The sequence below is a fragment of the Schistocerca nitens genome, chromosome 3, assembly GCF_023898315.1.
Source record: "Schistocerca nitens isolate TAMUIC-IGC-003100 chromosome 3, iqSchNite1.1, whole genome shotgun sequence".
Lineage (NCBI taxonomy): Eukaryota > Metazoa > Arthropoda > Insecta > Orthoptera > Acrididae > Schistocerca > Schistocerca nitens.
The window spans coordinates 47,505,221-47,577,309 of record NC_064616.1 but is presented as its reverse complement, the minus strand read 5'-3'; the positions used below and the strand labels follow the sequence as shown (position 1 = coordinate 47,577,309).

The 72,089-nt window shown below is 44.0% G+C and overlaps 1 protein-coding gene across 1 annotated transcript; it reads left to right on the top strand.

Annotated features, from left to right (window-relative positions):
- Positions 1-12,952: 12,952 nt before the first annotated feature.
- On the top strand, positions 12,953-70,529 carry LOC126248411 (uncharacterized). Its single transcript, XM_049949371.1, has 2 exons — positions 12,953-13,172; positions 70,015-70,529. The coding sequence occupies exons 1-2, from the start codon at positions 12,953-12,955 to the stop codon at positions 70,527-70,529; spliced, it is 735 nt and encodes a 244-aa protein (XP_049805328.1).
- The last annotated feature ends 1,560 nt before the right edge of the window (positions 70,530-72,089 follow it).

Genomic DNA, 72,089 nt, shown 5'->3' with positions numbered 1-72,089 from the left:
GCTTCAGGGAACTACCAGAATGAAATCCGATACTTGTGCGGTATTACCAGAAAGAAATCTGCCACTTGTGCGGCACTTGCTTCAAATTTAATAAAATAAAGTGACATCCGTGATAAGAATGGATATTTTCTTTACTGAAAAGTTGACGTGAGGTTTCCGTCGCCCCGCCCGCCTCCCCCCGCTATAAATGAGATTTGGCGAGGTTACCAAACCCGATCTCCCATATTGAGGTCAATTAATGGACGTCGCTTTACTGACGACAGAAGTGTGGTTGCTCGTCTTATTTTATGAATCAGTATAAGCATTAGGTTATATTCCGACCCCTGTAAATTTGTTCATGGTTGCCCAGCTGTGGTAGGTTTTGAAAGGCGTCTCATTCTGAGGTTTTCCTGTCCAGCTTTCCTACAACGACAGATGCTGCACCACACTCTAGCCCACATCTCCTTACGATTGTGAACGAAGCAGTACCCAACGGCACTAGTAATAGAATAAGAGGTAGTGTATGTGAGCAACTATGCTCTGGTACTCCCATGCAGAGGTTTCGGTGCCAAATTTCCAGTGGAGTGAGGTTCCTTTCGCTGTAAGAATCATATTAATTTGACTCAACAATTGAGTAACGGTACGTCACTACGTATGTCTGCACTATACAGCGAGAAACATGAATCCTCTTCGATGTTGCACTGCGGGTGTGAAGAGGTTTCAGCTAGAAACCGCAGAGAGACAATTCAACAACACCCACGCTAACACTGGCTACAACCTAGTTACTCATTCAGCTACTTCTACGTTTAGTTCAGTCGTGTGGATGGCTTTAACGTGGATCTCGTGAGCTTCGCATCACATTCTACACTTCATTATTGATGACTTGGGTACTCCTTATTCTCGTTTCATGCTGTTAACAGTAATGAGAGTAGTTAAAATTAATCAAGACAGCTGTCTTGATTATAGCGAAGTGTTTTTGGAGTCTTATGTTCTGTTTCATCTTGCAGAAAAAGTAAGATGTTGTAATAGGACTCAGCGTAGAATATAAGACATATAGACAGCTTAACGTTGATCCAAAATGATGTGAAAATGTGGTTTCACTATAGAATCAAGAGAAAAGCTAGAAATACAAATCTTGGCATCGCTACTCTTTATATTTCGGCTTTATATTTCGGCTATATTACCTTGCCTTAGCCTCCTGTACGGAAAGGTTTGCGTGGCGTGTTAGATAACTATGTTTGGCATTTTACGTCCCGTAAAAGGTGTCTTTACGGATCAGCGAGGACTGTGTTTAATTTTTTAAACGAGTAGCTGCACTTCAGTGGTACAATGGAACTAGTCTAGACAGATCCCTCTTCAGAATAATGTGGTACTTACATATACATTACTGGCCATTAAAATTGCTACACCAAGAAGAAATGCACATGATAAACGGGTATTCATTGGACAAATATATTATACTAGAACTGGCATGTGATTACATTTTCACGCAATTTGGGTGCATAGATCACGAGAAATCATTACGCTGAACAACCACCTCTGGCCTTAATAACGGCCTTGATACGCCTGGGCATTGAGTCAAACAGAGTTTGGATGGCGTGTACAGGTACAGCTGCCCATGCAGCTTCAACACGATACCACAGTTCATCAAGAGTAGTGACTGGCGTATTGTGACGAGCCAGTTGCTCAGCCACCATTGACCAGACATTTTCACTTGGTGAGTTTTGTGGCGGCTTTCGTAGCGACAAACAATTCGCTGTAGAAACGGCTTACGAAGTCACCGCCACACTTTTAATAGCGGGCCGACCGGTCCGCTGGAACAGTGAACAGAAAGATGAAAACCCAAACACTCTGATTAAATAAAAGTCGGTACTTATCTTTATTAACGAAGATACAGAAACACAGTAGTGAACTCCGTGTCTACAGAAATCTGTCTAGTTCGAGTCGGAGCGGCTAGGTCAGCGTCGGCTGACGACAAACAACAAATCTGCTGCGATGAACACACAACTGACTAGCAAGTACACAATTCGGTGGCGAGTATACAACTGAGCGGCGAATATAGAACTGTCCTAGCGCTCGCGACTCCAGCGCTTAAGAAACCAGAAGCCAGCGGTGGCGCGCGCAGACTTGCGGCGATTTCCTGTCTCGCTGGCGCTGCTTATGCGGACGGCGCCCGGACTTTGATGCTGCTAACCTTTTGGCAGCGGGCTCGGGTGGCATTACTGGCTAGGATATAACAGTGAGAGATCTGGAGAATGTGCTAGCCAGGGCAGCACTCGAACATTTTCTGTATCCAGAAAGGCCCGTACAGGATCTGCAACATGCGGTCGTGCATTATCCTGCTGAAATGTAGGGTTTCGCAGGGATCGAACGAAGGGTAGAGCCACGGGTCGTAAAACATGTGAAATGTAACGCCCACTGTTCAAAGTGCCGTCAATGCGAACAAGAGGTGTCCGAGACGCGTAACCAATGGCACCCCATACCATCACGCCGGGTGATACGCCAATATGGCGATGACGAATACACGCTTCCAATGTGCGTTCACCACGATTTCGCCAAACACGGATGCGTCCATCACGATGCTGTAAACAGAACCTCGATTCATCCGAAAAAATGACGTTTTGCCATTCGTGCACCCAGGTTCGTCGTTGAGTACACCATCGCTGGCGGTCCTGTCTGTGATGCAGTGTCAAGGGTAACAGCAGCCATGATCTTCGAGCTGATCTTCGAGTAGTGTAATTCATCGTGTGGTGATAATTCACAGCTAAACAGAATGTCAGATTTGAATTTCATTATTTATTATAAGTTTAAGTGCATAGACCTGTCAACGTCAGTCAATGACAGTGCTTCATTCAAAGTTTCTTCGTCCACGACAAACAGAAGGGAGTAAATACCAGCTCCCAAGTTGATACTGTGTTCCTTGACTTCCAGAGGAGGTATTATATGACTTTTGATCTTCACAGTATATACAAACGCGTAGTAGTTGAGTTCCATGTGTGGCATTTTGTAGATTATTCTGTTGTAAACATTGAAATCGCTAAGCTATGAAACTGTAGTGAAATGCAGGAATTCCTGCAGTTGTTCGACGCTTGTTGCAGGAATGGGCAGTTGACACTCAATGTGCACAAATTTAACGTGCTGTGCATAATCAGGCAGAAAGACCTATGACTGTATCTTACACGACTGCAGAACATAATCAGTGGAAGCAGTGACATCCATTACATATCTGGGCGTGATTTATAGGGAAGGACTACATAGAACCAGTCGCAGGTAAGGCAGATGCCAGACGGAGATTCTTTAGAAGATTCTCAGGAACTCTAGTTCTCCCATAAAGGAGCTAGCTTACAAAACTGTCGTGCGATCAGTACTTAAATGTTGCTCGTCAATCTGGGATCCGTAACTCGTACACCCGCTATGGTGCAAGACACTCCTTATTACACAGAAAATATGGATACACTGTAATCAATTGATAGTTCACATTACCAATCTGCGCTGTGTCATTGCAAATTTTAGAGTACGCCAAGAGAATAATTCAGAAAGTCATAGTTCAACCACACCCGCCAGTGGTCCGTAGGACAGAACTCCGAAACCTAGTCCGGTTTCAATCTAGTAAACTGCCAGGTCATAGAAGTACGGAATAAGCAAGGTAGAGACTGCAGTACAGCACGATTCCCCCGTCGGCCAGATTTTGTTTCCAGCTTCACGTCAGCGGACAATCCCTTGTGACAGCCCCCTGGCGCCTCTTCAGGCCTGACCAGTAGTCTTGCACATAATACTGTAGTTCGCGACTGGGAACGTTCAATTTAGTTCGCGGTTCCGTCATGAACTAGGTCGCTCTTTTAGTTCGTTAGCTCCCATCTCGATTTCCAGAAAGACAGTTCGCTCGCTTTGCTACCGCTACTGCACACGTTATTTTATTCGTTACGCTAGTCTTTTAAATAATGACCAGTGTTGCCAATTCCTGTGTTATTACATTTTTATGTCGAGTAATTAGACTTCGAAAGGGTAAATAAACCAATTATTTACATAATGGGTAAAATGTGGTAGTCAAAAATGGCTCTGAGCACTATGGGACTTAACATCTGAGGTCATCAGTCCCCTATTCTTAGAACTACTTACACCTAACTAACCTAAGAAGACCACCCACATCCATGCCCGAGGCAGGACTCGAACCTGCGACCGTAGCGGTCACGCGGTTCCAGACTGAAGCGCCTAGAACCGCTCGGCCACACCGGCCGACAAAATGGGGTAGTCAACTACTTTACTTTACATACAGTGCACTCGTAGTATTTTAATTTTAAAATATATTTATTTATTTATTTATTAGTTCATTATAGGAATATTACTTACAGAATATGCTAAATGTGTTTTTTTTGTGAATAAAAATACACTTTCATAAATAATCGACTTTTTTAAAGTTTTGGAAATAACCAACAAAAAAATATTTCTGCTTTAGGTACAGGTTAAGTACTATATGGCACAAACAATAATACCTTTATCATTAACAGAAGAAACACTAACACTTATAATTTGTTACCAAACAATTAGACATAGAAAAAATAACTATGACCCCTGAGTGAGATCGTATTCTAAAGCATACTTTTTGTGCATTGCATTGTCATTCTTTAAATAATCAGTCTTCTAATTTTCAAGTGAAATATTACAAAAATTTACATATTATTATGTAAAAACATTAATTTGGAAACTTTGTTCGTTGATAACAGTGTTTTTTATTAATTAAGGATTTGTCCCGTCGCCGAAAAAACGCGTTCGCAGGGCACTGATGTTGCTACTATGCAAAATCTCCTTAACAGATATGCATATACATGAGGATATAACTGACGACGCTCGTGCCACCACTCAAGCGGATCTTTTTTTCGATCTAAATACTCTTCAAAAAATGGTTCAAATGGCTCTGAGCACTATGGGACTTAACATCTATGGTCATCAGTCCCCTAGAACTTAGAACTACTGAAACCTAACTAACCTAAGGACATCGCACACATCCATACCCGAGGCAGGATGCGAACTTTCGACCGTAGCGGTCGCGCGGTTCCAGACTGTAGAACCGCTCGGCCACTCCGGCCAGTTGATGATAGTCATTTTACATTAGACATTTTAGGTACTGTACTTACCTAACGCTGTGTACGATTTTACTTCTTGACACTGGTTATATGTCAGACACTGCAGTGCAGAATACCGTGAAACAGAAAATTCGCAGCACTGAACTATGTAACTGCAGCTGGCAGACGCTCAGCACGATATGACGCTCATTGGCGGGGGGAGGGGGGGGGAGCACGTGATTTTTTTTAAAGCCTACTGCGGGCTCTCGCGCCGTCTCGCTATTGTCTGTCGGTCTTCAGAAAAGAGCGAACGAACTAATTAGCGAGGTTATCCGTGAACTAGTTCGCGTAGTTTGCCTGTCGGAGTGCTCTTCCGAACTAGTTCGTTCGCGAACTACACAAGACTGCTGGCCAGACACTACGCGGCCTGCCGGTACGGCCAACGGAGCTTCTTCGCAGCCACCGGGCCGCACCGTTGAAATGCTCGTATTGTATCTTGCGTGTCACAGAGTGCGGCTGTGACGCAGCTGCAACGGGCCAGCCGCGCCTGCCAGCTCAGAGTTGTCTGCGGAATACAGATTGCCTCAGGCCGAAGCTGTTGTGCTCACTTGCTGGCGCATTTGACTGCCGCGTGGCAGCAGTACGCGGCGGCAGCTCTGTCATAGCGCGCTACATATCCAAGTTGTTAAGGCGGGGGCCACACGAGCGGAATAGCTGCGGAACGTCAGACGCGCGGTAAATGACCGCACCGCTATGGCGCATGGGGTAGATGCAGCAGTCCACACGGGGCGGAACGTCTGCGGCTGCGGAATTTTGCCGCTTGCCAGCCGCATCGCGCATAGCGAGGCGGAAAACCAGCTGCGGCACACGCAGCGCTATGGGTCATGAGAATCAATTGGGCATTTCACACGGGCGGTTCGACAGGTGTGCGGAGAAGGGCCAGCTGACAGCAGTCAATGCTGGGAGCGGAGAAGAGTGGCCATTTGCAGCAGGCAGTTGCGTGCTCCGTTCCGTGTGACTACAAAGTGACTTCCACGATGTGCCCACTAGACATTGAGAAAATAAATATGGATATTCTGATACTGGAAGTGGAAACAAGGGCTTGTATTTGGGATGTAAGGACCGAGGAATAAAAGGACAGAAATAAGAAGGATGATGCATGGCATGAAATCTGCTGTGCATTATTCGATGATTTCGCAGATCATTCAAGCACAGAGAAAAAAATCCGTTGGTAAGTTTTTTGTCCACTATTAGAATAATACAACTGGTTAAAAGATCACTCTGAATTACAACATAGTTAGCGAATTAGTTTTCTGGAACTCGTTAAGTATTTTTGTTTAGAGATTGCTGAACAATGATAAGTGATGAGAAAGCCCTGCATTTCTATTATTGTTGACATGTTACACATTGATAATGTAACAACAATGCACAAATATAACAATAGAAAAGAACAGCATATTTGGACAATAATGTGTAAGAATTGGCAATAATGGAATCGATTCTTTTGCATCGCATGAATTAAGCCACATGATCGCCTTGGACAATTACAATATTGGATAGAGTGATAAATCACTAAAAATAGAACATTAAACAAACCAGGTTCAGTAAGCACTGCTCTCAGACGAGTTTCTGGATAGTGTATGAAAGAGTCAACAGTAGCTGATTAGTTAGTTTTATTAAGTCTCAGGTGAATTTACAGGTGTAATTACCGATAATAACAAGCTAGAACAATAAAATTAATAAAACTGTAAATATTAAGGAAAATGCATATGAAAAGTTCATTTTCTGCTCTATGTAACACCTCAGATTTTGCTGTCCTGCCAAGGCACTTTACCAGCCTCACTTACAAAATAATTTGCCATTGCATCTCTGTTTCTTATTGCTGACACACTTCTTCGTCTTTCATCCAAGTTTGTTGCAGTCTCAAATCCATTCACAATAAATGTGTCTTCAATTTGGTGCCCATCTCTCTCGCGCACATAATTATGCAGAACACAACATGCTTTTGTTATGTCAACAGCAAAATCCAATCTCACATTCATGGCTCGCTGGAACACGCGCCATTTGTTCGACAAATTCCAGTGTTACATTCTTGATTTTCTTTATTTAAACTAACGACGTGTCACCTGAATATGTTTCTTATACTTCATTTTATCTGTTTCTACAATCGTGTTATAATTTCATGTATTGAGTCGTTCCATGACCATGGAGACTTCTCCTTAATGTGGTCCCACGGAACAATAAATAAATAAATAAGTAAATAAATAAAACAATATGCCGAAGGAACATTCAACGTACCTACAAGCCCGTGACAAACGGTAGTTGAAAATTCTCTTCTCGCGTGTCAACATTTTACCACCTTATGGTCATAGTACGTGTTCTGAGAGTCCAAATGCTTCGTCACCAACAAACACATACGGTGTAACTATACCAGTGGCATTTGGTAAGCCAGAGGGCTCTGGTATACACAATGTATTTCCGTTCAGACGTTTCCACAGGGTAGATTTTTTAAAAATTGTGCTGTCTGAATCTTTTCCAAACGAGCCAATGTCAACAAAACCGAATCTATAATCTGAGTCTGCCACTGCTAAAAGAACAATGGGAAAGAAGTCCTTATAATTATAAAACAGTGAACCACTCGTCTTAGGTTTGACCAACCGAATGTGTTTGCCATCGATTGCCCCTATGCAATTTGGGAAATTTGCACGGATTTGGGATCCATTGGCAATATTCTTCCATTCCTCCTCTGTCGGCTGAGGCAGACACTTGTCACGCAGGCAGCCCCAAATCGCACAGCACACTTTCCTTACTATGTACTATGTCACTGGCTGTTGACTTGCCTATTCTGTATGTATAGTGCAGATCAACTAAGTGACAACCAGTAGCCAAATACCTAAAACCAAAGATATAAATGTATAAAAATTATGTTCAATACTTAGTCATTATTTAATGATGTTAAAGATTTTAAAGTTACGTTAAATTTCCGTTTCTTTTTTTCTCCTTTGTAGGCCAGAAGGCACAACAAAAGTGGCGTAACATTAGGGACTATTATCGGAAATATGTAAGGAAAGTGAAGAAATCTGGTTCAGAAGCAGTAAGAATATTAAAATACGAGTACGCTGACCAGCTGGGGTTCTTGGCACCTGTTCAGAGGTTCAGTTTCAAGTCTACAGGAAGACGAAATTCAGCACTTGGAACATCCTTTGGAATTTTCCCTGGCAGAAGACGACACCGGCAATCCAGTAACATCAGTTGACGCCTCAACACCTGAGCAGATTTCAGTAGGCTCATCAGTTCCACAAAAGAAAACGAAAGTGAGAAGCGTGAAAATAGATCTTGAAGCTAAATTATGCAAATATCTGGATAGTCCTCCAATTCGTTCTCCGTCCGCTGAGGACGAAGACAAATCGTTTTTTGGTTCCTTGTTGCCCACGCTGCGTAAGTTTAATTTAGATCAAAAACTAGAATTACGTATGGAAGTTTTACGCCTACTTCAGCGCATCCGAAACGCAAAATCGCAACAATTTCATGGCTGTTATGCAGCGTGTCATCACCCTATGCAACATGCACCAACGCATGCAGTAAGCCCAGGACATTTCCAAACATTACATACACAAGGAAATATGTACAACCAGTGTGCAGCTCCTCAATTAGTGCAGATGCAGTCTCAACAGTATCGAGCTGAAAGAAGTCTGACGTCTAGGGAACAATCGCCTTCTATTTCACCAAAGTTTATTGATTCTGACTCTTGAGTAGAGGGTTTTTGCAGAAAAGTGAATTAAAAGGAGTTACTTTCCCTTTTTGCATGTCCATTCTGTTAATTTCATTTACAGTTAATTGGTTTCTTATCCTCAAAAGACAGATTTACATGTAACTGTAGTGGACTGACAAGGCAGCCAGTCCACAGTGAAGTAGCCGAAAGGGCACACGTACACACACGCCGACTGGCGCGAAGTCTGGAACAGGATTCGTAATGAATGTGATAAAGAAAAGAACGTAGCTACTAGAACACTTAACTTTTATATCGTCCTTTGGTATACAGCATTCTTGATTATACAAGTGAGACTATCTTGAGATACATGCAATGTTACAAATGGCGCCTTGCTAGGTCGTAGCCATTAACTTAGCTGAAGGCTATTCTGTCTCTCGGCAAATGAGAGAAAGGCTTCGTCAGTGTAGTCGCTAGCAACGTCGTCGTACAACTGGGGCGAGTGCTAGTCCGTCTCTCTAGACCTGCCTTGTGGTGGCGCTCGGTCTGCGATCCTGACAGTGGCGACACGGGGGTCCGACATGTACTAATGGACCGCGGCCGATTTAAGCTACCACCTAGCAAGTGTGGTGTCTGACGGTGACACCACAGTGACATTTCATTCAATATCAATAAAGAAAAGATAATTAAACTTGTTCGTTTATTGACATAATCATTATCTTTTTTAAAAAAATTGAAATGAAAGTGTTGTTAAAACTAGTGATAGACATTACTGGGTTTCTTTAATTTTAGCTGAGATAATTTTTGGCTGAGACAGGATACTTACACATTAGAATTCACTTACCTTATAGCCAGCATTTCCATTGAAGGTATAGCGAGTCTCATGTTCGTGTCTTGCCTCTGTAAAGCGTTTCTAAGCGTATGCTGTAATTCATCGAAGCTTGAGAAAGACATTCGGAAATAGTTGAAAAATTTCATTTCCTCCTCTCGTAGCTCGTTAAATACAACGTAAAACGCTCCTTGCAACAACCGACTACTCACTACTGGATGCACCCAGTACTTTCGGTGTATTTTTCTCTTTTTCAGTATTTTTTAACCCTACGTATGCCACTATTGCACAGTGTCGAGCATCCATCGCGACTACCAGCTTAAAATAAAGAAGGAGAGAATAATTCAGTCTATTTGCTTGGCCTCCTCGCGGCTACGAAGCGAATTATGTTCATTCTAAGAACATTACGCGCTGTACTAGAATGAAAAGTGTATTTTTTTCGCGTCTCTATTGCCATTTAATCGCAAGGTAAACAGTTACCAGGTCGACTTTACTTACATTCTTAAAAATTGTGTTCATAATAGTTATTTAATGTTTCGTGAATGAAACAGTGTAGACAAGAAAGAATGACACATACAGCAAATCGCTAACTATGCACCTGAATCTGCAAATGTCTTTTTCTACTTTTAAAATGATGAACCTCTTAAAGATGCAACGTTAACATAAAGTGTGACTGTAAATGCCTTCATAGACGACATGCGGAAAATAAACACGGCACAACTCTGCATTGTGAGCGAGAATAGCCTCGAGCGTGGCGCGCCGTCGGCAGCTGCGGCCAAACGCCAATATACAGGGTGATTCAAAAAGAATACCACAACTTTAAAAATGTGTATTTAATGAAAGAAACATAATATAACCTTCTGTTATACATCATTACAAAGAGTATTTAAAAAGGTTTTTTTTCACTCAAAAACAAGTTCAGAGATGTTCAATATGGCCCCCTCCAGACACTCGAGCAATATCAACCCGATACTCCAACTCGTTCCACACTCTCTGTAGCATATCAGGCGTAACAGTTTGGATAGCTGCTGTTATTTCTCGTTTGAAATCATCAATGGTGGCTGGGAGAGGTGGCCGAAACACCATATCCTTAACATCCTTCATCACTAAACACAATCTTTGAAACGAAAGATTCATCTGTTTCCATTTGAGCAAGGATAAAATCACAGAAATCGATTCTTTTAATCTTATCAGCTGCAGACAGTGCTTGAACCAATTTCAGACGATAAGGTTTCATAACTAACCTTTTTCGTAGGACTCTCCATACAGTTGATTGTGGAATTTGCAGCTCTCTGCTAGCTCTGCGAGTCGATTTTCCTGGGCTGCGAACAAATGCTTGCTGGATGCGTGCTACATTTTCATCACTCGTTCTCGGCCGTCCAGAACTTTTCCCTTTGCACAAACACCCATTCTCTGTAAACTGTTTATACCAACGTTTAATACACCACCTATCAGGAGGTTTAACACCATACTTCGTTCGAAATGCACGCTGAACAACTGTCGTCGATTCACTTCTGCCGTACTCAATAACACAAAAAGCTTTCTGTTGAGCGGTCGCCATCTTAGCATCAACTGACGCTGACGCCTAGTCAACAGCGCATCAAGCGAACAAATGTACAACTAAATGAAACTTTCTAGCTCCCTTAATTCGCCGACAGATAGTGCTTAGCTCTGCCTTTTGTCGTTGCAGAGTTTTATATTCCTAAAGTTGTGGTATTCTTTTTGAATCACCCTGTATATCACTCGATTACTCGAGACTGGAAAGAGATATGGTTCTCCTTCCAGTGTTACAAACAATTTCGATATCTTAGCTACAATTCGTACGCAGCATTATACGACCTCAGCCGGCCGAAGTGGCCGCGCGGTTCTGGCGCTGCAGTCTGGAACCGCGAGACCGCTACGGTCGCAGGTTCGAATCCTGCCTCGGGCAAGGATGTGTGTGATGTCCTTAGGTTAGTTAGGTTTAACTAGTTCTAAGTTCTAGGGGACTAATAACCTCAGCAGTTGAGTCCCATAGTGCTCAGAGCCATACGACCTCAAATGCACCAAACGCAAAGTAGCCAGCGACGACATTTTTTACTGCAAACTTTTCAAAATACGCGCTGTATTTTACTTAATTATGAAGTATCACGATGACCATGGGCAGCAGCCAAAAGAAAACCAGTTCATTATCAAGCTGTGATATCAGGCTATAACATGCGTAAAAATAAATTTTTTCGTCGAATAGTTTCCTCATGATCGAATGAGAGAGATTGCGTAGCGCAGAACACAGACGAATTCCAAAACAGTGGTTTTTCATTGTTTACACGAAAAGTTTAAGTTGTAATGAGAAGCTTCGTTTACATGAAACAATTTTTTTCGAGACAAAATACAGTAGATGACTCTCCGCACGAACATTCCGCAGCTAGCCGCATGGCTACAGGACTGCGTCTAGCCGCAGGCGTCGACCGTCGCGGAAACAATCCGCTCGTGTGGCCCCGGCCTAATGAGGTTTCGGCGGCTTCCGCAATCTGATAGCGGCCAGCCGCTCTTGCCTGTGTGGCTTCGCTTGCAACTGTACGCGTCGGCTACCCGCCGCAGCGTGAACTCCACCGGCAGGCCGCGTTTTGCCTGTCCAGGCCTTTACTGGCTGCTGGAGGAGTCGTTGATAGTGGACGTCGCAAGGTATCGACGTAGCTGAAGGATGCCAGAGATATAACAGTACGAAGTGGGAATGATAGAGGAAATAGAAAAGATCCAAAGAAGAGCAGCGCGTTTCGTTACAGGTTCATTTAGTTAGTGCGAAAGCATCACAGAAATGCTCAGCCAAGAGCGACGGCAGATGCTACAAGAGCATACGTTCCCGCAAGAGTCAACCAATATATTACTCCTCCTTCGTATATCTCGTGAAAACATCATGAAAGTAAGATGAGAGAGATTTGAGCTCACTCGGAGGCTTACCAACAATAGTTCTACCCGTGAACCATTCGCGGCTGGAGCAGGAAAAGGGGGAGAAGGGTACGGAAAAGACAGTTGTACTGAAAGTACCCGCCGCCACACACCATAAGGTAGCTTGTGGAATATAGATACGTGTAGCAACTCGCTTCTGAGTGCAGCAGCTGCGTTCATGTGCCGCGTTCCATCACCAACAAACTGTTAATGACCGCATCATTGGTGATATGGAGGAAAGGAATTCGACAGAATATGAAGGAACTTGAGGAGATATCATGTTTCTGAGGGAGCTGCTCGACAATCGATAAAACGGTACTAAGGATTTGGTGAATCCAGTAAGAGCTGTTTTGCCACACTGCTAATCGAAAAATAAGGAGTGAGCTCAGCGTTCTATCGATCTCGGCCCTCGTTGAGGATCTTTGTCTGCATAATTTTGCAGGTATGTCGGTGGCGCCATCGATGGGGACAAAAGCCGCGAAGCAAGGTTTTGGTGTGGTTCCTGGAGTGAATCGACCAGGAGCGCGAGAAGTTTGGAGTTCTGAATGGTACACGAGAGAACGAATCGGCTCCTGTGAGGGCGCCGAGCCTGGTTTTGACTGTCGGTTATCACCTGCCCTGCGAAGCGGTTTCCGCGAGTGGGAAACACACCAGCGACTTGGAGGTAAATATAAATGTCGTGTGACTGGGGCCTTCCGTCGGGTAGACCGCTCGCCGGGTGCAAGTCTTTCGATTTGACGCCACTTTGGCGATTTGCGCATCGATGGGGATGAAATGATGGTAATTAGGACAACACAACACCCAATCCCTGAGCGGAGAAAATCTCCGGCCCAGCCGGGGATCGAACCCTGGCCCTTAGGATTGACAGTCTGTCGCGCTGACCACTTTTTTTTTTTTACTTGCAATAATCTTTGTTGAACGAACCAACAGTACATGTATATACACAATGCAACAGTTCTTCAACGTACAATTTAAACATATACAAATGATTGTTAATTTAACAAAATATTAGAAAAAACATTAAATACAACAAAATATAACATATCTTTTTTTTTGGTGCTTAGCAAGAGGGTAGCGAAATGCCTGGGGCAACAACAAGAGATCTGGGTTTACCGTCTTTGGCGGCGCACAGAGGTAAAAGCCAACGATTCGTTGGATGAGTAGCCAAGCGTTTCGTTTTAGGGGGAAGGTAAGACGGTGCTTGTCGGTGTCTTCGAGCTGACACTCAGGGCAGAGTGGGGAGGTGGCCAGTCCTATGCGATAACGTCGACTATTAGCCGGGAATTTGCCATAGACTGAAACATACCAGAGTGGAGACACAGACGACGTTAAAAAGGGTGCATGCACACACCCCCAATCTGTTCGCCAGTTAATGTCAGTGTGCTGTAGCACCATGGCGTCGCAAGGGTAGGACAGCATGAACAAACGACAATAGTCTTTTGTACGGGGAGGACGGGTGACTGGATGATCGGCCCGAACGTAGCTGAATTCTATGAAACAATTGGCGACATGGAACAATACTGGAGAAATAGGTGCCACATTGATCGGTGGATCGAGAAAAGATGGTCGGAGGATATCTAAGACCACTCAGCTACAGGGGGCATATTGGAGATTATTTGGCCAGTTCGACACTAGTGAAGGTGGTCCGGTCTCTCGCACGTTTAAGGAGTGGAAGGACGACAGCCATCCCGTCCAAGTTAAGTAACCTACACGTATGTACTTCCCTCTCGCTCTTCCCCTTCTCCCTCTCCTCGCCTCCCCCCCCCCCCCCTCCCAGGTGGGGTTTAAGCAGCCATCACTCATAATTAATAGCAGCTGTTTATAAGTCATTTGCTTAAAATCTGATCAGTGGCTTTTGGCTGCCTGTTGCTGCTTTTTCGGTGACTGTTAATTATTTTTAAAATTCTGTGCTTTTGTGAGTACTGATTAAAAGTGGATTCACAATAAATGGCAGCTGTTTAAAAATCATTTGCTGAATATCTGATCAGGGAATTTTGATTAACTGTAGCTAACTGTTCAGTGACTTGTTGTGAGATTCAGTGACTGTTACTTTTTTTCAAACTTCTGTACCTTAGCTGACTACTGAGTGACAGTGGCTTTATAATTAATGGCAACTGTTTAAAGATCATTTAGTTTTAAAAAAATTGCCACGTTAATTTTGCTAACTGTAGTTAATTGTTTTAAAAATATTTTAGTTTTTTTGTATAACTAATGGCTGTTGGCTCATAATTAGTGGCAGCTGTTTGAAAGTATTTTTTCCAAAGTCTGTTCACTCAATTTTACTGTTGACTTTTTTAAAAACTCGTTTGACTTAATAAAGGTAATTTATGTGTTAAAGATGATGAACACTGAATCATCACTTAACATTTACGATCTGAAATGCCGTGGTCCATACATAAAACTCTCCCCTGACGTTTCGCCTTCGAATGCGGAAGGCAACCTGCGAGGACAACTGGCGAACTGCAACGAGAGCGCGAGTGAGCGCCGTATATATAAGCCATCCAGAGGGCGCCGCTGTCAGTCACGTGACGTCGGCTGTGCTATGATCTCTGATATTGCCAACTTTCTCAATCGAAATTAATCGATTGATACACTGTTGCTGCAATGTTGACATCCATATCTTATCCATCTTAATGCCTTCATCTTTTCTATTAAAATTATTCCAGTGTTTAGCAATCTCAATGGCGTCTCTGTACATTCGCGCATAATAATGCGACGTCTTTGCTATGACGGTCGTCTCACTAAACTTTATTTCATGATCACCTTCCTGAAACACATGTTCCGCTACAGCCGATTTATCAATATGTCCGAGGCGACAGTTCCTTTTATGTTCACTAGACGGGTGTTGACGCTTCTTTTTGTTGTGCCTATATAGACCTTTTCACAACAGCACGGAATTTTATAGACACCTTCTGTAGCTAGAGGATGTCGTTTATCCTTTGAGGATCTTAAACATTCTTTTATTTTCGCGGTGGGTCTGAAAACAGTTTCCTCATCGTACTTGCTTAAAATTTTTCCAATGCGATCAGTGACCTTACTGATAAATGGTAAGAACACTTTCCCCTTGGGTTGGTGTATGGACCACGGCATCTCAGCCCGGAAATGTTATGACAACACCTACCGTGCGAGCCTTCATTCTACGATCAACACTGAATCAGTTATGTGGGGCCCCAGTCCTTCCATTAGGGTGAACCGCACCCAGATCTTCCCACCAGAATTCCTAGCTATCAACTGGTAGCCCAGAGCGTGCTTATTTTCCCTTTTCGGATACACTCAGAAGCGGGGAGTGGCCATCCTTTCCCTTCTTCCAACAACGTTCTGTTACTACCTTCTGTGGTGTCACCGCCAGACACCACACTTGCTAGGTGGTAGCCTTTAAATCGGCCGCGGTCCGTTAGTATACGTCGGACCCGCGTGTCGCCACTATCAGCGATTGCAGACCGAGCGCCGCCACACGGCAGGTCTAGAGAGACTTCCTAGCACTCGCCCCAGTTGTACAACCGACTTTGCTAGCGTTGGTTCACTGACAAAATACGCTCTCATTTGCCGAGACGATAGTTTAGCATAGCCTTCAACTACGTCATTTGCTACGACCTAGCAAGGCGCCATTATCAGTTACTATCGACATTGATTCATATACCGTCAAGACCGACGTTCACCATTAATGGATTAAAGTTAAGTATTCCACCAGCTACGTCCGTTTCTCTAAATTCTAATTTCCTTATCCTGTTCCAGACCTCACGCCAGCCTGCATGAGCTAAAACACATGGCTTTCGGCCTCCTCTAGTAACACGGTATTGGCTCTCCTGCCAACCAAAACATTGGCGACGAGGCACAACCGCGTTCTTATCGATATTGCCCTGATTTCCTTGTGTAATGGCTTCGCCACAATCTCCAGATGTACTGTCCGAATTTTATCGCTTACAGAATCAGCAGACGCAGGCCTTACTGGATGCCCTTGGACAGCTCGTCCAGGGTCGACGGGCAATGCAAAACGATGTGGCAGCCGCCGCTCCACCGATAACGCAGCCACAACACGCAGTTGCACCAACTTTTAGACCTTTTGATGCTGCACTGGAAAGCTGGACGGAGTGGTCACGCCAATTTGGATTCCATCTCGCCGCCTACAGAATTCAAGGAAACGGGCGGCAGCCTTTTTTGTTATCATCAATCGGGGTGACCACGTACCGTGTGATAGTCAAATTATTTCCCCGAAGTGACGTAGCAACTCTGTCCTACGACGAAATTTTGTCTGCATTAGATGCATATTTCAAAGAATCAGTCAATGTAGTTGCTAAAAGGTATACCTTCTTTTGTACAAAATGTACGGCAGGTCGAACTAATCGGGAGTGGGTTGCAACCTTGCAAGGCCTTACTAGGGATTGTGCTTTTGAGTGTCAATGTGGACTCCCTTATTCAGATACTATGGTACGTGATGCAATTGCACAGAACGTTTCTAATGTTTGTATACGGGAACAGATTTTGAAACTAGTCAATCTCTCCCTTCAAGAAGTGATGGACATATTGTATCGGCAGGACACACTTGACTTTGCTCTGGAATCATTTGAAACTTCACCAGCCGTGTGTGAGGTTAACCAGCCCGCCGGGCGAGCTGCACGGAGCAGTAAACAGCCCTCGAGCCTGGCCGCGCCGCTGCCGCCAGGCTCTCAGCCACGTGTGCCGCGCAGGCAAGCAAATGTAGTGCTAAAATCATGCCCGCGGCGTGCTACTAGACATTCGCGTGAGAATTGCCCATCACGACAGGCTATTTGTTTTTTCTGTAATAAAAAAGGACATGTTCAGAGTGTTTGCCAGAAAAAGCTCAGATCGACAACTCGCAACCATTCCAGGCCCTTTGCTTCGTGCTGACTACGAACCAAGGATACTCAGGCTCGTGAAAATTCGCCCATGGAAATTCATGTAGTTCATTCCACTCCGCTCAGTGCCACTCTCTCTAACAGTGACTGTGTTTGTCCCACAAATAGTGTGTGTCAACATCGCCGGAGATCCCGTCAAGTCGCAAGTGATTTTGTACCAGTGTCAGTTCACGTTGCACGAGACAGTGCTCTTGTCATCAGCAGGAAAATAAACTTTTTGTAGACTTGGACATTAACGGCAAAGTGCTACCATTCCAGCTCGATACCGGAGCTGCGGTTTCACTGATCAATCAAGACACTTACAAACTGCTGGGCACACTTCCGTTGAGTGCCGCAAATGTTAAGCTAACTAGCTATTCAGGTCAAAACATCCCTGTGTTAGGACAGTGCAGCCTTCTTGCAACATACAAAGGACACACAAAACATGTGTCATTTTATGTCCTTTGTTCTTCTTCTGCAGTGAACTTGTTTGGTTTGGATTTATTTCAGTTGCTTAACTTGTCTATAGTAAATCAGGTCCTATCAGTGAACCAGACTGTGCCTTCAGACAGTGTTTTTCGTCTATGTGAAGAATTTGCAGACATTTTTGCACCGGGCCTTGGTTGCACTAAGAACTTTCAAGCACATTTGGAACTGAAAGTAAACGCGCAACTGCCGGCCGCGGTGGTCTAGCGGTTCTGGCGCTGCAGTCCGGAACCGCGGGACTGCTACGGTCGCAGGTTCGAATCCTGCCTCGGGCATGGGTGTGTGTGATGTCCTTAGGTTAGTTAGGTTTAAGTAGTTCTAAGTTCTAGGGGACTTATGACCTAAGATGTTGAGTCTCATAGTGCTCAGAGCCATTTGAACCATTTTAAACGCGCAACTGAAATTTTTCAGAGCGCGCAATGTTCCCCATGCATTGCGTGATGAGGTCACAAAAACATTACACAATTTGGAATCGCAAGGTGCAATTGAATGTGTGCAGACTTCTCTCTGGGCATCACCCTTAGTAATTTTTCCAACACCTTCTGGAAAAATGATACTTTGTGTGGACTTCAAGGCAACAGTGAATCCACAAGTAGTGATTGCAACTTTTCCTTTACCCCGCCCGGAAGATCTTTTTGACAAACTGTGCCCGGGTAAATATTTTTCGAAGTTGGACCTAGAAGATGTGTACTTGCAAATACCGGTGGACGAAGAATCCACGCGCGTTTTGGTGGTTAACACGCATCTTGGTTTGTATCGATTCAAAAGACTGCCATTCGGGTGTGCATCCGCCCCTGCATTGTTTCAGCAATATCTATAAACTGTTTGTGCGTCGGTCCCTACTGCAGCAAATTATCTGGACGACGGAATGCGAACGCGCCTTTCGCCAGTTGAAATCGGCGTTGTTTCCAATACTTGCCTTACGCCATTCGATTCCCAGAAGTCCCTTTTGTTGATGGTGGATGCATCGGATTTCGGGATCGGTGCTGTGCTTGCGCACAAAAATGGATCGCACGATCGCCCTATTGCCTTTGCGTCCAAATTGCTCTCGTCTGCGCAAAGAAATTATTCACAGATCGAGAAAGAAGCATTGGCTCTCGTATTTGGTGTTACAAAGTTTCATGATTTCTTGTATGGTCGTCACTTTACCATCATCACATACCACAAACCTTTGACATCGCTTTTTCATCCGAACAAGCCTGTACCTCCACGTACAGTGCAGAAATTCATTCGCTGGTCTATTTTCCTCTCGCAGTACCGCTACGATATCTTGTATCGGTCCACTGCTAAACACGGAAACGCTGATGCGTTGTCCCGTTTGCCTGTTGCTGGGGATAGAGCATTCGATTCCTCCGAACTTGCTTGCATGTTCATTGATTCGGCAACCGATGACGTGGTCGAATCCTTTCCAATTGATTTTCGTCGTGTAGCTGCTGCCACAGCTGCCGACCCTGTCCTTGCTACCGTTCTGCGTTTTGTTGCTACGCAATGGCCCTTGTCAAAGTCACGAATCGGGGATCCGTTGGTTCGCCGATTTATTGCTCACAAGGAGAGACTTTTTGTTCGACGTGGTGTTTTGCTGTTGCGTTCTGATAATGATCAGTCCAGGGTCGTGGTCACACGTTTGTTACAGTCCTCTGTCTTACAGCTTCTCCACCAAGGACATTGGGGTATAGTGAGAACGAAACAACTTGCTCGTCAGCACTGTACTTGGTTCAGAATCGATGCCGCGATTACGAATATGTGCTCTTCTTGCATGGTGTGTGCAGAACAACAATCAGCCCCACCGCGGAAATTCTTTGCATGGCCAAAAGCCACTTCCCCTTGGCAACGCTTACACATCGATTTTGATGGTCCATTCTGGAATGCTCGATGGTTGGTTGTGGTAGATTCATTCAGTAATTTTCCTTTTGTTGTCCGGGTGTCTTCCACGACGTCATCTGCCACCATCCAAGCGTTATGTGTTATCTTTTGCATTGAAGGTCTTCCACAGACTATTGTTTCCGACAACGGCCAACAATTCATGTCCACAGAATTTCAGTTATTCTGCAAGGCCAATGGTATTCAACATCTGACGTCCGCGCCGTTTTCGCCACAGTCAAACGGTGCCGCTGAACGATTCGTCAGGACTTTCAAGTCACAGATGTTGAAGTTAAAAGAGTCGCATTCTCGGGAGGACGCGTTATTGCTCTTTTTGTCCTCGTATCGCTCTCAGCCCCAAGATGGTCGATCGCCGGCTGAGTTGCTCCACGGTCGTCATCATCGAACCTTGATGTCTTTGCTACATCCGCCGCATCAGGTTCCTGTGCAGCGGCAGACACCTGCTTTCGCTCCAGGCGACGTTGCCTGCTATCGTCACTACCGAGGTTCACGGCGTTGGCTCGAAGGGCGCATTCTTCGCTGCCTCGGACGCGCTTGGTATCTGGTTTTGGGGGCCTCTGGTGAGGTGCGCCGGCATCTCAACCAGCTGCGCCTCTGTCGTCGCATGGGATCTGCCGCTCGCCGTCTGCTTTCAGCGACGGTGCCGTCCGGTCAGCGCCCTGGGGACGCGTCGCTGCAGCTGCCGGGCGCCTCCCTGGGTCACGCGCTGCCGATCGCTTCCCGAGACCAGTTGTCCTACGATATGGAACTCTGGACCATATGTCGTCTTCGCCCGTCGGGTGCCCTGGCCCGATGGAGGTCGACCCTTCGGCCCCTCCTGTCTCTCTGCGAGCGCAGAGTCTTTGCGTGCACCCTGGAGCAGGTTTTCAGGCGTTTCCTAGCTCCCCGCGGTCCGAATGGCAGGGTGCGGGTGGCACAGCCTCGCCTGTTGTTAGGCTCCCCACCTCGTCGCATACGTCAACATGGGGTCCTCCCCACGGCGGGCGGAAGCCTTATGCCACAACCGTACGCCGATTTGCGGGGGAGGAATGTGGTGTCACCGCCAGACACCACACTTGCTAGGTGGTAGCCTTTAAATCGGTCGCGGTCCGTTAGTATACGTCGGACCCGCGTGTCGCCACTATCAGTGATTGCAGACCGAGCGCCGCCACACGGCAGGTCTAGAGAGACTTCCTAGCACTGGCCCAGTTGGTTCAAATGGTTCAAATGGCTCTGAGCACTATGGGACTTAACATCTGTGGTCATCAGTGCCCTAGAACTTAGAACTACTTAAACCTAACTAACCTAAGGACATCACACACATCCATGCCCGAGACAGGATTCGAACCTGCGACCGTAGCAGTCGCGCGGTTTCGGACTGAGCGCCTAGAACCGCGAGACCACCGCGGCCGGCTGGCCCAGTTGTACAACCGACTTTGCTAGCGATGGTTCACTGACAAAATACGCTCTCAGTTGCCGAGACGATAGTTTAGCATAGCCTTTAGCTACGTCATTTGCTACGACCTAGCAAGGCGCCATTATCAGTTACTATTGATATTGTTTCATGTACCGTCAAGACCGACGTTCACCATTAATGGATTAAAGTTAAGTATTCCACCAGCTACGTCCGTTTCTCTAAATTCTAATTTCCTTGTCCTGTTCCAGACCTCACGCCATCCTGCGTGAGCTAAAACGCGTGCCTTTCGGCCTCCTCTAGTAACACGGTGTTGGCTCTCCTGCCAACCAAAAAACCTTCCCTGTGCTAATTGTAAACTGTATTTCGTTAATTACACGGTGTTTCCCAGGTAACAATCGTCAGCATGGAAGCCAGGCCGTGCCCAGAGATAGGCTGCCTTAAGAAAGACCACCTTTTGTACGAATTACAAATTAGGCAGGAATTGGGCGAGGGCGCAGTGCCTGAATTGGCTGCTTGTCTGTACGGACCCTAGCCTCTGCTTCACTAGTGAGGTAGGTGCTGTGCTCAGTAATGGTTCAGCTGCCTTGGCGGGATCATCTTACGGGATAGAAAGCTTACGCTCAAACTAGTGTAAAAGATTCAAGTGTGGGCAACACATTGGGTGAATCTCCTTGGCGATTTAAAGCAGGCATCCCTGAAAACCTCGGAAAGTGCTGCTGTTGATAGCTTAATTAGTCCATTTATGGAGCTACAGATGGTGTAGCTGATAATCCGCACCGTCAGGAGAGTAGACAGGAAACCAAGCGAGCAGTAAATGTGATTACCTCTAATGCTTTTTCTGGGTTACCGAACTCCATTTTGCATCTTCTACATGGGATTAACGAGCTTTGTATCGGGCAGGTTGAGTTTGTGTTGTGATTAGCGGTTCGGTTTGAAATTCACGCTGATGCACTGTGCATTTCAAATTGTTCTTCAGCTTCCTTATGTGGTAACCCGTGGGATTTAAAGCAGAATTTTCTCTGAAAATATGAGGAGTGAAGGATCCCATTGTGATTTGAGTCAGTGCATTATTCAAATGAAATTGTCACCCAGGATTAGGCTTGAGTTGGAATGCAAGCATTTTTGGCGTGTGCAGTACCGATCACGAGACCTTGCTTAAATACACTGATGAAATCCGCACTGCTGTGCTAGCTCTGGGGTTGCAAGTAGTTGAAGGTGATGTGGTTAAAACAATATTAGGAGGCATGAAGCCTGAGGACCAGTTACATGTAGCTTTTTCTAGGAAACCTACCACCTTTGTGAAATTAGGTATGTTGGTTGCCGAGATGGGAGAATGGGAGGTGAGTAACTGCCTAGTCACTCCATCTGAGGGCAACCAGCAGGAGGCTGTAGGCTTTGCAGTCAGTAAGGTTAAACCTAAGATCTGTTTCAGGTATGATGGTAGTAGACATTTTGTGTGGCCATGTCTGACGCCATAGGATACCGGTGGGAAGAGTTTCCTGTCTTCCTGTTAACAATTGCTCCCACATTAGAGCAGTGCGAAATATAATGCATTCTTATGTGAATAAGCCCGTATGCGCTCTGTTGGATTCTTGGAGTTCTGTCTCACTACTTGATTATAATTGATACCACGAATTCGGGAATTTATGTAGAATGTCTCCTCTGCGCCTGCCCTCTGAGATGTCGTGTGGTTAATGGAAAAGAATTACCTCTAGTAGGGGAGTTGGGGGCAAGTTAGGCATACTGGATATTATATAGCCTGTAAACTTTGTAATTTGTAAGAATTTCTCAGTTAACTTGATACTAGGCTATGATTTTATAGAGTGTACCGATATGGTTCTTGATTGTCAAAGTCGCGCCTTTTACTTCAGATTTTATCCTAATGAAAGGATAGCATTGTGTTCAATGTCGGCTCTCTCAAACGATTAGTAATGTGCAGTCGGGGTCTTCTCAGTTTGCCACTGATCATTTGGAACATGGCGAGGCTAGGCAACTGTTGAGTGTGTTTTCCCAACGTCCTCACCAATAAATTAGGCATCACTAGTAAGATTAGATATAAGATTTGCTTGGTAGGTCATATTCCTCGTCAGGCGCCATACACATTGTCCCCATCCAAGATGCAGATTTTATACAGGCTAATTTATAACAAGTTCCAGGATGGCGTCATTAGGCCTTCGAGTTCTTCCTATGCTTCACACATTTTTCTCGTTCCTACAGGATAGAGTGGCGATTTTCGACCAGTTGTCAGTCATAGGGCACTCAACCAGAATGTTGTTTTGGAATCAGTTCCATTGGCTAAACTTCAAAAGTGCTTCGCCTGGTTGGTGGGTGCCTGTTGGTTCTCAGTACTGGACCTCAATCAAGTCTGTTATCATGTAACCTTTACCAAAGATTCCAAATCAGAAAACTTTAAAAGTTCAGTCAGGTTCCTCTTGGACTGTTTATGGGCGTGGCCGTGTTGTATCGTCTTTTGAACCATGTTTTGGGAGGTCTTGTGTTCAAATCCGTTTATAACTATCTTGATGCCGTGGTGGTTTATAGTGCAACGTTCGCAGAGCATTTGGACAACTTCAAAGACGTTTTGTTACTTAGGGAAGTCAGGCTTACTGTCAAGCTTTCTAAGATTATGTTGGCTTGCCCTTCTATATCCTTTTTTGGTCACTTGATTACGGTTCAAGAGGTGAGCATCGACCAGGAGCAGACACGTTCCTTGTATGACTCCCACGACCCCAAGAGCAAGAAGGGAGTGGTCAGTTTTATTCGAATGATGAATTTCTTTCGGAAGTTTGTTCCTAATTTCGCCCAATTAGCGGCTCATTTGAATAACTTGCGCAAGAACGGCCAGCCCTTTCTTTGGGGGGAGAGTCATCAAATTTCTGTCGCGTCGAACGATTCTCTTCAGAGCATCTGGGGGAGCAGCGTCTCGTCGCCTACACATTGCCCTATGTAGTTTGTGGGCACACCACAGTGTACTAGCAAAATCCTCGTCCTTCTCCCAGTTCCCGTTTCAATCGAAGGTTAAAACACAGTCCTGTCCCAGTAACTCAGCTTAGCCTGTTTCTACATGGCTTGCAAAAGGTGGTAGATTCTTCTCCGACTTCTACTCAGTTCCAACTTACATTGAAAAGATCACATGCGCTAAGTTGCAGGGATGGTAGTGCAGAGTCTGAGGGGCAGTTGCAAGATGCATAGGGACTACCTATAACCAAGTTGGAATTTGACTGTAGCAGATAGGTTCGAGAAAGATGACTCGTTTCGAGATATGAGAGTGCCAGAAATATGATTCACTAGTGGCTGTAATAATTAAAGGGCATCTCCATAGGATCCAACGCAGGTATATGGTTGAATGGAAAGACTTGATTCCAAATCCCAGACGGCATTTCTACCGAAAGCGTAGCATTAGAGATCTGAGAAGCTGGTATACATTTCTTACGACCTCAATCAGCACACCATCTACTACTGTTTGTGATCCTTCTCAATCAGCCATCGCCTATAACCCAGTCGATATATCACTGAAGCTCTGACATGGCATCGAGACAGAATGCGTTACAAATACAGTAGAAATATCTAGCGGCGGATGTGTGAGGGAGTTGCAATTATCAGTTTTATACCACACTACTTATCCTAATGACTTTCAACATTCGGTAAGTGGTCTGATACTATAAACTCCGGCGATCATCGTCTACATTCATTGTCACAGTATTAGTCTGGAAACAACCACTACCGAAAGCGTAGCATTAGAGATCTGAGAAGCTGGTATACATTTCTTACGACCTCAATCAGCACACCATCTACTACTGTTTGTGATCCTTCTCAATCTGCCATCGCCTATAACCCAGTCGATATATCACTGAACCTCTGACATGGCATCGAGACAGAATGCGTTACAAATACAGTAGAAATATCTAGCGGCGGATGTGTGAGGGAGTTGCAATTATCAGTTTTATACCACACTACTTATCCTAATCACTTTCAACATTCGGTAAGTGGTCTGATACTATAAACTCCGGCGATCATCGTCTATATTCATTGTCACAGTATTAGTCTGGAAACAACCACTTCATTCAGAGGTAATGCCATACGTAAATTTATAAAGCCATTATAGTTTTTAACATGGATATTTGTATGCACCTGTAGGCCCAAGACCGCTTGTGGTGGTAATATGGCTGTGTTTTTTAATATCTGGTGGTTTCTAAGACGATTACGCCGCTCTTTCTAAGACACTGTGGTACCACTCACAAGAAAAAATTATGACACATATCCACCCATCCTTGATTCTCGGTCAGTATTATTTCGTATTGCCGGTGAAGTGTTATACTTGGTAGTAGGGGGTGCGTGATAGGTTCTCCTTTAACATCAGGCTTGTAAAGTATGTGTTTGTGTTCTGACATGAGGAAAGGAAATGACTATGTCCAGTCGTAAGGAAGGTATGGATTTGACGCGGAATACTGTGATAGCAAAGAGACGAGTATGTCAAGTCATAAGAATGATACAGATATTTCTATTTCCAGAGCCACAACCGTCAGCAGGCTGTATTTCCGATACTTCGCTCATTGTCAAATGTTGTTCAATTGAGACTGCGATCGTAACATTTAATTGTAAGTATAGCGATAAAATATATATGTGACCGACTGCCTAGGATAAATCTATCTAGGGGTGCTTGGCGTGCAGAGCCGGTGCCCTGTGGCGGTAATGATTCACGTTTCCCGTTAACAGCAGGAGCTGTCCGAATCGAGAAGTCTGTTGGGAGTGTAGGAATGTAGCTGACATAAACATGTTGTCCTCTAGACGGCCAAATAGCGAGCTAATACTTAATATGTGTTGGGTATCTTTCATGATCGTGTGGAAATCTGAGAAGATTCAGCATGGACATGTGTTTGCACTGGGCCATTATCCCCTCCAATGTAAATTGGTCGGTTGACTACTTCTTCATATTTCACGTCTTTATTTAGCTGAGAGAACATCGATTGTGGGTGTGCATCTAGCAGGTGAAAGACAGATGGAAGACACGTTTGCTGGTTCTCTAGACATGAGAAACACCTTATTTGACTTTGTAAATTATAGAGATGGTTTGGAATCTGTTACATCACCGACATCAGTATTCGTGAGTGGAAATATCAGTTTCCTTTACTTTTTTGAGTTCTCACGTAAAAGTCTTCGCAGACGGGATGTGTTTCTAGTTACTCAGTGGTTTACAGCATGCTCCACTTTGCTAAAGTTTCGGGTTTGTAGAGATATAATTTCCAGTCCATATCTTCGAAGTTACGTTGTGCGAGTGATCAGTAGGATACTGCTGTGTGCTTGATATCGAGATGTATCGCGTAAATGGTATAATATTATGGAAAACCATGTGAAAATCATATGTCCTTGTAATCCTAGAGTCTGGTGATGTGTGTAGAAAAGCAAGCAAGCAGGTCAGGTCCAGAAACAGTAACACGTATGTGCCGAGGGGAAACGTGCCCGTCTTTGTATAACAGTTTTGAGAGTGACTTTGATCCACTGAGGACACTCTGGTCACATGTTTGGAGTTGGTGGCTACCCGACCTCCTGGGAAATATCTAGTGCTGCGAGTATACCTATGGTGCATGTGCTTATGCTGTCTGTCTTCATGGTACATGTACGAATGATGTAAAAGGGACGATTTTGTATGTCACAGGATACGAATCGTATGTTTACTACATCGACACGGTATGTGGTGATATACTGCTGGGTTGGAGTTCGGTTTCACGCTCTAATACTCAAGCTCCTGTCCTCAGTGGGAGAGCACTGTAATTGACTAAGAGTGTTTCTGTATTTGACGTTATGTAGGGGCACTTTGCAGGGTTTAATTGTCGGTGCACTATGGCGATCTGTGTGAAATAGTTTTTTGCCACTGAAAGTCTCATCTGCAGAAAGAAAGAAAAGACAGATGGTGCTTCCACACTGGTGGCATCAGTAATTCGGCGGGTAAATTCGATAAGAATCAATCATAATGCTCCATTCATTCACAAGACACCCTTTGTGCTGGGATATAGGAGTCTCTACATAGCGGTGAGAACGTTTGCATATGTTGAAAGCGGGAATGGTAACATGTGATAGATGGGGTTCCACGTTAGGATCGTGAAGAATGCTTCTGACGTTATTCTGCGCTGTTTTCGCAAACAGGTTCTGTTAAGGCTAGAATTTCCATGCAGACAAGTTGAGAGATCATGAAAGCTCCTACAAAAGAGAGCATTAACTATTATTGGGACACTATACAATTTATGAGAGGTCGACTTGGTTTTTATTTTACATAGCCATGTGATATCAGTATAACATTGAGAACCTTTTTAGATGCATTTGTGATGGTGAGTAGCTATGCGCGCGCATTTCATGGCGATGTGTCAGCCACGCTGGGCAGGTAACCATGCGTGCACGGCTAGACGCAGCTCGAATGTCCCGTTAGGATCGTGAGGAAGAGAAAGTGTAATTGAGTAAGAGTCTTTCTGTATTTGACGATATGTTGGGCTCTTCTGCAGGGTTAAATGTCAGTGCAATATGGCGATCAGTAAATAATAGTTTTGGTGCTGAAACTCTTGTCTGCAGAAAACAATGGCGGACAGTGCTCCCACACTGGCTGCAATTTGATGGGTAAATGGACTGTCCCAGTAGGATTGCAGTCGAACATATTTCTATAGTGCGACCTGTGACATCAGTATAACATTGCGAACCTTTTAGCTACTATGCCAACATCTCTCTCTGCACTGGACCCACACCACAGCTATGCATCATCGCGTCAGCAATGGGGCCTATGTGAACACTTATTTCGATTGGAATTTCTCACGTGTCAAGCATGAAAGGGATGCTGGTGCCTCATGCATGCGGGACCCGAAAGGAGACCTGTGCATGGCTTGGCAGCTGATGGCCATGTTGTATCTTTGCGGGGGCTGCCGGAGCATCCTGACTTCTGGGTGCGTGTGCGGTAGCGTCCTGTTCGGTCCAGTGGACGGGGAGGGGGGGGGAGGGGGGAGGGCAGTGCGTGTACACGTTGGAGCCTTTTTCTTACGAGTTGTTTGTGTGTCTGTTGCATTATTTTGCTAGCAGGTCTGTAGGCTGTGCTATGTATTATTTGGACAATTTATGAGTAGTGAATGTGTCTGCAGAGCGTTTTACGTGCGTTATTTTTATAATTTAGGAGTTGTTTCCGTGTCTGTACTTCAGTGCACTGCATTATTACGGTGATTTATGAGTAGTTGACAGGTCTGTATGCTGTGTGATTTATTATCTTGGTAATTTATGAGTTGTTTGCATGTCTGCACATCAGTGTAGTACATTATTTATGAGTAGTTCGCAGGTCGGCAGACTCTGTATTGTGACCCCATGCAGATCAGAGCGAGTGTTTTGTGTCAGTGTAATAAATATACCATGTCAAATCTGTCCCTAAATAAATTGTTCCAAAAATAAATAAAGTACACTCCTACCTCTCTCCAGCAGCCCAGAACAGGCTGAGTCCTTTTTCCTTCACTGTCCCCTGCCCCAGACTGCCATATTGGATTATGTCACAGAAGGGACTACAGCGCCCTCTGGTGGCAGTACTATGTATTAAGTCAGTTGGACTCTGGATCTTGTGGTGAACACACTTGATGGTGGCACTCTCTCTAATTGTTTAAATAAAGAGTGCATGCAAAATAAAGACTTATGTCCAGCAGAGGCTGAGTTCCTTTTTCCGCCATCCCCCCACACTCTCTGCCGCCATCTTGGATTATGTCACAGGAGGGGCAATGGTGCCCTCTCATCGCAGTAATGTGTACTAGATCAGTTGGCCTCCAGACCCCATGGCAAACACACTTGATGGTGGTACTGACTCTAATTGTTCAAATAAAGACTGAAAAAAAGACATGCCCAGCACAGGCCATATCCTTTCCCACCAGTTCCTAGGAAGAGGTGGTGGTCGGGTGACTTAGGTTAGCGGAGGTAGCCGAAGTGCCCTTCTTTCCCGCCATTTTCTTATGTTAGTGGAGCTAGCCATTGTGTGTTGCATTGTCCTGATGGAATTTGAACTTCCCACCAGGGGGGCTAGCTGGGGGGCATATCACTTTTCTGCTAATTTCTGGGTGGGGGGGTGGAAAGGGAGGGGGGCTTATCAGAGGGGGGAGAGGTTAATTAATTGATCAATTTAATGAAGTAGTCAAACAAATTGATAAGAGCGAGAGGAGCTATCCAATAACTCAGACCTGAAATTGTACATGTAGCAGCGAGGGGTGAGGTTTCCTGAGAGGTAAGGGGAGTGGGAGGGGGCAGGAGAGCAATAGGTTAAGTCCCTGTCAATCAAAAGGAAGGATCCTTTTAGCAGAACAATAGCTTAAGGACATGTCAATCAAAGGAGAACAATAGGTTAAGGACCTGTCAATCAAAGGAGAACAATAGGTTAACTACCTGTCAATGAATGGAGAACAAAAGGTTTGCCCCTGAATGTGTTCCTACCCCTGATGTATGCAACCCACACTAACAAAATGGGCTTGCATGAACTTTGCCCTATTTCTTCCATCCATATTCTCAATAGAATTTGAAACAAGACACGTCCGACCAGGCAACGTGTTTCCATTCATCAACAGTCGAATGTTGGTGTTGACGAGCTCTGGGGAGGTGTATAGCTTTGTGTCATCTGGGGTACACGAGTGGACCTTCAGCTCTGAAAGCCCATATCGATGATGTTTCGTTGAATGGTTTCTCACGCTGACTCTTGTTGATTGGCCAGCATTGAAATCTGCAACAATTTGTGGAAGGGTTGCACTACTGTCACGTTGAACGATTCTCTTCTATCGACATTAGTCCCTTTCTTACCGGATCTTCTTCTGGCAGCAGCGATGTTGGAGATTTGATGTTTTACTGGATTTATGATATTCACGGTAAACTCGTGATACGGTCGTACGCGAAAATCCCCACTTCATCGCTACCTCAGAGATGTTGTGTACCATCATCGTGCACCTACTATAACACCACGTTTAAACTCACTTAAATGTTGATAGCCTGCCATTGTAACAGCAGTAACCGATCTAACGACTGCGTCAGACACTTGTTGTCTCATATATGTGTTGTTGACCACAGCGCTGTATTCTGCCTGTTTACAATCTCTGTGTTTGGATACGCATGCCGGTACCAGTTTCTTTGGTGCTGCAGTGTACATAGACCATAGGGCATTTCTGCTCGATACTGGTAATCACGTGTTGAATTGGGTATCGGCCCGCCCCAGAAATACTGGTAGGGTTGGTCGCTGTTCAGTGACTGTTACTTGTTTTTAAAATTCTGTCCCTTCACTGTCTACTGAGTGACAGTGGTTTCATAATTAATGGCAGCTCTTTAATGATCATTTACTTAAAAAAACTGCTCAGTGAATTTTGTTGACTTTAGTTAACTGTTTTAAAATTTCTGTACTTTTGGTCTATAATTAATCGCTGTTGGCTCATAATTAATGCCAGCTGTTTATAAGTCTTTTTCTCTCAAGTCTGATCAGTCAATTTTACTCTTTATTGTTTTTAAAACTCATTTGAATTTAATAAAGGCTATTTATGTTTTAAAAATGATGAAGTCTGAAGCAGTTATGTGGGGACGCCATTCCTTCCATTAGGGTGACCTATCTCAAATCTTTCCACCCGAATTCCCAGTTATCAAGGAGAACGATTAGGATTTAATGGCCTGTTAATGATGAAGACATTAGCGATGGAGCACACGCTTGTACTGGGGACTCATGAGGAAGAGATACAGCTCTGTTCTTTTTAAGAGACCATCCCAACATTTGTGTTAGGGGTTGAGCAGCACAATGGAAAATCTAAACCCGAATAGCCGGAAACGGATTTGAGTCTTCCGGAATGCGAGTTCGTTTTTTTGCCACTACACTGTCCTGCTTGGTGCAACGCCTTTGGCTATGAAACAGTAACTAGTTAACGATAAATCAATTTCTGAATGCAGTGTAGGTGGAATACACGTGTTAGCATGGTCCATTGATATTCTTGTTTAGACATCTTTGGGAGTCATTGCTATGAAGCAGACAACTGGAAATTAGTAAGATGTTGCCTAATAAACGTCGACTCTGCTGAGTAGCGTTTTCTGGGTAGTTTGTGACACTACTGCCACATCTAGCGATATTCATTCGTTTTTAGCCACTATTTGGTGGTTATTTGATTGCGAGTACTGAACATGTGGGCTTGAGAGGAAGACTTCGCGTTTTTTTGCGCTGAGAAGGTGCACTCTCGATGGGATCTCAGGGTCCTGTTGTCGGCAGAAGGCAGTCAGTGAGTTTCATTATGAGAGGCGGACCTCCCTAGGGAGATGATCAGTTTTTTATGAATGTGAGGCTGTGGACTACTTCACTGGTTTGTGAGCAGAGCTGGCGTCTGATCTAGATGAGGACAGGGACATCGTGCCGCCCCTGCCATCCCCATAGAATAATTGGGTGTGTCATTCTTGCCTTTTCTGCACGAACATCAAAGGTGCCACCTGGCCAGCGTGAGAAAAACGGCTGCTTCTGCTCCAAAATTTTGGTCATCCAGTGGATCTTAGTTGCCCCGCCCTAATGTATGACATGAAGAAGCTGACACATCGAGGTACTGTCTGGTACCAACTTCCAGTTTGTTAATGTGTGTTTTGTACGTCAAGAGTGAGAAGGTTTTGCTGTTTCATCTGTGGACCACCATCTGTTGCTGACTGCTGCACGCTAATTGTTGTTGGGGAAAGTATCGCAATTGCAGTAGCATGAATCACTTTCTAGGCAACTCGCTACTTGCTTCCTTCACAACACAACTTTTGTTGCTCAGTTTAGTTATAATTTGTCGCTATTGTTGTATCATAATCTCTGATTCCACTAGCTGCCCAGATGAGGAGATCATGTTGCACTTTCTCCGTGCAGTCTTCCTCACTTTTTGGTACCTCCCTAAAGTGTTAGCGTCATTACGTAATTTGATTTAAGTTATAAGGTACTTTGTTCTCTGGTAATTTTTCTCTGTTTAGAGGAAAAACATCTGTTCATCTCAGTCTTTACTTAGATTTCGAGATTCTTTAAATTGTCTACTACTTTCCATGATTAGGTGACCACTAATAATAAATATAACCTGATGCAAACCAAGGGTTGTTATCCTGGCACTGACGAGACTATCGCTGTGCCCATTGGCCAAACCAACGATCATTATTCAGTGGAGGTAACGAACATTGAACTCACTTGTCTTGTTTGATTATAAATGCGTTTATTGACTAGGGAGAGCTGTGTCGATTTCCCTTAGGATTATAAGTTTACTTTGTGTTGTTTCATGACTATTTGGCTTACAAGCATGTAGTACTCAGACATAATACTTAGAAACATTGCATACAAATGTCAATCATTATTAAAATTTCATATCGACTCTTATCCAGAATCTTACTTTGGTTCCATATGATATCTTGCAATTAGAAGTGCACAGCCACACAAAGATTGGGATGCAAAAAGTTGTAGCATCTATTTTTGTTTCATGTTGTAGCTTGTGCATTCATCTGCAGCTGCAGCTTATGCTATCATGATGCGTGGGAACTACGTGTTGTTAATTTTTTGTTTTTTATATATGTACCTGTATTTTAGAGGATTTTATTGGTAAATTTTGCATCACGTGTGAAGATTCTTTGTATTATGTGTGAAGATATTTTTGTGCTAGGTATCATTCACTTATTTTACATCTATGATAAGGATAGTTCACTGTGTAACAGACTTTTTTTATTTCTTTCATACATGGATAGAGCTGGTCGTGATCTAGAGGGGCATGGAAAGTTTTTAACAAGGAATATTCAGTGGAATCACAGGAAAGCATGTCGCCATTCTCTGAGGTGGAGGCGCGAACAGCAGTTGCTTTGCCTGAAATAAAAAAAAAACCGCACCTACGACAGAACAGAGCTAACCTACCGCGACTTTCAAAATGCAGTCGACTATAGCGCAGAGCAGCTGAAATTTCGGAGATAGGGAAATGGGAGAAGGTAGGTGTTGTGACTTGGCAAGACAGCCAAGCCACTAGGGGATAGCCGAAAGGCACGCGTTTAAGCTCACGCAGGCTGGCGTGAGGTCTGGAACAGGTAAAGTAATTATACTAGCAAAAAACGTACGCAGCTTCTGGAATACTTAACTTTAATCCATAGTTGGTAAACATCGGTCTGACGGTACATGCATCACAAGATAATTAGCAAATGATAATGGCGCCTTGCTAGGTCGTAGCAAATGACGTAGCTGAAGGCTATGCTAACTATCGTCTCGGCAAATGACAGCGTATGTAGACAATGAACCATCGCTAGCAAAGTCGGCTGTACAACTGGGGCGAGTGCTAGGAAGTCTCTCTCTAGACCTGCCGTGTGGCGGCGCTCGGTCTGCAATCACTGATAGTGGCGACACGCGGGTCCGACGTATACTAGCGGACCGCGGCCGGTTTTAAGGCTACCACCTAGTAAGTGTGGTGACTGGCGGTGACATCACAGTAGGGAACAAACAAAGGCGGATAAAAAACAAGCAGAGGCAGACAGAAAAGAAGCACACGAGAGATACAGGAAGGCCGAAAAAGATAGGATAAAAGCAGAAACAGACAGTACTGAAGTGTGGGAGGACAAAAGTGGGTTAGGGAAGAGTTAGCTGCGTATGAAGAGAATTCGATGGGCGATTGAAAGCAGTGGATGAACAGCTGGTGAGTGTTTCAAAAGTGATAGAAAGCAACCTGAGCAGGCTGGTCCAGGCCGAGTCCAATTTAAAGAAAGTGGAGGAAACTAACACTAACTTTCTACATCTTCCTCTGTCGTGCACCCACGGTAACTGCTGTTCATCGGCGTCGAAGGCTGGAATTATAGCGAACACCCTGCAACAATCGTCTGATGGATCCCGGCTGGACGGCATTTCTTGGGTGATCTCGCCTTCTGTAACGCACAAGTATGCATCTGTCGTTGGACACCATGTCCATCTCTACATGCGGTTTGTTTTCTCTCGCAACGATGGCATGTACCAGCAGGACAATGCAACATGTCACACAGCTCACAGTATACGTGAGTGGTTCGAAGAGCAGCAGAGTGAGTTTACGTTACTCCCCTAGCCAACAAACTCCCCAGATTTAAACACAATCGAGAATCAGTGGGACCACCTAAACCGAGCTGTACCAGCCATGTACTTCAACCGAGAAACATAGCGCACTGGAGTCGGTATGGCACCACATAAAATATGAGTTCATTACATTAATCAATAAAAGATTAACTTAACTTTGACACTCTTCTTTGCCACAGGAGTGATGGCTAATTCACAACTGTTATGGACCAACAAAACATCACTTGATACAGTAATTAACAAACTGTTCTCTTGAGGTAACATATCCAACGTTTTCTGAAGTAGAAGTTCATCCGAAACTTAAACAACTCGTTGGTGTTACATGAAGATGTTGACTCTTTCAGATGCAGTCATGAAGTGGGCTGAGCTCTCTCCCGCACGCATCATAGCGGTCGGCGTTGCAGATGGCGGTTATTCAGGCTTTTGACAGGTGGTCACGTTAATGTGACTAGACAGTGAATTAAATGGCGAAGAGGCGACCTGCCAAGTCGTGCTCTCTTAGCTCGTATTCTTTACAGATCAAAGCAATTCACATAATAAAATAAGAAAGTTTGCACGAATCAGTATACGAAAATATGACTTCTGCCAAAACCCACCGTTGTACCTTGTCCACTGTGTTGTCAAGGGCCGCGCGGGATTAGCCGAGCGGTCTTAGCCGGCACGGTAACTCAGCGTGTTCGGTCAGAGGGTTAGCAGCCCTCTGTAATAAAAAAAAACTGAGGTAATCGATCAACAACGAACTTAAACGGATGTCTTACGACGTCCGCCCCGAGCAGATGCAACGAACAAAACCGAACAAAATGAGATTAAAAAAAAAAAAAAAGCGCTCTCAGGCGCTGCAGTCATGGACTGTGCGGCTGATCCCGGCGGAGGTTCGAGTCCTCCCTCAGGCATGGGTGTGTGTGTTTGTCCTTAGGATAATTTAATGTAAGTAATGTGTAAGCTTAGGGACTGATGACCTTAGCAGTTAAGTCCCATAAGATTTCACACACATTTGAACATTTTTTTGCTTCAAGAAATTACGGTGTCTATTGCAATATTCTGTTATTTCTTGTCATTGCTCCTCATGGCATCCGTATTCCTTGGAATTAAACGTATAGATATTCTAGTGCGTTATTTGAGTGTATCTCCCTTACGCAAAGCCAGAAGATGATATAGCCCCTTGAAACCTTGCACAATTAAATAACAACATTACATTGTTGTACGAGCAGTACTGTACACCTTTCAAAATGATTAGCTCAAATTGTTAAGCTCTGGTTGTTGAGATTTTACTTCTATAACCTGTATAGTGTTATCCAGCGTTTTGATGTTGCTGCAGCTTACAGTCCGAAAACTGGTTTAATGCAATTCCTGCGCTATATCTTGTGCAGTCGTTTCATTTCTGAATAACTACTGCAATCTACATCCACGTGAACCTGCTTACAATAAACAAGCCTTGGTCTCCCTCCACAATTTTTACCTCCCCTTCCCCCTACCCAAAATTCCCTCCATTACCAAACTGACACCGCGGGACTGCTACGGTCGCAGGTTCGAATCCTGCCTCGGGCATGGGTGTGTGTGATGTCCTTAGGTTAGTTAGGTTTAAGTAGTTCTAAGTTCTAGGGGACTTATGACCTAAGATGTTGAGTCCCATAGTGCTCAGAGCCATTTGAACCATTTGAACCAAACTGACAATTCATTGATGCCTCCAACTGGTCCTATCAACCGAGCCCTTGTTTATTCAAATGGTGCCATACATTTCTCTTCTCTCCAATTCGATTCAGAACCATCTTATTAGTTGTCCGATCTACCCATGCAATCTTCGGCGTTGTTCTGTAGCAGCACATCTCAAAAACTTCTATTCTCTTCCTGTATGAACTATTTATCTCCTAAGTTTCACTTCCATACAAGATTACACTCTATAAAAGATACCTTCAGAACATACTTCTTAATATGTTACTTTATATTTGTTAGTGACAAATATCCCTTAAACAGAAAAGCATCTTTTGCAACTGCCAATCTGCCCTTTATATCTACAATCTCTGCATCAACATCGTCAGTTGTTTTGCTGCACAAATAGTAAAAACAGTCTTTCCTAACCTAATTCCCTTGGCCTCACCTGATTTGGTTGACTGCAATCCGTTAGCCTTGATTTACTTTTATTGATATTAATCTCATAACTTCTTTTCAAGACACTATTGCGTTAAACTGATCTTCCAAGACCTTTTCCGTCTCTGACAAAATAACAAAGTCACCGGCAAAATCTCATAATTTTTATTTCTTTTACCTGAACTTCAGTTCGTTTTCCAAATTTGTTACTGAATTTCCTTTCCTGCTTCCTTAATGTAAAGACTGGATAGAATGAGCGATAGGAAGCCCTGTCTTAGTCTCACTCAACTAATTCTTGTATCTAGCTGTTATTGTATTATCGAAGAAAGAGTACGTAGTAGCTGCATCCTTTGACTATAGTTTCAGATTTTAAACGGTACAGCTCAAAACGTTGGTGCCCGTTGTTTTAGGCGAGGTTCCAGCGAATATTGTTTAGGTGGCTCAGTGAGTTTCGGCTCGCAGGAGGTCGATAAGAGTGGCCTTTGTGGGGGCCCTATTGTGCTTCCGTCACGAGCAGATGCGCTGCCGAACGGCGTGCCACGATTGTTCCCGCCCCTGGCGGTCCTCAATATGGCTCGTGCTGTGGTAACCGCAGTCCTCACACAATCCTGTAGGTGGCCTTGAACAGGTGTCGACGTCTCGTGTGAGTTTTGTGCCGTTACAGCTCTAAAAGAGCGAGCAGACAATTTTTTGGCCTAGCGTAGAGCTGACGTTGATCTCAATGGTCATTTTTTTCTTGATACATTTTGTGCTGGTGATGGCGCACAGTACACAAGTATTTGAAAATAGTTCGTATTTCAGAAAATAATTATTTCTTTACTACCGGTGTCGGTTATACAGGGTGTTTTAAAATTCATGTTACACATTTCTGGAAGTTGTAGAAGTGGCTCAGTAGATCAAGTTTTACTTAGGAACCCATGTTCAGAAACGTCATCCAACAATGCTGCAGCACGTCAAAGTTATAGGCGCCGGCAGCTGTAAATTTATGTACAGGGTTATTACAAATGATTGAAGCGATTTCACAGCTCTACAATAACTTTACTATTTGAGATATTTTCACAATGCTTTGCACACACATACAAAAACTCAAAAAGTTTTTTTAGGCATTCACAAATGTTCGATATGTGCCCCTTTAGTGATTCAGCAGACATCAAGCCGATAATAAAGTTCCTCCCACACTCGTCGCAGCATGTCCCCATCAATGAGTTCGAAAGCATCGTTGATGCGAGCTCGCAGTTCTGACACGTTTCTTGGTAGAGGAGGTTTAAACACTGAATCTTTCACATAACCCCACAGAAATAAATCGCATGGGGTTAAGTTGGGAGAGCGTGAAGGCCATGACATGAATTGCTGATCATGATCTCCACCACGACCGTTCCATCGGTTTTCCAATCTCCTGTTTAAGAAATGCCGAACATCATGATGGAAGTGCGGTGGAGCACCATCCTGTTGAAAGATGAAGTCGGCGCTGTCGGTCTCCAGTTGTGGCATGAGCCAATTTTCCAGCATGTCCAGATACACGTGTCCTGTAACGTTTTCTTCGCAGAAGAAAAAGGGGCCGTAAACTTTAAACCGCGAGATTGCACAAAACACGTTAACTTTTGGTGAATTGCGAATTTGCAGCACGAATGCGTGAGGATTCTCTACCGCCCAGATTCGCACATTGTGTCTGTTCACTTCACCATTAAAAAAAAATGTTGCTTCATCACTGAAAACAAGTTTCGCACTGAACGCATCCTCTTCCACGAGCTGTTGCAACCGCGCCGAAAATTCAAAGCGTTTGACTTTGTCATCGGGTGTCAGGGCTTGTAGCAATTGTAAATGGTAAGGCTTCTGCTGTAGCCTTTTCCGTAAGATTTTCCAAACTGTCGGCTGTGGTACGTTTAGCTCCCTGCTTGCTTTATTCGTCGACTTCCGCGGGCTACGCATGAAACTTGCCCGCACGCGTTCAACCGTTTCTTCGCTCACTGCAGGCCGACCCGTTGATTTCCCCTTACAGAGGCATCCAGAAGCTTTAAACTGCGCATACCATCGCCGAATGGAGTTAGCAGTTGGTGGATCTTTGTTGAACTTCGTCCTGAAGTGTCGTTGCACTGTTATGACTGACTGATGTGAGTCCATTTCAAGCACGACATACGCTTTCTCGGCTCCTGTCGCCATTTTGTCTCAATGCGCTCTCGAGCGCTCTGGCGGCAGAAACCTGAAGTGCGGCTTCAGCCGAACAAAACTTTATGAGTTTTTCTTCGTATCTGTAGTGTGTCGTGACCATATGTCAATGAATGGAGCTACAGTGAATTTATGAAATCGCTTCAATCATTTGTAATAGCCCTGTATATACGGGGTGACTCAGTGACGATGTTACAAAGTTTCTGGGATGATGGAGGAGGATAAATGTATCGATTTGGGTAGGGTTCCCCGTACAGGAAACGAACGAGTCGAAAGTTATAAGCGAAAACCGTTATGATACCTCTGACAGTTGAATACGTGTACTGGTGCTGTTGTTGCTAAGATTTTAGGGTCTGTAACTTTCTGTGGTGGCAGTATGGACCGAAACGAGAAAAAATGTCGTGCAAACATGAGCTCTAAAATACATACCTGCGGAGCTATGTGCACTTGTTCACCTTCACTGCTGTGAAACACATCTCTATTGGAGGAGGGCCTAACTTTGACGCTCTGTAGCGTAGCTGGATGACGTTTCCGGACAAGTGTTCCTATGCAAAACTTAATATACTAAGTCCCCTCTACAACCTCTAGAAGTGTTTAACATGAACCCTGTATAACCTTCTTCAGGTATCACAAAATTATTAACAGCATACATGACAATGTTCTTACTGTGGTGTGAAATAAAATAAAAGTCACCTTGCGTCACTTCTTTCAACAGCGAAATACATTAAACAGTCAACATTAAAATGTACTGGCACGGTTAAATCTTTGTAAACAGTTAGAACCAGGTTTGCAACTTTTCATGGGGTGTGCAGTCATTCTTCCCGAGCTCCATCGCTGAACATAAAGGGAAGACTCCATAATATGTAACATACTAGCAAGTACCCTCTCCAGTGCAATTCACAGTGGTTTGCAGAGTACAGATGTAGATACAGATTTCGATGCGACATAGATGCGTGTCACTGAAGAACGTAACAGATGATGAAATCAATAGAAGGCGTTTATCCAGCAGTAGGTGCCAGATGGATTACAGTGGTGAGAACGATGATGATGAGGATCTACTCATTGCAAAAAAAAAAAAAAAAAAAAAAAAAAAATATGGACAGTGTGCATTGATCTCAAAGGAGGCTGCACTGAAAAACAATGATATTTTTGACGTAAGAAATACAGTCTTTCACTGTCAGACTGAAAATTTTCTTCATTCGATTGTATACACGAGTATGGGTTGTCAGACTCCGTCCTTGGAAAAACACGATGTATTTCCTTTTTATTTTTTCCCAGTCATGTTTCGACACCTATGAGTCATGTTCTATGGATCTCGATTTATTGCTGTAAAAGTACTGCACAAAGATAGTGGTTGTTTTTCTATTTCAGACCTAAATATGTAACAATTAATTTTTTAATTTTTTTGATTTCTCGCCTGAAACTTCATTAATTGGGGCGGTGGATCTCTACAGGTTTATTTGCATTTACGCCTTTATATGGTTTTATGGCACAGAATCTACAAAGTACTCGGAATAATTTGCTTAGAGAGTTATGCATACTCAAAACACTTTTCCGAGAGTAGTAATGTCCTGTACTAAAATTTTGTATCCTGTGTTGTATCATTGGCGTGTTTTGTTGTTTGGTCGCAATTACATTCAAATTTTTTCACATCTTTAACGCCTCACCATCCTCTGGTATCGCACGTTTTCATACACAGAAGTAGACTGGAGAGAAAACTTACGTCGCTATACTCATCGACAGACGCCATCTTATTGTTGCCGCTCACTTGTTTCTCGTACCCGTCCAGTGTGGCGCTGATTTTGAATATTTGGTGCGAGTTTTCATGGTGCGTCTGCTAGGAGAAAAACTTATTATTATATCGTGTGTGTGTACGTGTGTGTGTGTGTGTGTGTGTGTGTGTGTATGAGAGACAGAAAGAGAAAGGAGAGGAGGCGGGAGGAGGAGAGAACGGAGAGGCTGAGAAACAAGGGTTTTCGGATAAAAGAAGATATTTGATGTAGAATGTTTTCCTTGAGAAAGTGTCTTGGTGTAATTCGTTTGGTGTTGCAGACAGTGTTCTCTCGCGTACTGTTGTGTATTCATTCAAAACTTTCTGCCCTTATATTACTTCTTTTTGTGTGTGGTAGTTCTCCTCTACTATAAGCTTTTGTGTTGAGAATGTAGTAACTGAATGTTACTTCTATTAATTCAGCACAAATATCCAAGGTAGCAGAAAATGTTTCCCCGCTATGATTCCTTAATTGTACCCGATTTGCACGCCTGCAAGGAAACACTTATTTGATAGGGAAACACTACAACCAAGCTGTGGCAAAGCAAGAAATAACGAATAACATTTATTAAGAGTGTGTTACAAAGTGGTACTGAACTCTGGCGCAGTTTGATGCGTGGCAGTCCATGTCCAAAAAGTAATATAGTGATATCTAACTAACTTTGTCGTCTCTTGGCAGACTGTGATACTGTAAGTATTACTGATAGTAATATTTGCAGACAATCTGTTACTCGTAGTAGTTCTCCATAACCAGCGACAGGTAAGTAGGAGGGTAGTCGTCAGAACACTGCGCTTAGCTAACTGCAGGCACTAAAGTGAGTTGTCTAGCTGCTGGTTCATAACTGGCGGTGTGTCTGTGGTGTGTCGTGTTTTGAGCATTTAGCCGGCAGTACTCCCATGTCTGCTAGTAAAATGCGGAAGCGAAGCAGTCCACAGTTGACAGCGTTCCCTGTTGGTGAAGGTACATGACGCAATTGAGGAAGTGGCGCGGTAGCAATAAGAGATCCGTGTTTGTGAGTGCCATCTGGAGACTACTGCATGGAGCTGCGAGACACCAGGCGAGTAGTTGTACCTCGTGGTGGTGACCTGATTCTGTACTACTTGGTAGAGACTATTGCTTTCTCTAAGGATCTTCAGATCTCTTTCAATATTACACTCCTGGAAATGGAAAAAAGAACACATTGACACCGGTGTGTCAGACCCACCATACTTGCTCCGGACACTGCGAGAGGGCTGTACAAGCAATGATCACACGCACGGCACAGCGGACACACAAGGAACCGCGGTGTTGGCCGTCGAATGGCGCTAGCTGCGCAGCATTTGTGCACCGCCGCCGTCAGTGTCAGCCACGCCGCCGTCAGTGTCAGCCAATTTGCCGTGGCATACGGAGCTCCATCGCAGTCTTTAACACTGGTAGCATGCCGCGACAGCGTGGACGTGAACCGTATGTGCAGTTGACGGACTTTGAGCGAGGGCGTATAGTGGGCATGCGGGAGGCCGGGTGGACGTACCGCCGAATTGCTCAACACGTGGGGCGTGAGGTCTCCACAGTACATCGATGTTGTCGCCAGTGGTCGGCGGAAGGTGCACGTGCCCGTCGACCTGGGACCGGACCGCAGCGACGCACGGATGCACGCCAAGACCGTAGGATCCTACGCAGTGCCGTAGGGGACCGCACCGCCACTTCCCAGCAAATTAGGGACACTGTTGCTCCTGGGGTATCGGCGAGGACCATTCGCAACCGTCTCCATGAAGCTGGGCTACGGTCCCGCACACCGTTAGGCCGTCTGCCGCTCACGCCCCAACATCGTGCAGCCCGCCTCCAGTGGTGTCGCGACAGGCGTGAATGGAGGGACGAATGGAGACGTGTCGTCGTCAGCGATGAGAGTCGCTTCTGCCTTGGTGCCAATGATGGTCGTATGCGTGTTTGGCGCCGTGCAGGTGAGCGCCACAATCAGGACTGCATACGACCGAGGCACACAGGGCCAACACCCGGCATCATGGTGTGGGGAGCGATCTCCTACACTGGCCGTACACCACTGGTGATCGTCGAGGGGACACTGAATAGTGCACGGTACATCCAAACCGTCATCGAACCCATCGTTCTACCATTCCTAGACCGGCAAGGGAACTTGCTGTTCCAACAGGACAATGCACGTCCGCATGTATCCCGTGCCACCGAACGTGCTCTAGAAGGTGTAAGTCAACTACCCTGGCCAGCAAGATCTCCGGATCTGTCCCCCATTGAGCATGTTTGGGACTGGATGAAGCGTCGTCTCACGCGGTCTGCACGTCCAGCACGAACGCTGGTCCAACTAAGGCGCCAGGTGGAAATGGCATGGCAAGCCGTTCCACAGGACTACATCCAGCATCTCTACGATCGTCTCCATGGGAGAATAGCAGCCTGCATTGCTGCGAAAGGTGGATATACACTGTACTAGTGCTGACATTGTGCATGCTCTGTTGCCTGTGTCTATGTGCCTGTGGTTCTGTCAGTGTGATCATGTGATGTATCTGACCCCAGGAATGTGTCAATAAAGTTTCCCCTTCCTGGGACAATGAATTCACGGTGTTCTTATTTCAATTTCCAGGAGTGTATTTGGGTGGTGATTTACCTCTGTGGGACGATCTCTTAAGTGAACTGTCTGCTGTCACTTTTTAAGGTTCAGAGATGCTTAAATGCCTAGTTTTAAAAAGTTCTTGCATGTTTGACTTATGTAGGGAGGTTTGCAAGGACTAGCAGTAAGCTGATAGATTACAGCTTTGCTGCTATTCTCCCATGGAGACGATCGTAGAGATGCTGGATGTAGTCCTGTGGAACGGCTTGCCATGCCATTTCCACCTGGCGCCTCAGTTGGACCAGCGTTCGTGCTGGACGTGCAGACCGCGTGAGACGACGCTTCATCCAGTCCCAAACATGCTCAATGGGGGACAGATCCGGAGATCTTGCTGGCCAGGGTAGTTGACTTACACCTTCTAGAGCACGTTCGGTGGCACGGGATACATGCGGACGTGCATTGTCCTGTGGGACGATCTCTTAAGTGAACTGTCTGCTGTCACTTTTTAAGGTTCAGAGATGCTTAAATGCCTAGTTTTAAAAAGTTCTTGCATGTTTGACTTATGTAGGGAGGTTTGCAAGGACTAGCAGTAAGCTGATAGATTACAGCTTTGTTGATTTTGTCTGTGGAGGTGTTGTTTTGGGATTTTTCTGTACTGTGTTGTTTGTGCGGTATGATATTTGTAATCCATCTTTCTTCAGAGTGTTCCCCACCCAATGAACAGTTTTGTTGCTGTATGTTACTGCACGGTCCAGTCATATTAATGTGACCACCGCCTATGTCCGATGTCAACGTGCAGTAGCCACTCGCAGGCGACAGTTGGCAGCACCAGCTGTGGGGAGTATATAAAGTATGTCGGGGGGACGCTGAAAACAGTGCAGTCGTTGTTGTACACTGGAAACGGGGCGATTTTTCTGACAGCCAAAAGGAAATGGTTTCTGGATTTCGGGCCAATGGTGAAAGCATTTCCGAAATGGCAAAGCTTGTAAATCGTTCGAGTGCCGCCGCAGTTAAAGAATACCGCGCATGGCAAAATGTCAGTATCCAAAAAGGGCGCCGAGGCAAGTGCGGTGCACGGCTGGCCAAAGATGACAGGGGTGAATGACTGACGCGGAGATGTACACGGGCGAATAGACGTGCAGCTGGTGAGCAATTGACCACACTGATGAACCGTGGGGCTGCCAACAGTGTCACCTAAACGACCTTTGATCGAACGTAGCTGGATACGAGCCTCTGTAACAGGTGCCTGGTTCATGCACTCACGCTAACTGTTGTTCATCGGCGACAAACGATGGAATTTACACGCTAGTACCGCAACTGGACGTCCAGTGTATGGCGACAGGTGGCCTTTTCAGATGAATCACGTTTTATGCTCCATCGGACAGATATGTATTGGCGTGTACGGCGTGAAACGTCGGAAAGGACAACCTGCAACAACTGTCGGAAGGGCCCAGGCTGCAGGGCATCCCCTAGGGGATCTCGTCATTGTGGAAGGCACAGTGGGTCAACACATGTATTCATCTATGCTTGAGGACTATTTCCATCCCTGCATGCTGTCTGTTTTTCGTCAGTGCGATGGCATCTACCAGCAGGACAATGCAACATGTCACACAGCTCGCAGTGTGCGTGCGTGGTTCGAAGAACACTTGAGTTTACCATACTCCCCTGACATCCAAAATCCTCGAATATAAACCCAGTCGCTCGCACCATGGATCCTCACCCAGGAAACCCAGCGCAGCTGGGCACAGACTGGTGTCGGCATGGGTTCACATCCCTGTCGACACCTTCCAGAGCCTCATTGATTATCTTCTTGTCCATCTCGCAGTGGTTCGCGCTTCGGGCTTTTGACAGGTCCCCTTAATGTGTCTGCACAGCGCATGTACTGTGTAGGCAACAGGAACTTCCAGCACCAACAACATGATTATCTTATATATACGGATATGTATACTGTTTCTTGCATGAGAAAGCGTCATGAACGTCATAAGACTTGCCTTGTGTCTGGAGGACGGGAGGTAGCACAAGGACAGAGCCATACACAGAGCGACACAGCCTGTAGAAATTTCAACCTTACTTTATGGTATTAAAGACGCTCAGAAAACTTCGAAGTCGGTGTTCTTGAGAATTTTTGACAGCTGATTGGAAAAGTTCTTGAGGGCTGATATTTATATACTGAGTACTCACAGGGAGACTACACGGAAATATATTTCTCGTATTTTTTTAAAATATTTATAGTACATTAAGTTCAGAACCATAATATCCGACAACCAAAGCTGACTGATGCAAGACTCAAAAATTCTCAAGCACATCTGCTTTGAAGTTTTCCAAGTGTCTTTAATCCCCTAAGTTAAGGTCAGTTTTTCGACAGGCAGCGTGGCTGTATGGTAGAACACTCGCCTACCCACGTTTGGGTATGGGTTCGAGTCCAGACCAATACAAATTATTAAACAAAGGTGCACGTTCTATGAAGATGTATAAGAGGCGAAAAGCATGTAAAGATTAAAAGAATTAATTTGTAATGTTTTTAATGCAAACAGTCGCTATAAACAATCTTTGACAAATGATCGATAATTAAAATTTATATTTGCAATAAAAATTTTATTTCATTGTGCAATATGTAATTTGAACTAAGAAGACGTCCATTTTCGCAAAAATAACAACTGGGTGTGTGTTAATTAGCATACATTCGACGAATTTTATTTTTAAATGAGGTAGGTATTAGTACTGAATGGAAAAAAAGAAAAAAATGATCGAAATGAGCCTCGAAACAGCGAACCCTCGATTATCAGACTTCAGTGCTATTATTTTTCCCCGCTTTATGTGTTCTATACTTCACGGAAATTCTCGTGGACCATACACCTATGTTTCCTATGTTTATAGGTTTGCACCCCCGCTCCCCCCCCCCCCCCCCCCTCACCCCAGGAAACGACAGAAATTTTTTGAGAGCCAACTCTTTTAATTTTAAACTGTGTAGGTAGATACACTGTTATTAACTTAATTAACACAGTCATAAGCAAGCTTTTTGGTGAAAACGCCCTCATTCTGAGTGAGCTAATTTCACTGAGGATGAGCCCTTCCAACTCTCTCATTCACGCTCGCATGCTACTTTTTCCGTAATGTTGGTAGGTGCCAGCAATAAATAATATATACATTTTTTATTATCCATGAAAACGTGAATTGTGTCGACTATTTTAGTTTCCCAGGTCACATGTCCTAATGGTGTATGATAAATAAATAAGACAAAGAGACATTTGTTTCGTATATCTCCTTTCGTTCATCCTCTTTATATGTCCAGACGATGTCTACATGTCTTTCTGAACCCACGATTCTACAGTATTGGGGCAAGGGTGATTCAGTCACACTCTGCATTGTTGCCAGATGCGTCGAAGGTTGTGGCGGAGACATCATCCAAGATGTCAGTGTGTAGACTTGGCAACAGTGCATGAAATCATCCAAGATAGTGGCCATGACGTCATCCAACATGGCGGAGTTTGGCGAAAAGTTTGAATTTTGCCGGAAGATAGGTCACTTGGGCTACCTCCACTAACCTAGGTCATCCGACCGCCACCTTTTCCTAGGAACTGGCGTCAAGTTTGAATTTTGGTGGTAAAGAAAGGTCAATTGGGCTATCTCCACTAACCTAAGAAAATGGTGTGAAAGAAAGGGCAGTTCCACTAACCTAAGTCACCTGACCTCCACCTCTTCCTAGGGATTGGCGGGAAAAGGACCCAGACTGCGCTGGGCTGCTGGAGAAAGGAAGGAGTGTACATTATTTACTTTGGAACAATTTATTTAGGGACGGATTTCGAGAGTTAGTACATTTATTACACTGATACAAAACACACACTCTGACATGCTTGGGGTCACGCCACACATCCTGCAGACCTGCAAACCACTAAAGGACTCAGCAAACATGCTTGCTAATCATCAACTGTCAAAATCATGCACCAGTCTTTATTTAAACAATTTGAGGCACTACAGCCATCCAGTGTGTTCCCCACAAGGCTCAGAGCCCAACTGATCTAGTACACAGTATCACGACCAAAGGGCGCTGTCATCCATTCTGTGACGTAATCCAAGTTAGCGGCCATGTCGTCAGCTGACACAAGTACCATTATCCAAGATAGCGGATTTCGCGGAAAACAGTGTGTTCACCACAAGGTCTGGATTAGTACACAGTACTTACACCAGAGACCTCTGTCGTCCATTCCATGACATAATCTAAGATGGTGGGGCCAAATGGTGTGAAACAGTGTGGTTGCCATGGGGTCCGGAGTCCAACTAACCAATTACACAGTACTGCCACCAGAGGGTGCTGTCATCCATTCCGTGATGTAACCCAAAATGGCGGTCTGGGGTGGGGGAAAATGGTGGGAAGAGGCCTCTGTCTGTGCTGGACATAAGTCTTTATTTTGCAGGCAGTGTCTCCACCACAAGATCTAGAGTCCAACTGACCTAGCACACAGTACTGCCACCAAAGGTTGCCTGCATCGCTCCTGTGATATAATCCAAGATGGTGGTCTGGAGGGTGAAAATGGCACGAAAATGACTGAACCTGCGCTGGGTTGCTGGAGAGAGTAAGGAAGGAGTGTACTTTATTTATTTTTGAACAATTTATTTAAGGATGGAGCATATTTACCACACTGACACAGAACACATGCTCTACATGCTTGGGCTCATGCTACACAGCAAACATACCTGCAAATTACTCCTAAATAACGCTCTGCAGACACGTAAAAAACTCCTAAATTACCGAAATAATTTTACAGACATGCAATCTCCTCCTAAATAATGCAGTACACAGATGTGGAGACACGAAATCAACTCATAAACTGTCCAAATAGTGCAAAGCACAGCCTACAGACCTGCCCGCAAAATAATGCAACAGACACGCAATCAACATGCACAAGCACCATCCGCCACCCCTGTCCAGTAGACCGCACAGAGGGCTACCTGCAGCCCCGTGAAGTGACGTGGCGTTCATCTGTTAGCTGGTTCTCTACACATGAGAAACACCTTATTTGAGTTTGTAAATTATAGGGATGCTTTGGAATGTGTTACATCACGGACATCAGTATTTGTGAGTGTAAATAGCAGTTTCCCCTACGTGTTTCACAGGATAGGAATTGTATCTTTACTATCGATACTGTATGTGGTGATATATTGACGGTCAGGGATCGGATTCACATTCTAATATTCAAGCTTCTGTCCTTGGTGGGAGAGCAGTGTAATTGAGTACGAGTCTTTTTGTATTTGACGATATGTAGAACACTTTGCAGGTTTTAATTGTCGATGCAATATGGCGAATAGGTTTTTACCACTGGAAGTCTAGACTGCAGAAAGAAAAAGAAAAGGTATACACTGTTTCCACACTGACAGCACGTGATGGAGGGGATGGCACCTTAGGACCGCTAGGAAGACTGCATTCGATGTTATTCTGCGCTATTTTCGTAAACAGGTTCTGTTAGGGCAAGAATTTCCGTGCATACAAGCTGAAACATCAAGAAAGCGAGCATTAAGTATTTCTGAGACGCTATACAATTTCCGAGAGGTCGACTTGGTTCTGATTTTGCATAGCCATGTGGCATCAGTGTAAGATTGAGAACCTTGTTAGATGTGCTTGTGATGGTTTGTAGCTATGCGCACGTACTTCATGATGTTGCGTCTCTCATGCTGGGCAGTTATGCATGGTTAGATGCAGCTCGCATGTGAAGCTAGAAACAATGCTCACTATGCTACTCTGTCATCAATGGTAAACACACGTGCTGCCCATATGTGCCTCACATATGGAAGCAGCGTGAGTGCGCCTTGTAGTTCTCTGATGTCAGTATAACACTGACTGCATACCTGAAAATAGACCCAACTTTGACCAGCAGTGGCGTGAGAGCAATGGGTCGCATTGGCTGGCATCAGGCAGTCGCTCGCGGCTGTGTCAGCGCGCTCTGCAAAAAGGTTTTGCTCCTGTCCAGTCGTGTCAGCAACGGTGCCTAGGTGAACATGTATTTCGTGGGAATTTATTACGTACCAAGTATGAAAGGAATGTCGCTGCCTCATGCTTGAGGGCACTTGTGTGTGGTTTGAGAGCTGATGGCCGTGTCACTTCATGGGGATACAGGTAGCCCCCTGTGCAGTCTACTGGCCAGGGGGTGGCGTACGGTGCTTGTGCATGTTGATTGCGTCTCTGTTGCATTATTTTGCGAACAGATCTGTAGGCTGTGCTTTGCACTATTTGGACAGTTTATGAGTCGATTTCATGTCCACACATCTGAGTACTGCATTATTTAGGATAAGATTGCATGTCTGCACTGAAGTTATTTCGGTAATTTAGGAGTTTTTTGCGTGTCTGCAGTGCATTGGTTAGGAGTGGTTTACAGGTCTGTGGGATGTGTGGCATGAGTCCAAGCATGTCAGAGTGTGCGTTCTGTATCAGTGTGTTAAATATGCTCCATTCTTAAATAAATTGTTCGAAAATAAATAAAGTACACTCCTTCTGTACTCTCTCCAGCAATCCAGTGCAGGCTCAGTCATTTTTGTGCCATTTTCCCCCTCCAGACCACCATCTTGGGTTATGTCACAGGAGCGATGCAGGCACCTTCTGGTGGCAGTACTATGTACTAGGTCAGTTGAACTCTAGATCTCGTGGTGGAGACACTGCCTGCAAAATAAAGACTTATGTCCAGCACAGGCAGAGGCCTTTCCCCACCATTTTCCCCCACTCCAGACCACCATTTTGGGTTACATCACGGAATGGATGACAGCACCCTCTGGTGGCAGTACAGTGTACAAGGTTAGTAGGACTCTGGACCCAACGGCAACCACACTCTTTCCCACCATTTCCCCCCACCATCTATGAACACACTGCTTCCCGCGAAAATCCGCCATCCTGGGCAATGGTACTTGTGTCATCAGCTGACGTCATGGCCGCCAAATTGCATTACGTCACGGAATGTGCAATAGCGCCCTCTGGTGGTGGTACTGTGTACTTGGTCAGTTGGGCTCTGGGCCTCATGGCGAACACACTGGATGACTGTAGTGCCTCAAATTGTTTAAATAAAGGCCGGTGCACTATTTTGACAGTTGATGATTATCAAACATGTTTGCAGTGTCTTTTAGTGGTTTCCAGGTCTGTACACTGTGTGACGTGACCCCAAGCATGTCAGAGTGTGTGTTTTGTATCAGTGTAATAAATGTACTAACTCTCGAAATCCGTCCCTAAATAAATTGTTCCAAAGTAAATAATGTACACTCCTTCCTTTCTCCAGCAGCCCAGCGCAGTCTGGGTCCTTTTCCCACCAATACCTTGAAAGAGGTGGCGGTTGGGTGACTTAGGTTAGTGGAACTGCCCTTTCTTTCCCACCATTTTCTTAGGTTATTGGAGATAGCCCAATTGACCTTTCTTTAACACCAAATTCAAACTTGGCACCAGTTCCTAGGAAGCGGTGGTGCTCCGATTACTTAGGTTAGTGGAGGTAGCCCAAATGACCTATCTTCCTGCGATTTTCTTAGGTTAGTAGAGGCTGCATTGTCCTGATGGAATTTGATCTTCCCTCCTTTTTCTGGGGGGGGGGGGGCTAAGGTTAGTGGACGTGGCCCAATTTACCTATCTTCCCGCCAAACTCCGCCATATTTGATGACGTCATGGCCACCATCTAGGATGACGTCATGCACTGTTGCCAAGTCTACACACCGCCATCTTGAATGACATCATCATATACATTTGGACACATCTGGCAACAATGCAGAGTGTGACAGAATCACTCTTGCCCCAATACTTACTACATCTTCATTCAGTCCATATTGCTCCCTAAAATAAACTTAATAAACTTTAATCGAAATTTTAAGTCGCACTTAAACTATAGGTACGTTGAATAAATGATGACATCTTACTTAATAACGGTATAATTTATTTGCTAAAATTAATTTGTCAAGTATCCATAAATTAAATCATTATAATGGCTGTCAAACACAAATTTGAATAGTGACCTTGCATCTCCTTGGAATGCTTTGGTAAGTAAGTTGCTATGTTTTTAATTTTAAGTACGTCCACATGTTCTCATTGTAAAGAAGACTTGTCAATTTACTCTCGTTTAAGTTCAAAAGATCATACTTGAAAATGATTGTACACACGAATATGTAGACCTGAACAAAGAAAGAACAGCAAACGCTAGGTTTTTCAGCTGATTGTATGAGTCAGTAATATCATTAGAGGTGTTAGAAATCTACACATCGTCCTTCTCTGTGTAATTTAAAGGAAATCACTTGTACAGCGAACTAAGTTCACTTGTGATTTTCTCCAAGATTTCCATAACAGCACAAAACCTTCCAATTTCTTGCAGCATAATACTTTTTTTTAATCCAGGAATTGCATTACAAATAACATTAAAGCGATGAAAATTGAATTCTGTTGCAGTAACATGAAGAAGTTGTTCCAGCAAAGACTAACGGCACTTCACTGTTCCTGAATTCCTAAAACTCATTAAAAAAGCTTCCCTCACATTTAAAACTGTTGTTTTGAAATTACAAATGTCAGTATCCTTTTTTTGTTTTTGCAATGTTTGTTTTTGCAATAAAAGTTTTTTCTTCAAGATATTCAACAAAAAGAGATAATTTGTTTTCGAATTAAATAACTTCCTTCCTCTAGCATCGATAAAACGTTTTCCGTTCCCCTGTAGTTTCCGACTGAGATGACTTTGAGGAAGCATAGTATCTATCGCGAAATAAAATTTATGAATCCACAATTCGTTCATTAGTTCTGGATATTGAAGGAGTAAGCTTTAATTCTTGTTATTTAGGTAGCGAAATTTTTCAAAACGTTTCCTCTTGAGAACCAAAGTATCTTGTTATGCAGAAGAAGATCTGTGTACTCGCTCTCTACATCAATTAAGAATTCTTTAAATTGGCGACGGTTAACAGGGTTAGCTGTAATGGAGTTAATAATCATTTTCGCGAATTTCATAACTTCACAAATTTCTTTCGAAAATGTCTGTACACAAAGCACTTCATGATGAAAAATGGAATGGTAAGTACTTATCTCGTGATTAATTTATCCCTACAGAATAGAAATTAACCCCTATCCTACACTGTCCCATCTGGTGAAACGGAGATGATTTTATTGAGTGAAATATGATATTTTTCAATGCACTCAATTGCAGCATTTGCTATATCCTCTCCACGTGTTTAACTATTGAGTGGCAATAATCCTAAAAGTTCTTCTTTAGCACATGCAGGTGATGTAAACAGAACAAAAAGTGAAATTTCCGGTGCATCTGTGCCATAACACTCGGCCGTTGCTGTCGCGATAGAGCTGAAAAGATCGACATCAAATACGTTTGTCTAGGTAACATATTTAAGTGGTTTATTTTGCAAGGTCACAGGTTAATGTAATCACTAGATAAGCCATTGCAAATGTGAAAGGTTGCCACAATAATAACCGGTGTAGCTGCCGGAACATTGAATTGAAGCGTGCAAACGTGCATGAATTGTGTTGTACAGGTGACGGATGTCAGTTTATGGGATAGAGTTCTATGCCTGTTGCTCTTGATCGGTCAGCACAGGAAATGATTCATGCTGGTTGTTGATGTCGCTGGAGTTGTCGCCTGCTGATGTCTCATATGTGCTCGACTGGAGACAGAGCTGGCGATCGAGCAGGCCAAGGCAACGTGTCGACAATCTGTAAAGCATGTTGGGTTACAGCGGCGGTATGCTGTTGAAGAACACCTCCTGGAATGTTGTTAAAGAACGACAGCACGTCAGGTCGAATTACCAGATTGACGTACAAATTTGAGGTCATGGTGCGTGGGCTAACCACGAGACCGATCTTGCTGTCATACAAAATCGCACCCCGGACCATAACGGCAGGTGCACGTCCAGTGTGTTTAGAATACACAGTTCGTTGTGTCACTGTGGTGGCAACTGCTGCTAAAATTACTGCTGCAGATACAGTACGATGCGCCAGAACCATACGCCGTATACGATGGTCTTCCCTCTCAGTAGTGCCACGTGGCTGCCAGGAGCCTGATCTTCTTACGACCGTACATTCTCGCGATCACCGCTTCTAGTAATCGTGTAAAGTGGCTACATTCCTACCAAGTCTTTTTCCAGTATCGCAGAAAGAACATCCAGCTTCTCGTAGCCCTATTACACGACATCGTTCAAGCTCAATGAGGTGTTGATATTGGCGTCTTTATCAACTCAAATGCATTCTTGACTAAAATCAATTAACCACGTCCAGTCGCAAAGGCAACTAACGCTCACGACTCTTACAGTCCGTATTTAAAGCAAACCTGACTTGCATCCTCACAGTGGCGCTAATAACGCCACTCTTATGCGACTGGCGCGAAATTTGAATAGACATCATCTGTCAGATGTAGAGACACGCCTAACAACTTTCGTTTATGTCGCACAACTCCTTCTTGATGTGGCAATTTCTTTCCCGTCAGCGTATTTTGCCTGTCCCATCTCCCACTATTTTAGCAGTCAGTGTTGACTATTTAATTTCTGTAGCAGATCTTCTTTGTTGTTAAAATCCCGAAATAGCTCTTCGGATGCATTTATAAGACAAATTTTCTCGTGGGACTTCAAAAACTAAGTAAGAAATTATTGTGGGGGAGAAGTAACTTTTATTGAATGCGTGACTACACTAGAAAGTGACACAGACACATGACACTCATCTTTCGACCTACTCACCAAGCCTTTGTAAACAACGGTCAGAACGTTCTACAAACTGTCCAATTTCTTGACGACGGAAATACGATCCTACGTCACAGAGTCGTCAGAGAACCACTGTGCCAACGTCCTTATCGTCGGAAAATCTGAGAGTGCTACAGATCAGTCCCTCGATTCGCTGAAACTTGTTGTCTGTGGTCGATGTCGACGTACCACCCACACCTGATCGGCCTTGGTCAAACTATTGACACCATTCCATTACGGCTGATCGCGACATTACATTTAGTCCATATAGCACCAAAATTTTACGTTGAATCTCTGTGCAATTTAGACATTTTGCCACCATAATCGTACTGTCTCGCGTACTTCGTCTCTGGAGCATATTTCCAGTTGCCACGCAGTTCCGCTCCTGTACTTTGATGCACTTATTATCCGCAATGTAGCAGAAGTCTGTCTGTAGGGAACCCAGGGCATGCTCTCTCTCTCTCTCTCTCTCTGTCCCGACAAAGCGCAATTCTTGTTGCGCAATGGTCTTGGCGTGTGACAATACTTTTTGAACCCCCTCGAATATATTCGTTTTCAGTGAATGATTTTCCTTTCTTAGCAATCTCTTGAGGAATCGTCAAACTTACCATATTAACATTGCTGGAAGTTACATACACTAATTAAATACAGAACATGATTTTTTTTTTACCCTACGTAAGTTCCTCAACTGCATTCTTCCTTGCATCATTGCATCACTGACAGGATACTGAGGAATAAATGCCACGCGTTTAGCTGCAAAGCGTCTCCCCATCTTAGATTTTTTTATGAGCCAGTTTCTACTTGTAAGTAAAACAGGTCGGAATACCGTTTAACTTCGAACGAAAGCGGAAGTCTCGGTCCATCGAACTTTAGTATAACGGTTTTCGTCTTCCGCACTTCTTGGCTTCTTCTGTAGCCATGTCAAATAAGGCACCTAAAAAATGCTTCATTTATAGTAATAAAGATACGAACACAAAATAATTAGAATTCCTTAGCTCATGATAAGTATAAATCTTTGGGGTTTGCATCTGAATGTGGAATTACAGGTAACTTTATGCTTCCAGTAGGCCCTCTGGCGCCCGCACACGTATTGTGGACGCGGCTAACCTAACCACTGCACAATGAGACTGCTGAATGGCTCACTCATCTGGAGCATGAATTGTCCCGTGCCTATAGACCGCCTGGAACTTCGCAGCCCCTAAATACGCAGAACTGCAGCGAGTGGAGTTGTAAATGCCGCAGGTGGGAAAACAATGGAGGGGAAGCAAAGCGCTTCGGACAGAAGCAGCAGGAATTACCAAGCATGCGGACAGCAACTACAGTTTTCGAGTTTCCTGCTAGGGCATGCGCTCGGTAGTAACACATTGTAGGACACACAGCGTATTCCAGACACCCACTACAACTGACTGCGTAATTCACAACAGTTCGTGCCGTCCGCGATCCCATAAAGACACATATTTCCGCTCAGAGATTGACACGTTAGTCAAATATCCTTTAAAATAGGCGAATACTAATGCTGAATTACATACACTGGAGAAGGTAGCATTTCACAATGACTGTGATCCAAAACTAGTTATGAAACTTTACACACACTCTCTCTCTCTGTCACACACACACACACACACACACACACACACACACACACACACACATGCACAGCACAAGCACACGAAACAGAACATAGTAAGAATAGAAATGAATAGAAATCACATTACATTATAAAAGACCAAGCAAACAGAAAAAGATTAGTTTATAACCTTACATATTGGGGTCATTTCCTACAATATATGTCGTTGGTTTCGAAAAACTAGGCTGCAGATTGGCTTCAGAGCAGAGAACAATGTAAGAGCGCGTCAGGTACACAATACAGATAAGAGCCGAACGTATACACTGAGCAGCCAGAACATTATGACTGTCGACCTGCTATCGATATAAACCCATCCACGCGATACCAGTGTCACTCGGAGAGAAATGACTGCTAGTCAGAGACACGCACGATGCATGTAGTTTAGTGAGCGTTCAGTCCGTGTGTGCCGGCCGCGGTGGTCTCGCGGTTCTAGGCGCGCAGTCCGGAACCGTGCGACTGCTACGCTCGCAGGTTCGAATCCTGCCTCGGGCATGGATGTGTGTGATGTCCTTAGGTTAGTTAGGTTTAAGTAGTTCTAAGTTCTAGGGGACTGATGACCACAGCAGTTGAGTCCCATAGTGCTCAGAGCCATTTGAACCATTTTTTTTTGTCCGTGTGTGCCGGCCGGGGTGACCAAGCGGTTATAGGTGCTACAGTCTGGAACCCCGCGACCGCTACGGTCGCTGGTTCGAATACTGCCTCGGGCCTGGATGTGTGTGATGTCCTTAGGTCAGTTAGGTTTAAGTAGTTCTAAGTTCTAGGGGACTGATGACCTCAGAAGTTAAGTCCCATAGCGCTCAGAGCCATTTGAACCATTTTTTTGTCCGTGTGTAGAATGGGCAAGGCGCGCGATCTATCTGAGTTTGACAGAGGGCAGATTATGATGAGGCTCGGCACGCGCATATCGGAAACTGCACGATTTGTTGGGGGTTCGAGGATACAGTTATGGTGTTAACATTATTAATAAAATTTTTAAACTACACACTATTATGGAGGGCTATTATGGTAGTTTTTTAGCTTAAACTAGTAAATTAAGAACTACTTACTATTTTGTCCCAGTTGCTCTTCTATTTCACCCCATGCTATGTCCTTTAAGTTAGTGTCTCTGTACTCCTCAAAATCTGTATTCCACAGCTGCGGAACGGTTATGAGGCTTCAAGAAGAAAAAGGAAAAAACTAGCACTTTTATGACTTCCGGCTCGTAACTTCTAAAACCCAGCTGGTCTGGTGTTGACATACATACATTAGTTTTTCCTATTAGCATCTCAATTACTGAATATTTACCAATATTTGTATCTCCATATAAATACAATTGCTTTTTCCTTACCTCCCTCTTAAGGTATCTCGCATTGTACCAACGAACTGCTTACCACGCTCAAGAATCACCAATAAATGGATTCCGACATCGGTATAGAGGGTACCTTAATTTCCTCTTTGCCTGAAAATCACGCATAAACAATTCTATAATTTTCTGTTTATGCGATAACCTACACATGAAAGGTTGCGCGTAGTCAATCACAGATGTACACTCCTCAGCAAACTTGTGCAGCTGGTAACAGAAATTTAATTGACTAGCGGGAAGATTTATATTTGCATACCCATCTTCTTTTGTAATATACCGGGTGATCAAAAAGTCAGTATAAATTTGAAAATTTAATAAACCACGGGATAATGTAGATAGAGAGGTAAAAATTTACACACATGCTTGGAATGACATGGGGTTTTACTGTATAAGAACAAAAAAAAAAAAAAAAACAAAGTTCACAAAATGTCCGACAGATGGCGCTGGACAGCAAAATGCCAACAACTGCAGAATTTGGGCTACCGAAAATCCTAGAACTGGCGTGGAAACTCCATTGCACGACGAGAAAGTCACGGTATGGGTTGGATTTACCACATCTACCGTTATCGGGCCTTTTTTCTTCGAGGAAATGCGTGATTCTGTTTTTGTAACTGCTACCGTGACGGGTGAGAGGTACGCCGATATGTTACAGAATCGCATCATCCCCAGCCTGGCTGATAAACACCTGCTGGAACGTACGATGTTTATGCAGGATGGCGCTCCACCCCATATTGCTAGACGCGTGAAAGATCTCTTGCGCGCGTCGTTTGGTGATGATCGTGTGCTCAGCCGCCACTTTCGTCATGCTTGGCCTCCCAGGTCCCCAGACCTCAGTCCGTGCTATTATTGGCCTTGGGGTTACCTGAAGTCGCAAGTGCATCGTGATCGACCGACATCTCTAGGGATGCTGAAAGACAACATCCGACGCCAATGCCTCACCATAACTCCGGACATGCTTTACAGTGCTGTTCACAACGTTATTCCTCGACTACAGCTATTGTTGAGGAATGATGGTGGATATGTTGAGCATATCCTGTAAAGAACATCATCTTTGCTTTTTCTTACTTTGTTATGCTAATTGTTGCTATTCTGATCAGATGAAGCGCCATCTGTCGGATATTTTTTGAAATTTTGTATTTTTTCGGTTCTAATAAAACCTCGTGTCATTCCAAGCATGTGTGTCAATTTGTACCTCTCTATCTACATTATTCCGTGCTTTATTCAGTTTTCAAATTTATACTGACTTTTTGATCACCCGGTACTTCAATCGATTTGAAGGTAATCTAATTGCTTGGAGATCAAATACACCATCCTTTCCGTAACTTAGAAAAAAATTTCGCAAATAATTTGTCAATATAAGAGCCTACCGAACGAATCTGGAAAGGCGGTATCATTCGTCGTGCAGCTGGGCATGCAACAGCACTGGACGGCGAACAGATGCCACGCTACAAGAGGAGACTCAGACGTTCTCGCCAGAACATCGATAATATGGAAGTTACGACGGCTGGTAATGTTGGAGCACAAGTTGTCCTGTAAGGGCCGTCGGTGTTTTGCGGATGTTTTCTGTAGTTAACATTTACGAAGAATGATACACCTCAACATGGTAATGGTTGGGTTAATACTGCAACTGTGCGAGGCCACAGACGTCAACAGATGTTTTGAAAAGCTCGGTCTCGAGGTGATACTGCAGATTCGTTTGTCGACGTCTGTGGCGTCTGTGAGGCTGTGCGAGGTCGGTGTGAGTTACACCATTTGAAGCTATGGAAACAGATCTGTTGAATTTTGTCACGTGGCGTTACATGATAGTTTGACGGAGGTGTGAAAGGAGGTTGATGTTCTGGTCCCCCAACTCGCTAGATCTGAACCCGATCGAACACATTTGTGATGTTGAATGTGGCGCCAGAGCTCATCGACCCCCTACCTCGAGTTTACGGATATTAGGTGACTGTGTGTGTAGATGTGGTGCCAACTCTCTCCAACGACCTACTGAGGCCTCACTACTTCCATGCGACGACACGTCGTCGCTGTTATCCGTGCAGAATGTGGACGTACCGAGAAGTAGGCAGGTGGTCATAAAGTTCTGACTGATCAGTATAACATGTCAGGTGTGTATAAAGTAACATATAGTGAATATTCCAAGGTGCTACCCCCGTCGGGTGTAAAAATGAATGTGCGCAACGGAAAATACTGAACGCGACAGTGAAAATTTGGCTCTGTCTGACTACCCCCCTGAAGCAGAACTTAGGATCTCTTAATGGCGATATTATTTCCTCCTTCTTTCCCTTTAACATATAAATTACAGCATAAAGATAAATGAATGATTAAGCGAAGTAGTAACTAAAAAGGATAAAAGTTGTCTCTGGTTATACATTTATTGTAGATTAAAACCCCTTTACATATTACAAATGCTTATATATATATCAATTTACAGTGGACATGAAGAGATACAAATGAATTTCCTAACTTATATTACTGATCAATTGCACAAATCTGCCCCTTTTTATGGCTACGCGATCTAATATAAATAACGCGAGATGACTGACATCACCTACGTACCAAAAACTAGAAGACTACTTTCAAAGATGATCTACAGTGGTGTGCAACCTCAGTGGAAATAAAACTTACGTGGTCACAGCTGTTTAGCTTTATAGCCCCAACAAGCCCAAGCAATTAGCAATATCACCGTATGTACTACGTCCGGTGTGTCGGAGTGATGGTTCTCGTACATGTCTGCGACGATGGAAATACTCCAGCCACAAAATAAAAAACTAATTCAAACACTAGGACGGCAGAAGGCGGTCCTCTGACTAATTTAATCTAATACTGTCTTCTCCTCTTTGTGTTCTACAAACAAGAAACGCTAACTTCCAGCCACAAGGACGGAATTCAGATTACGTCTCAACGTGAGTATAGACAGAAGAAGTGCTCTCAATCACTGAACGCTGCGTGCTCAACAACGACTCCCTACCCGGAGGCGAAGTCCAGAATCGTTTAAGTTCACAACAGTACAGTGCCTAACCGTTCTAACTATAAAATCTCCTGACAGCAAAGACAGTAAGTCCGTCTGTACCAACAAAAGCTGATACTCAGCGACCGTCAAACATGGACGCTCAAAACGGAACACCTCTTTCTCTCCACCGTCCCAGCAAAGCTCTGGTCCCCTCCGTCGTAACCGCAGAAGGCGAATCATATTCTCGAAACCATGGAATATTCTCCCTCTCTAAAGATTCTTGCTAACACTGACCAACAATATTTTAGTCTTTTATCGTCCAGCGTGGAAAGTTTTTGAGGAAATACGTATCCCCGTTAATTAGGAATTCATACAATGGTACGCTTCTCAGAGTAAAAATCCTCGAAAATAACCCAGCCTGCATGATTTCTGAGGTAACGCTTCTTTGTTCCTCTATGCTGCGTCCAGGATTTTCAGAGTTTCCGGTTATCCATCCGGCCTCACTATAATACCAGCCAACCACCGCTGTATTGTGCTTCAGCGCTCAGGTGCCCCGACCGTCTGCCTTGGACTACTTCCTGTGTTAAGCAGGACCAACACACCTGTGCGGGCTTTTCCACCCAGGCCCTGAGTTACACCTGCCGTTTCATTTCCACTGGCGTTCCAACCTCTGCTAGTATAGGCATTCATTACGCCGTTTTGATAATAAAGACAATCAATCACCTTTCATGCAATAAGCATTAACAACTATTTACAAGGTGTACCTGACAATGTCAGTCTTCTTTAAATATTCGTATATACGATGTACAACCTATCAAATGATACCTAATTCTGGTTGTGAATCACGGTGAAGTATGTAGATGAGTGTTACAGGGTGCGAAACTATAGCCACCTTACAATACCCCCACCTAATGAACTATTTTGAACGAGGATGGGGCAATTCTTATAGTATTATTCTCATGCAGTACAAAATAATATAACCATCAATTGTCTGTACAGCCGAACTAATAAGAATACGAGGGCAGGGGAACAATTGAATCATGATATGTTCTTCTACAGTCATTCTGCGTGCATTCATGGGGTTGCTGCCATAAATTTATTTACTACATGTTTATTACTTAATCTGTCTGATCGTTATGTTTGGAACATTTTTTGAGACATGACAATGGGAATATACAATAACACACAAAATAACCCATGTTATCAAAAGAAATGTAACTAACTTTGCAAATGATTTTTATGCTCTTTCAAAAATGGCAGTTCCCACCTTTCTTTAGACTTAAGGCCCATGCTCTCTGTCATCCATCCATCCCTAAGACATAGGATGAGGCAATAAATTTTAAAGTATCCTCATCTTTTCAAAGTGGTCGTCCAATAAAGTACATGTGCTCCATTTAGCCATTAAGATGAAAAACAAGCAGTTATGTCATCTATTCTAGAGGTTATCTATTGGTCATTATAAAACTATATAAAATTCTGTGAAGCATCTTGCGTGATTTTACTTTGTCATATTCATACTCTTGGCTTGCACTTTTTTTCAAAGAAAGAAAGAAACATCATTTAACAAACTGATTGTCCAAGTATAGTGTTTCCCTAACGTATATACTCTCTAAACATTTCACCACTCTTATGTTCTAAAGTGTTCTTTGACAGAGTGCATTTACATTTACTGTGACAACTAATATTTGTAATAAGAGTTCGGATCGACCACCAATTTTAACCAACTTTCTTGGTCACAGTGTATAAAAATGTAATACATTGAAATGTTAAAACCCATAGCATCATTATCAAAGAGAATGACAAACAATAGTTTTACATGAATCATACATACATATTTTCTTAAGACTGCCCTATAAAATGAGTACATGATGTTTACAAAAATGATAAATATATCGGAATCTGTTAGTTTGTGGGTGTAACTATTCAGTATTCATCAATTGTATGTCTTTTTTATCGAGAGTCACACACTGATTCCGAATTCACAACGCACTTTCATCTTCATTTGTGTACGGGGATGGAAGCTACAGTTTTTGTGAAGTTTGGGAAGCGAAGATTGGTTCAAAAACTTGTTTGAGATCGGTCATTGTGGGTTTGCAAATCAGTCTTTGGACCGTCAGCCCATTGTTGATCCTGTCAGGTAACAAGTCTCTCACAGAGTTGATGATGTGGAAGGATCCTCGGAATATACAGCAAATTATGTGGGTGTATCTTTTGAAACAGCCAAGTTTTCGTCGAATTTGCACACAGTATGAGGGAGGTACGGTCAGATAGGATCTTTACAGGTCACCTAAAATTCTTCTGTGTCAGCTAAGATAACTGTAATGGTATCTAGACTTCAGTTCTTTGTCTTTCTTATTTTTTACTATGTTTGTGTTCCTACTCTCTGTTCTTCATGTCGCTTCTTTCTCTTAATATAAATATTGTATTTTGGATAAGGATATCGGTAATTGTGGACAGGTAGGTTATCTGTTTGGTGATATCATACATGGAACTTGAGTCGTCGTGTGTTACTCATATTCCTCAGAAGTCAGTGCCAGGTGACTGACTGATTATTATTTTTATCAGTCTCTGTCTGGCAGAGAACAGCAGAAGGGAAAGCAAATAGATTTCACAGTTCCTAACAGCTATTAGTAGTTGAGCTGTAGGATTAACTGACTGTATCATGTATGCAATTTGCTTATCTCGTCTCCATCATGTAATACGACAGTGGAGACAATTCATTAGTGGCCGTTTGATCACCCATCTTGACCTGACCCAGCAGGGCTGCTGGGGATTGCCGCTTACTGCCTGTTCTGCCGCCTCAGGTCTTCAGGTAGTCGCATTTGAATAGTCCTGCTGTTTGCCCACGTCCGCGACATGGCATTGGCTTACCAACGCCGTCCATTGCTTCTGCTTTTCTCTGCAGCTGTGCCGTTAGCCTCCCATTCCATCTGCACATCATGTTGTTGCTTCCAGTGTGTCTTGCAAAAGTTTTTTTTTTTTGTGAAACCTGTACCCACTAATACATAGAATTAGTTTCCGATTTACACAAATACACTTATCAGTGAGGTCGTTTATATTTATTATGGTTCTAGTTGTACAATTCAGCGAAGATGCTCACTTATTTACTCTTATTATTCTGATCAAAATTTCATTTTATTGTTAATTATAAAAGAACATATTCCTCAACCTGTGTAATTTAATTATTAAATGTCTGTCGGCACCTGCATTTCTATAAAAATACATGTTCATTAGTTATCCACATAACAGTGTAATTATGATCATCACCAGATCCCAATGTTAAGCCGGCCGGAGTGGCCGTGCGGTTAACGGCGCTTCAGTCTGGAACCGCGTGACCGCTACCGTCACAGGTTCGAATCCTGCCTCGGGCATGGATGTGTGTGATGTCCTTAGGTTAGTTAGGTTTAAGTAGTTCTAAGTTCTAGGGGACTGATGACCACAGATGTTAAGTCCCATAGTGCTCAGAGCCATTTGAACCATTTTTTGAACCCAGTGTTAATAATTGCAAATACTACTTGTTACACTACGTGTTAAACTGTAAATAGTCTTCACGGGTTTGCCGCTGGATCACGTTGTGCAAATTCCACAATATTTCCTAGGAGCAACTGTCCGACATCTTCAGGTGGTTCAACCTTGCTCGTGGCTGGGTATGACTGACGGTATTCGCACACCGACGCCCCGTTTTTAGAACACGCCCGCGAAGAATGCTCGTAAATTGCGCATGCACAGTGATTTGCCATATTCAAACTCCCGCTGCCGGGAGTTATGTTAGTAAAGTTACATTTTATTTTACTAGTGGTACCTGCAAATATATAGATTTTTAGTACATTATATAAAATCACAGTCCATCAACATGACTGCCATGCCCTTGCCTCATGATGTCATGTGTTTTGAATGTATAGCATTTTGTGCTTTCCTTTATTGATTATTACGTGTCAGTAACTTCTTATTACACGTCCATTTCATGATGCTGTAACACTCAAACAATATTTCGATGCGCTCGTATGGTATTCCGCAGGACTGGCCACCATGTGCACAATTCTTCCATCTTTCTGAATAGCATAAATACAACACTTCCATGTACAAATAACGGCGCACTCTCACGTAGCCACATGGAGCAGGCCACCTAGTGAACTGTCGTTTCTCTGAATAGAGACAAATCATACTTGGACAAAACACCTGCGTGTCACCGTAAACCACTACTAGCAAGTCACTCATTTGTGATCCCATTGCTAAACATGGAAAAGAGACACTCATTTCATCAAGTAGTTCTAAAATCTTTCAAACTGCTGACATTCTCTGGTAATACGTTCCACATCAATGGAATAACAAACTTACCTATTCACACGTCTTTACAACTTTTTTTTTTTTTTTTTTTGCAGTACCACACATTTCGCATTTTTGCTTTATTCCTTCATGGACAGACAGCACATCTTAAACTCCAGACAACTTTTAACTTGTACGCTCAGCTTGCTGTGCACTTAGTTATAGCCTACCAAAAGAAACATACCTTAATTTTCTCCCTCTCGACATTCTGCCCTTTTATGCACTGTAGTACCTCTTTTAATATGATAATAGCACAGAAAATATTGATAAATCTACATATCACTTCAGTGCAGTAACTTAACTTACGTGCTAACTATATACAATATACTTTACTTTCGTCATACAAGCTCACTTTAAATCTTCCAAAGATTTTTGGCGTACTCTCCCAAGGTTAGATGGTCTAATTTCAATTGATTGTTTCCGATTCCTGTTGTTATTCATTCCACCCCATCCTTGGTCAGACAGATGACGAGTGTCTCTATTGTCGCCTTATGATGCGCCATTATTTTGTGACCCCCATCTGTGTTCATTTTGTTGCCTATATTTTCTGCCACAGTTCTTCCACTGTACATTGTTCCCACTGTGGTATCTATGGTCCATGTTTTGCTGAAGCGACCGATTTCAGGGCCGGCGCAAGGCATGTGCGAAACGTGCGGCCGCTTTCCGAGGGGCGGCAAATCTGCCCCCCGCCTCCACCCTTTTTTTCTTTTTTGGACAAACTCAACATTCAGGCCCAAGAGGGGATTCGAAACCAAACCTCGGAGGGAGCGGCTTCGGGAACTGTGGCATGGCGCCTCGACTACACGTCGGCCGCCCCTGTTCAACAAGGGGAGGGAGGAGGACTAATTTCTTCCTCGCCACTGTGGCAGCACCTTCGTGTTTACGCCGGAGGAACAGAAAGGGAGAAGCAGTCTGGCGTACACGCCAGTATTCTTATGAGTGGAGCGCTGCCAGCCTATTACGCGCCGTGCGTTTACTCGCAACTAATTTTGTAAAAGACGAAATCTAATTTGGAAATTCGAATGCAATGTTCGATACTGCGGTTACATGTTAAGCCTGAAGCAATTTTGCTAAGCCCTTCAACGGCAGTTTCAGAGTGTTTTACTCTTCCCGCATTATGGAAAAAATAGTTGAACATTACTACAGTCAAACATGTCCAGCACCTACAATGGCTAGAAGCATTCCGAATGGGTGAATACCCTGCGAGTGATTACAAGGGATAAAGACATTGCTAATAAGCCTGGCATAAGTTGGGTTTCGATGTATTTTTGAAAATTTTGCTATCCGTTTCTGAGTGATAGTAGGACGTTTTGGTTTTTGAGCCATGAAACACCTGTCTCCGTCTGCATGAAGAACAATTAAACTCTGACCGCCACTTTTGTTTGACAATACTACTCGCACACTATCACTTTGCCAACATTTATTTACCGTATAATGCGTGTGAATCCATGTTTCATCTTAGTAAACTACTGGTCACTTTGATTCTGATGAAAAACTGAGAAACTATGGTTTTGTAGCAACAATGCCCTCTCGTCCGCACAAAACAAAACGTTAATATTGATACCTTCTAAAACGAAAATTCATAGACAGAACATTGCTTCTAAGGGTTTTCTTGCTAGCTTTGAAGCTCATTTCTGTTTGACAAAAGTTGTGCAGTTTTCGCAAAGTTCGTATTTCTTTCTGATATCCGTAATGCCATGGAAATTGCTGCCTGATAATACATTTATCCATATCATCGGTCACATACTTATTGTGAGCTTCTTGCTTCTTCTTCTTCTTGGGCGCTAGTTTAATCATAGCCTCGCTGTTCCTCGTCAAATGACCTAGCTCCTGGCATTGCCGCGTCACCACTTCGCCTTTCAAGCCAATAGGTATTGTTGCGTTCTCTACAAAGAAAACTACAGAATTCTCTTCGGTAGTTGGCCGAGGGTCTGGTACCGCGCGCCGCGGAATTTGAATCCGCGCCAGACGTCATGGACGTCGAAGATCCATAGAAGTCGCTGCACCGTAAGCTGTGGCGGCGCGCGCCTCCTGGCCCGCTTAGTGTGGGGGCGCCACCAGTGGAACACGGTGTCCCAGCGGCCAATAGCGGCGCCCCCGAGAGCGTACTTAAGTGCCGGCCACTCGCACATAAAGTCAGTCTTATCTCGCTTGCACTAGACTGCTTTCTTCCTGGTTCGTGTACGAGTTTGTTTACTTGTGACTCTGTTGTTCGGTCTTGTCGTATTCGTTCAGTCCTACGTTGGTCGTGTCCGTCCTTTTCCGTGTGTTGTTATTCGCGGGCCTCTCCGCGGGTCCCGCCGCGCCTTTCGTCAGTGGTACACGCCACCGTCCTGGTCGCAGTTACTACAGAGGGAGTCAAGATTGCTCAGAAGTACTTTCGCTGCGTTTCGTAAGAACAGAAGAATTAGTGCGTCCGAATTTCTTGCAACTTGGGATGTAATAGGTATGTGCTTTTCATATAACGTACAATTACTATTGCGCATGCACGTTATTCATAAGTTAGAATTTTTCTCCTTCAAGATTGCAGAATAGGAAAATTTATTTTTCTTATGATCTGTTACTTCAAAAACTGGCTATTCGGCAAATAAGCACGCCTCGTCTCAAAGTGAAGTGATACGGCGATGGCTAATTTGTTACCCCTTATTGCCGGCCTTGTGACCGAGCGGTTCTAGGCGATTCAGTCTGGAACCGCGTGACCGCTACGGTCGCAGGTTCGAATCCTGCCTCGGGCATGGATGTGTGTGATGTCGTTAGGTTAGTTAGGTTTAAGTAATTCTAAGTTCTAGGGGACTGATGACCTCAGATGTTAAGTCCCATAGTGCTCAGAGCCATTTGAACCATTTTACCCCTTATTCCATAATCGGACACGAAAGAGTGACATGGAAATTACGACAGATGTCGAATGTCAGTTCTTTGAAATGAACACCCGCAGTGCTGTGAGTTAATATATTTCGACTATCATTAGTACCCGACGATGCCCAGGTGTGTTTTTATTGCATTATTATGTTACTCCATCTCATTATTCCTCTCCATTGTCTTCCGCTCCACTCTATGACCGTTTCACCTGCGTCTGTAGTGAAATTAGGCCTGAAATTCAATTTCACGCGGCTCAATAGTATGATTTCATCTCTTGAACATTGTATCCTACAGTAATATAATTTTCCGTTTACGTGCAGTGGAATATCAGGAAATTGTCAGCGAAGTGTGTTGCAAATAAAGTTAGTACACTGACATCAACATTTAGTTTCACGTAATCGTTCTTTACAGGCTACATCTACATCATCTACATTCATACTCCGCAAGCCACCCAACGGTGTGTGGCGGAGGGCACTTTACGTGCCACTGTCATTACCTCCCTTTCCTGTTCCAGTCGCGTATGGTTCGCGGGAAGAACGACTGTCTGAAAGCCTCCGTGCGCGCTCTAATCTCTCTAATTTTACATTCGTGATCTCCTCGGGAGGTATAAGTAGGGGGAAGCAATATACTCGATACCTCATCCAGAAACGCACCCTCTCGAAACCTGGCGAGCAAGCTACACCGCGATGCAGAGCGCCTCTCTTGCAGAGTCTGCCACTTGAGTTTATTAAACATCTCCGTAACGCTATCACGGTTACCAAATAACCCTGTAACGAAACGCGCCGCTCTTCTTTGGATCTTCTCTATCTCCTCCGTCAACCCGATCTGGTACGGATCCCACACTGATGAGCAATACTCAAGTATAGATCGAACGAGTGTTTTGTAAGCCACCTCCTTTGTTGCTGGACTACATTTTCTAAGCACTCTCCCAATGAATCTCAACCTGGTACCCGCCTTACCAACAATTAATTTTATATGATCATTCCACTTCAAATCGTTCCGCACGCATACTCCCAGATATTTTACAGAAGTAACTGCTACCAGCGTTTGTTCCGCTATCATATAATCATACAATAAAGTATCCTTCTTTCTATGTACTCGCAATACATTACATTTGTCTATGTTAAGGGACAGTTGCCACTCCCTGCACCAAGTGCCTATCCGCTGCAGATCTTCCTGCATTTCGCTACAATTTTCTAATGCTGCAACTTCTCTGTATACTACAGCATCATCCGCGAAAAGCCGCATGGAACTTCCGACACTATCTACTAGGTCATTTATATATATTGTGAAAAGCAATGGTCCCATCGAAACATGCCCGACCGTAGAAAAGACTGTCTGGCAGTGTATATAGGAAAAGACGGGCGCTGAAGAAAGATGACGATAAGAAGCAAAAGGATGCACTACAACGATATTTCAAGCCAAAGAGAGAACGACGTAGCAGCGGCGAGGGTGGAAAAATAGATCCTGAAAGTACAGAAACTGGTGGAGCTACTGCAGCTAGATCTTTATCTTCAGGACATGACTAGAAAGTTGAAGAACACAGTACTGCGACCACCGCATACAGTAGCAATGATGACGGTGGGCCATCCACAACATGTTCAACAGGGCTCGTCTGTACTCAAGACCTGCTTTGTGACGAAAGCTACGAGACTGGAACATCAGGCAGAACTGAAATTAGGCGACCCGATTCGGAAAATACCAGAGGAACCTCAGCCGTGGTACTCACCGCCGGAGAAGGGACTGAAGGCGAGCCTAAACTAGAAGACACAATTGACTCAGATCCCGGAAGATGACCGGAAATTATTACCGACTGCATTCCAACGACTTTGGTCATGCGAGGTCTTCCCGGGCGCATTAAGTAAGCTGAAGAATGTCCTAAAAACGCGGACAACCGGCGTTTCAGCCCTGTGCACTACAGCTATTCTTTGAAGAATTTAGAAGAAGCAGATAGACAATGGTTGGTGTACTCAAAGAGCAAGGATGATGTGTTCTGCATTTGTTGCAGGCTTTTTTCGTCATCTACAGCAAAAATTTAAAGAACGGTATATGCAACTGGCGGCACCGTGCTTCGTATCTCGAAGTCACGGGAAGTCTTACCGAGCATTTGAATTCACATAAAAAGTGGATCGTGTTTTCCGAGGGACTGAAAAAGTCACGAACTGTCGACACCCATCATCAAAGGCTTCTGAATACTGAAAGCGAACATTGGAAAAATGTTCTTGAGCGCTTAATAGCAATAACTCATCTCCCGTGTCGGCAATGTCTGCCTTTGAGAGGAAGTACAGATACACTTTTTCAGCCTGACAACGGAAACTTCTTGAAACTCGTTGAATTATTAGGAAAGTTCGACACTGTGATGATGGAGCACCTGCACAGAACAAAGCAAGGTGAGAACAAGGGTCGTCATTATCTTGGAAAAGAAACACAGAATGAAATAATTCATCTTATTGGATCATCTATAACCAACAACATTCTATTAATGATGAAATCTGCAAAGTATTACAGTATAATTCTGGACTGCACACCAGATATTTCAAAAGTTGAGCAATGACAGTTGTGGTACGTTTCATCCAGGAGACAAGACTCGACAGGGTATACGATGTCCGAATTCGGGAGCATTTCCTGGGATTTCTTCCAGTGTCCGATTCTTCAAGCTCCACTTTGACACAGGTCGTACTCAAGTTCTTGGAAGGTAAAAAAAATCCTATTGTGTAATATGAGAAGGAAAGAATACAACAATGGAGCAAACATGAAGTCTGGTCTCCAGAAAAGAATTTCAGATATAAACAAGAGAGCATTTTATGTACCATGTAGCAGTCACACATTGAATCTTGTTGTAAGCGATGCCGCTATGTCTTCTAAATATGCTGTTTCCATGTTTTTGACAGTGAAAAGAGCTTATGACTTCTTCTCGTCCTCCGTTCGACGTTGGGATGTCTTGAAGAAGCATCTGCCTAACCTGTCGCTGAAGCCACTGAGCGATACTAGGTGGGAATGTCGCATCGATGCACTTACTCCCCCGAGGTTTCAAATCGGAGGCGTTTATGATGCACTGGTTCAGATATCAGAAGAATTCCATGGAATGGCCGCTCACGAAGCAACGTCACTTGCGAATCAAATTAAATATTACACCTTTCTCACTTCTCTGGTAATCTGGTACGACGTTCTGCTTCACAGCAGTGTAGTCAGTAAGACCCTCCAGACCACTGACATAAATGCTTGAAAAAACGAACGCATATTTTGAGACTTGCAGAACAGAAGTAAAGTTTGTCTTTCTTGACGGATTCCAAAGAATTGGCTACAGAATTAGAGCTAGAAGATCTAACGTTACCACAGATAAGTGTTTCCCGGCGACGAAGTAAGAAGCCAATACACTTTACCTATGAAGGAAGGGATGAGGCAATAGATGACTCAGCAAAACGTTACAAGACTGAATTCTACTATTATCTTTTAGATATAGTAACCACATCTTTGGATGAGGGATTCAATCAACTGAAATCTCATTGTGATTATTTTGATTTTCTCTTCGACATCGGTGAGCTGAAGAATGCACCTCTTGACAGCCTGGACACAAAGTATAGAAACCTCGCAGCGATTTCGCAAGATCATGAGTCAAGCGACATTGCTGCACTGGAGTTGAGGGAAGAACTAAAAGTGCTTTCAACATTGTTGAAACCTGGAATAGGTCCAAAAGAGACTCTGAAGTTTATAGGAAGACATAATTTTTGCCCTAATGTTAACATTGCTCTGATAATTCTCCTAACACTCCCAGTGACAGTTACGAGTGGAGAGAGGAGTTTCTCAAAACTGGAACTGATGAAGACATACCTCCGATCAACGATGAGCCAAACTCGTTTGAATGATCTTGCAACAATATCGATTGAGCACGAGCTTGCAGAGGACTTAAATTACACAGATCGTGTGAAAGAGTTTGCACAAGCAAAAGCCAGGAAGGTTAGATTTGTCTAGTATTTTTCTAAATTTTTGTATTATGATCTTGGTTATTTACTGTGTTGTTTCTTATTTTGTTCAACATTAAATAGCTTTTGTAAATATTATTGTTCAAACCAAACTATCGTTAAATTGTAAACATATTTTGTTTTCCGTTGAATACATTATCTGTGCGGCCGACCGGATTAACGACCGATACCACAGATCAGTACCTCAGGAATCAAATTACTGTGAATTTTCGTAAATATTTTATCTGCCTTGTCCTTAGTTCCATTCATTTTTTTAACCTCGTTATTGGAAATGAATTAGTATTTTTGCTAGATTGTGTCAGAAGAAGCAAGATGTAACATGCTAACAATAAGAGAAATGGTTTTTCTCAAAACTTGTTACAATGACGAATTTCAAAATAAAATGGATAATCCATTTGGGGAAAGTATGACGGTAATTCTGTTGTAATTCCGACTAATCGTGTAACCCAGAGTATTTTTATAACAATGAAGATGTGAAAAGGAATAACAACGGGTTCTCTGTCTCATCTTGGCTCTGCGAAAACTGGAAGTTGTTGGCAGCAAATATCACGCCATGTCATACCTTTTTTTGCTTCTGCTCTCGTATTCATCGAAATATACGTCCAAAACACAATGTGTCTTCTAGTCCTCCATTATCAAAATCTGACTGTCGATTTTCTCAGTAAGTACAGGACACACTCTTTGTAGCCACGGAGAACGCAGGACTGCATGCTGTCTGTCAGCAGGCCCCTCCGCTCCGCACGATTTCCGCCTCGTTACGGGCTAGTAAGCTCCGAAATTCCGCAGCCGCAGACGTTCAACCCCGTGCGCCACAGCAGAGCGTCCATTTACCGAGCAGTTGACGGTCCGCAAATATTCCGCTCGAGTGTCCGCACCCTGGATGCAAGAGCGGACTGCCCGACCGCAACCCGCTAACAATGCGAGCCGTGTGTCTTAAGGCGCCGCGCTTCCACCGCCAATCACTCTGCGGAGCGGTCGCGCCAGTCCGCATTTCTTCCTGGAACGCCGCACCACACGAGCGCCATCTGGCGATTACCGTGCATTTGCTCGCTGAACGCGCTTCGAGCGCTAGTCGGCCACTGCTCGCCGTACCTGTTACGTGTGTGTCGGTCGTTTGTCCCGCTTCAAAGGGAAACTTCCCCAAGCAGTGCTTTGATTCCGCGTCCACATATTCCTGTTGTTGCAAGTGTTTGTGGGTAAGAGCTATGTAATCAACCGTGACTCTTATTATTCTCTACGTAACTATGGAATATTACATCGAAGCGCCAAAGAAACTGATATTGGTATGCGTATTCAAATGCAGGCAGAATACGGTGTTGTGGTCAGCAACTACAGGTTTGTGACCGGGCCAAATATCTCACGAAATAAGCGTCAAACGAAGAAAACTACAAAGAACAAAACTTGTCTGGCTTGAGGGGGGAAACCAGATGGCGCTATCGTTGGCCCGCTAGATGGCGCCGCCATAGGTCAAACGGATATCAACTGCGTTTTTTTAAATAGGAACCCCCATTTTTTATTACATATTCGTGTAGTACGTAAAGAAATGTGA

What these genes read in the sequence shown, in the direction of transcription:
- LOC126248411 (XM_049949371.1), top strand. Translation starts at nt 12,953, where the DNA reads ATGTCGGTGGCGCCATCGATGGGGACAAAAGCCGCGAAGCAAGGTTTT. An exon ending in AACACACCAGCGACTTGGAG is followed by an intron (nt 13,173 to 70,014) that starts GTAAATATAAAT and finishes ATTATCTTTTAG; the next exon opens with ATATAGTAACCACATCTTTG.